The 72,089-nt window shown below is 41.7% G+C and overlaps 1 protein-coding gene across 1 annotated transcript; it reads right to left on the bottom strand.

The window, feature by feature from the left end:
• Positions 1-39,657: 39,657 nt before the first annotated feature.
• Positions 39,658-48,219, bottom strand: LOC148028605 (uncharacterized). The gene is made up of 3 exons (XM_087688466.1): positions 47,882-48,219; positions 40,071-40,191; positions 39,658-39,903 (listed from the first exon to the last, which is right to left on the bottom strand). The coding sequence occupies exons 1-3, from the start codon at positions 48,217-48,219 to the stop codon at positions 39,658-39,660; spliced, it is 705 nt and encodes a 234-aa protein (XP_087544592.1).
• Between the last annotated feature and the right edge of the window lie 23,870 nt (positions 48,220-72,089).

Genomic DNA, 72,089 nt, shown 5'->3' with positions numbered 1-72,089 from the left:
ACCCCATTAGTTCTAATGCAACTAGCTAGCTCAGTACCTTGCCAAGGTAAAAAATCCCAATGCAGATCCTCCTTGTGACCCTCCAATAATGGGTAATTTTAATAACCATAGGTAAATACGAGGAGTAGAATGAGGTGCAATTGGTTGAGATTTTCTTCTAGCTAGGGAATAAGAAGAAGACAATGCAATATACAAAGAAATAAAAAGAGGCACCATCCATGAAACCATCAACAATTGAGAGGCTAAATGCCAATCTACCATCTTGCAAGTTCCTACAAAACATAGATATAAACCTTTCCAAACTCTCATTGATTGTAGTGTTACTCATTCCTTTGTCTCCTAAGTGGATAAATAAATTACAAATAAAACCCAAACTTGCTAGAAGTAGATAATAAAACTCAAAAATGAGAATTCAATTCAAATAGCCAAAAACATAAAACTCCATTTAGGAAACTAGGAAACAAATGCAAATTTTTGGGTTTTATACCTAAGAACCTATGACTTTCTTCTAGGTGTGGATTGACTAGTTCCTAATCACGCAAGTATTCATTTTGGTGAAAGAAAGATTACATTTAATGTCATCAAAGGAACCTTAGTCTAGGAACATAGAAGAGTATAAAAATATAATTACAATAAGCCAAAGGAAACCACTCAATTAAGCGTCTAAGGATTGGACTATCCATCTATTTGATCAAACTAAATAAGGCAAAACCACCCATAGATCATAAAGAACCTTCATGGCTTAGTGAATATATTGATGTGTTTCCTAAGGACCTAATGGAGTTACCCTTAGCCATGAAGTAGAACATAATATTAAATTAACCCTAGGAGCCAAGATGGTTTGCAAAAAGGCCTTATAAAATGTCTATTCCTCCTAAATCCATTGAACTAAAGGAATAACTTAACCAATTGTTAGAACAACGATTCATTTGACCCAGTAACTCACCTTGGGTTATCGTTGTACTCTTGCAAAAGAAGAACCACGGGATCCTAAGGTTTTGCATTGATTATCCTAGATTGAATCAAGTATCCATCAAGAATAAATATCGCATCCCATGAATTGATGAGTTACTTAATAGGCTTCAAGGAGTAAAATATTTCTTAAAGATTGATTTAAGACCATGATACTATCAAATTAAAATAAAAGATGAGGATATTCCAAATACTATCTTCAACACTAGGTTTGGCCATTTTGAGTTCACAATTAGGTTCTTTACAATTACGATAAGATCAAAGCCAGAATAAAAGATGTTGAGATGACAAGCTCAACACATGCGAACATTAATGATGGACCACCTGGTTAGATGGGTCCACACATCTACACTTAGCACGTTGATGGTCATTATGACTCTCACATGGCCACTGACTCATGACTTATTATATTCAGGTTGTTACACCTATTCAGCTAGCATAGTTATAGCACCAGTCGACTAGTGTAGTCAGTTATGCATTGTTTGACTTAGTAGGCCACTTTTCTTTATGTTGTATCTTATCTATACTTTTTGTACATTGTAAAGCGTGTGGAAGAAGAAGAAGAAATCAGCAAGAAAACGTTTTGGCTTCCATCTCTCTTCTTGTCTCTTGAGTGAGCTTCTCCTTGCGCATTCTATGTGTGTTCAGCCCAGCATCTTGAGCAAATCTCCGCACCACGTGATTCTTGACATGGTATCAGAGCTGTGCCACTGAGAGAGGCTGATTTTGAAGGCTGAAGTGAAGGAGAAAAAGCAAGGTTCAAGCAAGCAAGCCACGGCTAAGAAGCTCTCCCATTCTTCCACTCTTTCTCTTGGACAGTGCCTGTGGAGGCTCCAGAAGCAGGGCAAAGCAAAAAGCTCAGATTGCAGTGAGATTTGGTGTGCGTAAAGAGCGCTTTGTATTTGCAATAAAGCCCTTTAGGGCTATCCCACTGCTATTTTGGCCATCCGCGGTCATTTTAGGCCCCGTTTTAGAGCCGCAAGGTTGCGGACAACAGTTCGAGATACTCTGCAATTTCAATTGTGTCTGTCGTATACAGGTGCACAGGTTACAGATTTCAGATCTGTAATTTCAAAGGTGTTTACCAGCAAATAAACACAAGGTTTATTTGCAAACTGGTTGCAGGTTGCATGTATTGTTGAGCAGACAGTGAAAAAGGCTATCTGGTGTATTGTTGTGCACTACAAGTCGAGGGTTACGGAAGAATTGCTTGTTGTTTGGTATTAGTTTTGTGATAATAAACCCCGTCATTGAGAAGCTCGACAAGAATAAATACCCTTCATGGAAGTTCCGTGTCATGAACTTCCTTATTGGAAAAGGCCTCTACGAGTTTGTGTCAAGTGAAGAAAAGGAGACGGAGGTGAGTGATCCTCCAACTGCAGAAGAGACAAAGGCACAAAAGGAATGGAATGCAAAAGACAAAAAGGAATGGAATGCAAAAGACAAAAAGGAATGGAATGGAATGCAATAATTGACAATAATATGCTGGGACATATCGAAAATGCAGAGAATTCATATGCAGCTTGGACCATACTTGAAAGTATATTTTCTATAAATGGAAAGGCATGAAAGATTTAACTCAAGCATTGAATACATTGAATAAATGGAAGATGTCTATCAATGAGTATGCACTGAATGTAAGGAGCATTGCAGATGCCTTGGCAGTGATTGATGTGATGCTCGATGATGATGATGATTTAGTGTCATCTACCTTGGGTGAACTTAACAATGAAAAGGCTTGGAAGTCCTTTGTAACTTTCGTATATGTCAGAAAGCCATTTCCAGATTTCGATGAGTTGGTCTCCCTTATGATCACTGAAGAGATTAACATGCAGAGTGAGACATCTAAAAGAAGTGGTGAACAAGTCCAAGCTTTCTACTCCACTTCAGGAAGGGGACGTGGCAGGTTCTCTTCAAGAGGTCGTGGTACAAGATGTGGTAGTGACAACCAGCAAAACAAATTGAATCGGTAATTTAGCGATATGCAGGTTTCATGAGGTCATGGTAACTTTAGAGGCAAGGGGATTTTCAGAGGAAGAGGTGAATGGCAGAACAAAGGTTCTAACAACTCTGGTATTGTGTGTCACTATTGTGGCAAAACAGGTCATATTGCAACCCAATGTTATGCTAAGAAAGATGATATTCACAGTGGTAAGTTGCAGCAATGAAACTATGCATCGTCTTCACAACTAAATGAAGACAAAAATGAACGTCTGTTTGTTATGCAGCATATGCTAAATGCTGTTACAGGAAAGGAAACACATGATGATGTTTGGTATGTTGATTCAGGTGCATTCAATCATATGACCAGCCATGCAGAATGGTTTGGAGAGATGCAGGATTTGCAAAATGTAGGTTATGTGCAGACAGGTGATGATTCATGCCACCCAATTTCACACATTGAAAAAGTTCCCTTATCCTTGCATGATGGTAAGAGAAAGAGTCTTTCAGATGTATTACATGTGCCATCTATTACAAAGAACTTGGTGTCAGTTGGTCAAATGGTAGAGCAAGGGCTGCAAGTCAGACTTAATGCAAAGGGCTGCTTTGTAGAAGACTTCAATGACAAGTGCAGGTTGGTTGCAAAGGGAAGTAGAGTTAGACGTATGTTTACTCTCGATGCTGGAATTCCTACTATGAATGCTGCTATGTATGCTAAAGGAAAAGGTGTTGTTGCAGATATTGAAATTTGGTACAAACGCATTGGACATGCAAATGTACAAAGGCTAAAATTAATGCAGTCCAAAGGGTTGGTTACAGGTTTGCCTACATTTAGAGTTGCAGAATTTCATAAGGTATGCAAAGCATGTCAGTTTGGTAAGAAGGCAAGACAACCCTTTTCATATGATAGAGATGTAAGCAGAAATATCCTTGATGTTGTGCATACAGACATTTGGGGGCCTACAGATTATTATTTCGTGGCCCTGGTGAGTATTTCAAGATTGAAGGCTTGTGTCTTTTGTAAGGCTTCTACATATCATGGTCTTCTTTATGCCAAGTTAAGGGAACAATAATTGATGACTTGCTATCAGAAGCACACTATCTTGTGGGCTTATTCTAAAGCACTTTCCAATTGAAGACTCTTCTCTAAGTCCTACTTGGACTAACATCTTGGCAATCATACTATTTTCATAGTCCTTTGAGAACATGTTTGTATATGTTATCTAAAATGACACAAAACCATATACGCCATCTTGTGGCCTTGTTCTTAAGCACTTTTCAAGTGAAGGCTCTTCTCCAAGTCTTGCTTGAACTAACATCTTGGCAATCATACTCTTTTCATTGTCCTACAATGCGCCTTGAGTTGCTACCAGCTTAACCACTCCGTCTAACCCAAAGATTAGACCCATAATGGTCACCTTTTTGCCATCCAGTCACATAGACCTCATCTGATATACAAGTCAAGACTCAAACCAATGTTCGGGCTCATATTTGGCTTCTCCTCATAATGGGAGCCTTACAACTTTGAGCACCATGGATCAATGGTTGCACCTAATGAGGGTGGGGTATTGATCATATCTAACATGGGGAACATTTTTTATGGGATACATGTATGGAGATTTTGTGGATGGATGCCCTCAAACCTCTCCTCGATGTCAATAGTTCTGATCCTATATATGTGAGACTTTATAGTAGTCCTCGATTTTAGATGCATGACAAGTTTTTGTATGGTCCATGGGGTGAGATATGTTGTGATGCACATCTTGTGACTATATTTTGTCTACAGTATCACCTCGAGTTTAGTTGTCGACCATTTCAGAAGTATCTTTAAACACCATATTGGGGAATATGGGAATTTTCTATAAGTTTGGGACATGTGGTCAAATCTTTGGATTTGTCATAAGTTGAACACTATAACTCCAAATCAAGCACTCTATAGCTCTATAGATTCCATTTTTCAAGCACTTTCCAATGATAGGTCACATCATATGGCTTTGTGAAACTTATGGGCATGTTATCGGGTCGCCACCTTTTTAGTATTCAAAAAATGGAAATTGGAAGATTCCCAAACTCACTAATATTGTGTTTTTATGTACACGCTCAATTATTGTGTTGGCAGTGTCAAACATATTTTTGATGATATGGTACATATTAGGGCTTGAATTTTGTCATCTATTTAGTACTATTTCATACCTTAGTACTTGTATGCATTTAGGTTTATGGGACTAGCATGTGTAAAGTGACTTCAGCTTTCATATGATGTTTCATCTGAAAGGCATGTGCAGATAAAAAACATGACGAAGTTGTATTCGTTGAGATCCTGTATATCATAATTGAGAGATTCTTCAGGCATAGAGCTTGTAGATGATTGCTGATTCTATCTATTTGTGTTTGTAGCTTGAATATTAATGCTGTCTATTTCAAGTTATTTCATCAAGAATGGTCCTGATGACAGTAAACTGTGTGATATCTTTTTGGATGGCAATTCTACATTCATGAATATGATATGTGTTTCACATCTGAGTATCTTTCCTGAAAATTATGTGCATATAATGGCTATAAATTTGTTCAAGAAGTTTCCTACAGTATTAGGGTCATTTCTAGTAGACCGCTGTGTCCTGTGTTTTTGTTGTGGTCTTCAGAGGCCAAAACACTTTGGCGATCCTGCCAATGTCAAGTCTCTTTCATGTATCCTATGAAGTATCACAGTTATCCACATGGTGGATATAGCTATCATCTAGCTCAAGTTTGATAAATTATTGATCCTTATCATCATTCTTTTGCCAAGTGACTGCAAGGTCCGCATCACAAGGCTTCTTTTCTTTTCTAATGGTAATGGCCCAAAGGCCCTTCTTCATTAGGATGAGTTTGATACGGTTTGCCAGGTGTGAAACCCGACTCCTTTGAAGCGAACTATTGAGACTATTTTCCCATCTTGGATTTTGTAGGAACATCAGCAAATCAGCTCCAAAATTATCAGATTTGATCAGTGCAAGAGTAGATTACAGTGTGTCAAGAGACACAAGTAATGATAGTGTGAAAACACACTATGTAAAGACTATGTCTAAGTTGATGCCGAACTTGAATCTTCTTAGTTCGGGGTTGCCGATCCTTCTTCAATCTTTCCACGTCCTTCCCCTCCTTGATTTGATGCTGGGAAAATAGATCAAAGTGGTAGTGGGTTGCTCTAGGTGGTAGGAGAGAGAAAAAGATGAGATTTTTGAGCTTTAGTGAAGTTTGTTGGCTATGGCTTCTTGGATTAGGGTTTTGACACAAGCTTGGTTTTTTGTAGATATTAGGAGCTATATTTGATCTTCTTTGAATTTTTTTTTACAAAAATAAATCTTGAATGATGAGCTATCCATACCCTATAGTGATCATTAACATTGCAAACTGTAGTGACGGCGACAGCAGTATGGACGATAGCAGGTGCATTCTCGGAAAGTGACCACGAATTTTGGCAATGCCACGCTCAAGGCGCACCAATGTTGGGGTTTGATGTGACAGAGAGAAGCACCTAAGTCGAGAGAGGTATCTTCAGAAGGAAACTTGCAAACATATGGCTTCTATGAAGAGTTCCAAGGGCTCAAAGGAGGCATGGTACAGACTGCTGCCTATGGCTACCACAAGGTGCAAGATGAAAATGAAGTCATGCACTTATCCTGAGTTTGGACTAAGATAGAGAGGAGCTGAGAGAGAGAGTAGAGAAGAACTAAGTCGAGCTGAACCTTGCCCAAATGGGCTCTAATACCATGTAAAAATGTGCAGGATCTAGAGCATGAAAAATGCGGAAGCTATGGAGATTGGAAGAGAAAGAGCGAGTTCATAAGACACTGACATGGTGCCTGATTGTTACACAAGTGAATTAGGTTCCAAGATGGAAGTTTGAACTCAAATCAAATCTTGTGTATTGACTAACAATGACACATAGACTTTACTGAAGGAAAAAAGTACTATGACATTGCATTAGAAAAGAGAGCAAGTACAATGCTTTATAGGAAATTGGGTGGTAGCACTTCTCCTACTGTGCATACGGGATTCTAGTCCTGAGCCCTCATTGCTCCTTACAAAGAGACTGAAGTAGGTGTGATTGTAAACATCTCAACAAGTGTTCCCTTGTACAAGGAAAGAAAGGCAATCTGCAAAAAGAACTGATAACTTGAACTATAGGAAGTTCTAGGAATAGCTTGAATTGCAAGAATTTCAAGCAGTTACCTAAACTATAGGAATTTTAGGCAGTTACGTGAACTACACGAATTTTAGACTAGTTACTTGAATTGTAGGATGGAAATATAGGCATAATGTGAATTGTAGGAAAGATGGGAGGAAGGTTAAAAAAACTGAGAGATCTAGCCAACAAAGGAGTTTTCAGGCATAACTTGAATATTATAGGTTGAAGATCTACTACTCCATCATTGTAAAAGTTAGAAGGTTGGCTCAAAGAAAAGCAAGTTATTTTCAAACTTTAGATATGGTTCACTATGGGTAAATCCAAGAAGAAGGAAAAGAGATGCAAAGTATGCTTTGAGCATGGACATACTTCAAAGTGTTGTCCATATGTTCATGAGTCCTGTGAAAGAGGGAAGTCCTATAAGTACTTTTGCATGGTTGATTTGTGTAAGTAGTTTAATGGTATCTGCAAGAAGTTCACTTCAGCAAAACAAAGAAAGGTTCAGGTTCAAGACTAGATAGAGCATGGGAAAAGCTGACTTATTTTGAGACTATACTAAATGATGCTTATGAATTGCATTATGATCATGAAGGCCAGAAGGTTAAGTCTTGCTCAAGTTTAAAGCAGGCTTCAAAGATTTCTTAGAGCAGTTGAGAAGCTCAAGGAGATTTATTTAGATGTTTTGGATTCGGATCACGATTAAAGTTCAAGTGATGATGATGATTGCTACACTTTACCTATCATTTTGCCAAAGATTGAGGCTGAGGGAGTGAGAGAGGACGAGAGCCAAAGATTGAGGCTGAGGGAGTGAGAGAGGACAAGAGCCAAAGTAGCCAAGATGATTGCTACCCTTTACCTATCATTTTGCCAAAGATTGAGGCTGAGGGAGTGAGAGAGGACAAGAGCCAAAGCAGCTAAGAATCCTCGAGTACCACAAACCCAACATAGGAGTTTATCAATGGTGGGCGAGTGGAGCATCACACGCTTTACATCGACAACTTGTAGGTATTTTCCAAACTTTGGAATCTTGCCAACTATTATAATCAATCTCAAATCTGTTTTACATAAGAAGAAAGAAGTGATGAAGTTATCATCAAGGATTTGATTCAATTTGGTGATCAATCCAGTGATCAAGAAGATCACTTGCATTTTCAAGAAGATGATGTTGTCATGGATAACAAGCATGAGGATTATGATTTTCTTAATGAAGATGATATTATGGATTATTTTCTTGGTTGCTTCAATGGTACTTGTGTTTGAGATAGATGTGGAGAGTATCATTCAAGGGTATCATGAGCAGCATATCAGTGCTGGAAACACAGTTCTAGAACAGTAAATTGTTCAATCTACGGGCCAAAATCTGACACAACAACATTCAAGCAGTTTTCGTGAAGATCAAGAGTAGCCTGAATTTCAAGAGAGGGTAAGGAATGAGGAGAATAATGTAATGTCCACTTGTAGGACACATCTTAGCAGCCCATCGACAGGAAGAGAGTCTAGAAAGCACCGCCCAGCACTCATAAGGAATGTCACGGGGTTTGCGATCTAGGTCTTCCCGAGTCTTCCATGAAATGGAAGCACCTGGCTGTTCCCACTTAGGACCGACCTGAATCAGGGTTTCCCTAATAGTCAAATTCCTAGGAGGTAGCTAGCGTCTACCACTTTGCGCAGAAACATCAGGGTCGAAGCGGATTTATACTGCACTTAGTTTAAGGAGAATGGGAAACGAGAGGGATGCAAAGCTTGACCTCTCTACCCGTAAGGCATAGTTCCATTCTGTTCCCCTAAAATAACATAAACCGGGACTTTAGCTCTACAGATTCTAGGCATTGTTACCTCGCTGTCAATTCCTTTGAGAAAAGTTCCCGGCCAACTGGGACCACCCTTCCGTAGGACGGACCTAGAGTCACGTCCACTGCACTTTCCTCGGGTTGCTTTAGTTATCTAATTACTACCACATTTAGTTTAACAAGAAAAAATAGCTTCCTTAATTAACCGATTAATCATTGGTTCCTTCACGTAACTTAGGCACTGACACAGAAAAACAATGTCAAGCAAGCTCCTTTATCAACATTTGATCTTTATTTTTCAATCTTTGGAATACATCAATTAACCTGCTTGAAGGCTATTCCAGCAATCCTCAGGGATCGCTATTCCAAGTTCTGCCCGTTGACTAGTATGCGGGCCTCGAGATCCCATCTGGAGTCACCTCGGCCTCTTGTGCAAGATCCGGAGGCAAGGGATTTATGGCCAGAGCCTCCCCTGGCACCCAAGCATCCTCTTGTTCCAAGTAGCACCCACGGAGAGACCTCTCGCGGTGGGTTCAGTCCATGTACTTGGTGCGGCTAACAATCCCCTTGGATAGGGTCAGGCAGACAGTCGGAGGTAACTGATATTGCCTCTCCCTCCAGGCTCTTAACCTAAAGCATTAGTTTTTCCTGAATTAGTTCCTTGAGCAAAGAAGTACAAACAGTGCTCCTAAGTGTATAATCACGAGCATTCCAATGGTTGTTTGTACGGCCAACTGCTAAGGTGTGATACCTTCTTCCTGAATACTTCCAACATTCGATCCGGGATCAATTGCGACTTGGCAAGACCCCAAGGGTTTCATAAGCTGAGTTATTTGTTTACCCTTTTTCCTTGGGTTAGGGTTTATACCCTTTTTGACCCAAATTGTCACTACTTTAGGTTTCCTTATGGTCAATAAATCCTGGACAACCTCGTCGCCCTAACTTGGTTGGTCAATTTCTTTCTTGGCAATTCGTAACTACCCTAGCTTGGCAAATCAGTCCCAAGGAAGAGTGATGTAGCAAGATGACTACTCAACTTCTAGAAAATTTGACTTGTAATTAGAACTCACCAAACTTGGTCTAAGGAGTAGCAATACTATTTTGTGATTTAGACACAAGATGATACGATGTTGCAGCTTGTACCACGAGATAGGTATTAGTATCTGACTTGTGGGGGTTATATCTTTCTTCATACGGTACTTCTTGATCAAGAATACCTTTGATCAAGATATAGGGTTTAGGAGTCATATTGACCCAATCCAAACCCTAACCCTACTAGGCCGATAAACTTTTTGGCCCTAGGGTCCCTAAATTCCTTGCGGGAGTCCAGCATTTGGTCAACTGATCCTTAGGGTAAGAACCCTAGATCATTATTGCACGGGTGATTAGATAATCCTAACATTTCGAGAATGTGGGTAGGACCTTTGAGATTGGAAATATTAAATCGGCATCCCAAGTGTGATACTAGGTAGAATTTTAACATAACTTAACCTAACTGAGCACATTGAGGTGTTTGTCGTATGCTAACTATTCATGCCTTTATGAATCTCATGTGAGTTACATGATTACATGCGATATACTTAATTGATCTAATTGTCTTATGATTAAAGGTGATCTTTCCCTTAGAGATGCAAATACTTTCCCTAAGAGATGTAAGTAACTGCAAGATGTATGAGTTATATCATTCCATGCGAATATACAATTTCAAGAACATAGACCTTTTGCCTTCATGCAACTATAGGATCTATAGTGATATTTCTTTTCCTTGCCTTATGCGATGTTGATTGACATTGAGAGCTATTCTTATAAACCCTATGTTTTATGCATCGAATTCAAGATTTTAATATTTTAATGAAGATGCATCTTTTCCAATTTCAAACTTTGATAAAAGAACTTTATGCATGGATGCACCATTCTTTAATGATCAGATGCCAATGAATACATCATTGATTTAATAGTTCCTTTATCACTTATGTCAACCTAAATGAAGCTATCATTGCATGCAAATTGCATAATATATATGTTTTATTGTCAAAGTTCATTTGCGAGATGCAACCAGGATGCTTTCGCACAATTCCATCTTTTAACTTATGCATCATGCGTTCAAAAATGTGACTACCCTTGACCATGGAAGTGCAAGCAAGTGCGAGTACTCGTCATGCAACTAAACTTTGTAAATCGAATAAGTATATTAAATTTTCCAATGAATTTAAGTTTCCTATGTGAATTACAACATGCTTTATGCAGCCTTTCCATGCGGGAACATTATTCGAAACCTAGGCATTCAATATCAGGGCGTTGTCCACTCTCGTACTTTGGGTGGAAGCTCCCATGTGCACTCCTCCTGACTTTTGCTTAGGAGCCATTGACGCAATAGATTTCGACTAAGCGAACTCCCCTTTGGCTCTCTTACACGTTTCTAAGTCACTCTGTGCAAGATCTCCTCTTTCGCACAGGAATTGGGCCTTGCAAGACACGATTTAAAAAAACCGGGAGACGCGGGTGAACTTGTCCTAGAGAAGCTTCAATAGAAGCTTCTCAAGTCTTCTGGGAGAAACAGGGAGATGGCGTGGAGAAGATGATTGGAGAGGATGGCGATGGAGATGAAGATGATGAGGAGGAGGACGACGACGACGACGAAGATGATGATGATGATGATGATGATGATGATGATGATGATGATGATGATGATGATGATGATGATGACGACGAAGACGGCAGCGGCCTAGCGGCATGGCCAGAACGGCGGTGGCGACAATCGGACGGCGATGGGCAACTCCTCACGGTAGGCAGTATATGGAGGGGATTTATATGGGGTGAAGGGGGGTGGCCACACAAGTGGCAGGGTGCATGCCCTCCTCCTCATGTCCCTCCACGAGTTCCAACACATACTCCCTCTCCCCGCCACATACTCCCTCTCCCCGCCATGTGACGGGTGAAGGGGAGGGAGTTTTTTTTAAAAAATTGCAATTAATTCATTATCTTTTTTTGTCCCTTGAAGGGGAGTTCCTACGGTGGCTTGCGATTTTGAGCCACGGTTTCATATGCACCACGCGGGCATGGTATTGATAATGCACGAGGATGAAGCACTTAGGCCAAGGTTCTTTTTTTGTTGCGGGAGAAATTTTCAAACTGCTTTTGCGCGAGATCTAGAGTCATTAATATTTCGTTGCGGAAATATTACAAATAAATTAAATCAGGACTCAAAAACATGTTATCCTGAAAATAAACTCAAAGGGATACTCAAAAATTAGCAAATTTGTCATATTCTCTAACACTATCTATTCTCTTTTCCATAGCCACACGAGAGAAGAGAAGAGAAGAGAAGAGAAGAAGAAGAAGAAGAAGAAGAAGAAGAAGAGAGATGATGGAAAGCTTCTTCTCCAAGTTCCCTCACCCTCACACACTCACTTCCTCACACTCTCACACCCCCTCTCTCAAGCACACACAAGCAAGCAAATAAGAGTCCACTTTAGCCACACACCAAAGAATGAGCTTCTCATTCACTTTTTGAGTTTATATACAAAACCCTTATCCCTTTTGGATGGTCATCCCCTTTTTTACATGACTGGCTAGGCCCTCTTTCCTATTGTCCTCCTATCTTCCTAGCTTCTTTTCTACTGCCTGTCTACCATTACATTTTGCATAGGAGAGAGCCTAGTGCTCTTTTACAAGGATTTTGATGGTACCTTTACTTTCAAAGGTGTGCCTTCCCTTTTTTAGTACTTTTTGGGCTCTCATGGCTATACCTTGGACTTCTTGTCGCCATGCCTGCGCTTTTGTGCTCTTCGAGGTTCGATTTCCTTCTGGGCCACCTCTTTTAGCTCCTGACTTATGCTTTTCCACTTTTTTTTATTTTTCTTGTACTGAGGTTAACATTAACCCCCCTCCTAGCCAAGTGCCAATCCCATGGCACTGAAGTATAGTAGCTAGAAGGTGGGGTGGGTATAGCCAGATGGCTTTTTGAGTTTGTATACAAGCCCTTGCTAAGGATGGTGTTGGATGGATCTGCCCTTGAAATTCAAGATGGTATTGGGACGGGTCCCTCCTTGACGATGATGGTGGGTGGATTTGTTCTTTGAAATTAAAGATGGTATTGGAAGGATCCTTCTCTGATGCTAATAGTGGGTGAATCTATCCTTTGAAATTGAAGATGGTGTTGGACAGATCTGTCCTTGAAATTGACAATGGTGTTCGATGGATCCCTCCTCGTGCCCTGCAAGGTCGATATGGCGTGATCTTTACTTGCAAGAAGACAAAGTTGTGTACTTCCTAAGGGGTGTATCTACCTCTCTGTGTAGCGCATAGTGTAGGTACTAGTGGAACTGGGATTTGGGTTGAGACCTTAGGAAAGCCTACAGTATTGTCCCACACTTGAGGACCCAGTTCGTGCATCATTGTAGGTGTTGTGTCGTGTTGGTACGTGCACATCGTGTTAAAAAAACTAGAGTATAGCATTCTTATTGATTTAGAGAGCCAATGTCATTTTAGACATTAGTGTTAGTGTTCATGGTTCAAAAATATTAGATTTTTTGGACAAGTTTTAGCCAATTTTAGATATTTTAGATATTATCTCTTGTAAAAACTCATAAAACTATAGACAAGTTCTAGATTAGGATGACATGTAAAAGAAAACATGTATTTTTCAACCAATTTGAGAGGATTTTATGTAAAAAGAAAGATTAGCAAAATCGTGTGACATGCAATTGTTATTTTCAGGGAGTGAACAGCACTCCGAAGCGGGAGATAAAGAAGGAGTGATCTGGTAGAATTCTTGCCTGGTGTGCTAGTATTTTACCCCCCTTTTGGAGTCAATGGAGGCATCAAATTGGCGATGTAAGCAACATAGAGGAAGGTATTAATTTATACACGTTTTTTGCCTATTAGAGTTATATCTTCTCATAATGCTGAAAGAAACTGATAGGCTTCATCTCTATTAGTATCCTTCTACATTTTCCAATTCTTTTTTGGAGTATTCTTCTACATATTCAATTTCTTCAAACCCCTTCTCTTCCACCTACTCCTCTCCCTAAATCTACCTTCACCTTTCTATCTCTTACCCTCCTGGTGGACTATGGACACCAAACGCAGCGACACTGTGTTTGGTGAAGTTTATGCTATCATCAGAGGTGAATTTCAGAAGATATTTGGGCTGATATCTTCAGTCATATTTAGAGAATTAGCTACAACATTGGTCTTTTAATTCACTTCTTACTCTACAAAAGACATCTTGTCAAAATATGCAAGTATTATGTGCCCCTATGGCACAGAAATGTTTGTAGATCATTCATTGATGCTTTGAGTTGAATTAAGAGGTACTTTTTCTCTTATTTGTTGGCTATGGTAACTTATCCTTATCAGGAACTCAATTTGAAGCTCTCTTGAAGCAAGTCTCTTTGCTCTACAAGCCTTGTAATTGACTCATAAGCTTTTGTCCCTAACAGTCTAAATTGAATGTAATCATGCAAAGCTTATTCATGCTATGGCATCATGTATGAATGATGGGATGCAGAGTTGTTTATGAAACATGATAGCATATAATACTTGATTTTATAATTTATGATTGCTCTTACAGCCAAGAAAACAAAATCGATTTGAGATAATACTCTTGTGATCTTTGCTAAGAACATGCAGTTGGAAGCTCTATTAACATCTTCAAGAACTTGGCTTGAAACCTTCAACCCTTGTCTTATCTTTACCATCTCCAGAGTCTAAGCTCTTGAACCCCCATATATTCTTCTCTTACCAAACCCCTATGGTGACCTTCAACCCTACATGCTGCGACATTAGTGAACCCAACGTGAAGGTCGGTGTAAGAGAACTCCAAGATGGGAAATTCTTCAGGAGAGACTCTACAAGAGTTGGTGTGCATAGTGCAGGAGACTCAACAATAACAAATCCAAATGCTACAACAACAACAACAAAGGCAAGACGAAGAGAAGATTGATTCCATAGCTATCAAGGCCTTAGAGGAAGTTGGATGGGAATTAAAATAATTTAATGGTCAAAATGTCTCTATTTTCATTTGCTTGTATGTTGAGAAAATGCTATTCTTTGGTGTACCGCAACATGCATGGAGTTGCTATTTTGCCAGACTAACCAAGCATGGTCTTCAAGGAGGAATCCATGGTCTTTTTCAGCAAGATGCAGATTAGGCTGCCCTATATAAAGAATTCTTCTCAAAAGACTTTGACCTAAAGAGAAGAAAAGTTTCACTGATTGGATTGAGAACCCAACAAAGGTTTAGCTACAACAACTTTATACCATGAGTTTGAAAGTAAATTTGGACAACTTGATGCTGAAGACCAACAAAGTATGGAAGGTCAAAAGATTGAATTATTCCTTAAGGTTGCAGATCGCATTCTGCAAGAGAATCTTGTTGATCGCCTAGAAGATGCTACCTCCGAATCAGGAGTCAAGACTGCATGGGCAGATGTTACTAGTGTAGTTAACATGATTCCTCAAAGAGAGCGAATGCGACTAAGATTGGGCTCTACTTCAACTTCAACAACTCCATTGATGGAGCTTTTTCCACCTTCAAAATCCCCTATTCCTTTGACTAATCAACCAACTCTTTCTTCTTATGTTCCTTCTAAAAATGATTTCATGGATGAACTCATTAAAAGCATGCGTGACCTTCATCTGCTGAATCTTACAGAAATTAGTTCCAAGGTGGAGAAGCTAGATGTCAAAGCTGAAGAAGGAGGACGATCATCAACTTAAAGACCCATGAGAGAAGGCTTTAAGAGGCATTGTATTTGGTGTAATAGCCAATAACATGACAAGATGGAGTGTTCTAACTTCCATGAGGTTGAAGCACAAAAGCTCATCTTTTGGAAAGATGGAAAAATTCATGCAGCTAAAATTGGTCTTCCACTAGAGCTAAATTTTGACAATGGTGGAATGAAGAAAATATTAGAAGATTTAGCTATAAAGAATACCTATGCAAACAATTGATGCAACTACCTATGGGCTGCAAATTGAGCCAACTAAATCAAATTTGAAAGCATGTAAAGCTAATGTGCAATCGAAAGTATGGATGTAGGCACTAGATCAAATGGAACGTGGTAAAGCAGCCAAAGAAGATTTGGCTAATGCCAGTCAGTGCATTCAAGGAATAAGTAATTGGAAAGAACCGGTAGATTCATTTTTTGCCTTAGTACATTTGGCTGATGTCAATCATAAAGAGTCCTTGATTGAAGAAAAGAGAAGAAGAAAAGATGAACCAAGGCCTTCCTCTTTTGGCCCTCCAAAATGGGTAACTAGAAGAATGCATGAACAACCAAAGCTTGTTGAAAATATAACCCCAGATCAAGAGATGGAAGATGCACCACAAACAAAGAAGACCAAAGGAAATAAGAAAAGCAAGCAGCCAGGCTAAAAATTGCAGTTTGACATAGAATCTGCAACCAATCTCAAACGAGTCCCACAAGAATGTATTCTAGGAAGTAAAATTGAATTTACCTTAGGCAAAATTCTTGGAATTGCCAAACATGAATTCCATGATGTAATTATTAATGTAATCAAAAGGAAAAGACAATATGTTGGTGATGAAGCTGAAGAAACAATGCATGCGCTCCATATAAATCTCATCATGCAAGTCCCCATGTAAGAAAGTCGTCTTGACATCCATAGTCAAGCTGAGCAACCAAAGCCAAGACTAAGTGCAGGGTGGCCATCTTAACCATAGGAGAAAAGAACTCATCAAAGTCCACACCATGCTCCTGCTTAAAACCCTTTGCTACCAATCTAGCCTTGTATGCCGGCTTGGGGTATCCACCAGGGGTACTTTTCAGCTTGTACACCCACTTGCATGGCAAAAGCCTTCTTTTCCATAGGCAAGGAAACCAAATCCCAAGTGTCATTCTTATGTAAGGAGTCTATCTCAGACTGCATAGCCCTCTCCAAGGAGTGATTGTCACCCCTGCGCATAGCCTAATCATAAGAGAAAGGCTCTCCTGCATCTATAATCAAGACATAATACATCGAGGGCTGAAATCTATTAGGTGAACGTCTGTCTCTAGTAGACCGTCTCACGGCTATAGGCAAGGAAACCAAATCCCAAGTGTCATTCTTATGCAAGGAGTCTATCTCAGACTGCATAGCCCTCTCCAAGGAGTGATTGTCACCCCTGTGCATAGCCTAATCATAAGAGAAAGGCTCTCCTGCATCTATAATCAAGACATAATACATCGAGGGATGAAATCTATTAGGTGGACGTCTGTCTCTAGTAGACCATCTCACGGCAGGCTCTACTACCTGCCTAGCTGCCTATCCAACACCCTGACCATGAGCATCTGCTGCAGCGGTAGGCTGTCCAACTGGCTATGCGGGAGCTCTCGGCTCCTCTTGAAATATGACCTTGCGGATCTCAAAAAATCTCTTAGGCTGACTATGCATCTTGTCTTCATGGAAGGCTACATCATGACTGCGGATGACTTTCCGTGCCTACAGATCCTAGAGACGATAACCCATCTCACCTGCATCCCCATAACCAAGGAAAATGCATTTGACACTCTTAGGATCTAGCTTACTTCTCTTATCCCTGGGCACATGGCAAAATGCCTCCCATCCAAAGATACGGAGATGTGCATAAGAAGGAGGTTTGCCAGTCTATACCTCCTCTGCAACCTAGAAATCCAAACCACTGGAAGGTGATCTATTTATGACATGCATAGTTGTACTAACTGCCTCAGCCCAAAAGCTCTATGGTAGGCCTACGTGGCTAAGCATGCTACGTACATGCTCTTGGATGGTTCTATTCATCCACTCAACCAAACCATTTTGGGGAGGGGTGTAGGGGGCAGTCAACTGATGCTTAATATCTCTCTCATCACATAACTGCTCAAAAGCACGTGAGACATACTCACCCCCATTATCTATCCGTAGGCATTTTAGCCTATACCTAGACTGGTTCTCAACCAATGCAAGCCATCTCTAAAACACGGCCAAGACATTGGATTTTAGCCAAGACATACTCGCCCCCATTATCTATCCGTAGGCATTTTAGCCTATACCCAGACTGGTTCTCAACCAATGCAAGCCATCTCTGAAACATAGCAAAGACATCGGATTTCAACTTAATGGGATAAGCCCAAAATTTCAGTGAAAAATCATCTATGAACGTAACAAAATACTTTGCACCACCCATAGATTGACAAGGCATGGGCCCACAGACATCCAAATGTACCAATGCCAAGGGCTCACTCATGCGTGGCCTACCAGACTTCTTATGTGTAGACCTAGTCTACCTGCCATAAAGACAATGCTCACATGAATCAAAACATGCATAATCAAGGGGTGGTAAGTACTGCAAACCAGAAAGCATTTTCATTCCCTTCAAAGACATATGGCCCAAACATGCATGCCAAAGAGATACATGTGGGATAGAACCCACAGACAAAACATGATCAAGGGAAGAAGCGTATACAATTAGCGGATAGAGGCTACCAGCCTTGGCACCTCTCGCAATCACAAGTCTACCACTGGTGATCTTCCATGCAGAGTCTCCAAAAGCTACATGATAATCTGCATCATCAAGCTGTCCAACTGAGAAGAGACTGCGTGTCAAAGTAGGTATATGACGTACATCGTGCATAACAAAACTGCTGCTAGAAGGAAACTGCATCCTAATATCACCAATGCCCACAATATCAATAGAGTTGTCATCACCCAAGAGCATAGAACCCAAAACAGTACGGTATGAATGAAAACACTCTCGGCAAGGTGTCACATGAAAGGACGCACTTGAGTCCAAGAGCCAACATTGTGCATACATAGAGTGTATCTCTGTCATCTGCGAAGTACTAAAAGAAGCTGCAAGGATATAATCATCATCATCAACATCCTCAGGCTGCATAACATTAATCTCTTCAATTTTAACACTGGACTTTACAGGCACTATGCTGTGATCAGAAGACTTATCCTGCACTTTGTCTTTCCCCTTATCTTTGCCTCTTTCATTGCACAGTTCATGGGATTGTGGCCTAATATGGCCCTTTTTTCCACAATGGTGACAAGTAATATCTGCATTCCTGCCACGAGATTTACTGCATGACTTCCCATGAGACTGCGATGCTTTCCATATCCATCATTCCTACCTCTAACTGTCATAGCATGCGACACACGAGAGGCATCCAAATTCTTATGGTTAACCTCTTCTTGTTGCAGAAGAGCACTCTCAACATCAGATAATTTCAGGGTAACAATAGAGGCACATAATGCAGTGTGGAATACATCCCATGACTCATTAAGATTACCAAGCAAAAAAAGAGGAGTGACATCCTCTGCAAAAGTGATGTCCTATGAAGTCAAGTTCTTGAGTATAGCATGGAACTAGCTCAAGTGAGCAGACATGGTCACATTCTCCTTCATGCACAGATCCATAAACTGCTTCAGCCAATACATCTGACTTGCTGGACTTTTCTTGTCATAGAGATTCTTGATCTTATCCCACAATTGCCATGCACTCTGTTCTTCCTCAAAGACATTGTAATGAACTTGTTCTGTGAGAGACAATACAATAGTGGACTTGCATAACTCATCAAGCTCAAGTCATTCCTCATTTGGCATAGTTGTGCATGCGGATGCCCGCTCAACCTCCAAGGTTTGATCTGCGATTTCTACACCAATACCTGCCAAATCTGGCTCTTCCAATAAGAGTAATCTGTACCATCAAGCTTAATGATGTTGAAAATAGCATGATCAGTGGACAAACTTGCCATAATGCAGGCTGGAAGACTGTAGACAGTTCAAAAAACTGCTTGATGTTTACTTTAGAAAATGACAAAAATATCACCAAAATCGAGAGAAAATGGCGAGAAAAGTGAAACCAAAGCTACTACCCACCAAGTACTAGTGAAAGTACATCATTTTAGAATGTTTCATCATGAAAAATCCATGTTAGTCCATACATATATGCTTGCTATAATAAATTATAGATTTCAGTGAATGAGAGCTAACAGTGTCAAAATCGGATCCCAAAGCAATCAGATACTGCCAAGACCAAAACCGACATCATGGGGGCATAACATAAGCATATGACGGTCGATAAGCATGAATCCAACACCCAAGTATTTCATACAAGCATCTGCCACCCAGTGAATAGGTACTCCCCCCAGTCAACGGGGCAAAGTGTTCATGCCACTACCAAAACTTGACACAAGTAGGTGTCAGCTCACAAAGATACGGATCCAAAACTGAGTCTCAGCTCAAAAGCATATAGTGAACCAAGACATATAATGTATCATCCCAAAAGGGTAAGAAATCTCAAAGTCTAAAGTGTTTGTAACTGCTCAATAGCATGTAACTGCTCAATGCATAAAAGCACTACCTACTCAATGTCTGATAAGCATTAAAGAATGCTCCCACTGGCACAAAAGCCGTATGTACGAGCTCAAGAGCTCAAACCAAGGCAAGACACTGTGCCGATGACATAAGTCCAAGACAATACATCAATAGTACATCTTGAACATATAGGCGGTAGAGCATCTGTATGTAGCATCCATAAGCATGTAAGAGATCAAATACATCCCAATCCAAACTCTGACAATCCAAGTAACATCCAAGACAACTCTAGATAATACAAAATGCATCCAAGGTAGAGCTTTAATGAGCACTCAAGCTCAAGGTATGCATAGGGTAATCAACTGGGACATGAGCATCAAGTTGTAGTCAACGGGTATGCATAAACCCAAGGAGCATTACTATCAAAGCATATACCACTGTCAATGAGTGCGTAATGTCAAAGCTCTTCCAAAAAAGCATCCGGAATGAAATCCAATCTCGAAGTCGTACTCCAAAGATCAATACTTCATGGCATATATCCAAGACATAGGCCAGAACCAAGAGGCATAACCCAAAGCATGTGTAATAGCTTCAGCCGCTTTTATTACAGCCAAGAATGACTGTCAAAACTGAGAAATTTCAGCATGCAAATCAACTCCAAATGGTTGCTAAACAATAGGCATACATTCCCTTAACATGTAGGCATCATATGGGACCAACTGGGCATCAAATGACAATGCCGGGCAAGAATAAACATCAAATGTTACTATAGCACTGTTATAAACTATCTATGGACTATTATGAAAGTCCCAAAATAGTACTAAATCAAACCAGAAGCAATGTCAATTCTCAACCTTCGATACCAAGCATCAAAGCATGTGCATATGCCTCAAATGAAGCCTATTGAAGTGCCCAATGACCTAGAGCTTGAGGAGTACCGGTGTGATGCAGATGGAGATCAGCCTGGAATCAGGCGCAAATAGCGTGCTACTATCCTAGGTGGCCTGCAGCCCATGTGGCACAACTGGGGTGGAGGAGGGGCTCAAGTAGGTGCCCAAGGGGATACACACCAAGCCTCAAGGGGTCTTGATCAAGGGCAATGTAGATATGAAGCAATGGAGCTTCAATGGTGGGTGCCCCAAACTGTTCACAGCCTATGTGACTTGAAAACAATACAAAACCCTGTGGAGAATGAAGTAATACCTCTAATGTAATGCCCTAAAGGTGCCCAACAATGCCGGGAAGAAGCTTGGGAAGTCGTGGAGTGACGGGAGCTCAAAGGAGTCGGATATGGCTACCCGGAAGGAGACCCAATGCGAGTGGGGAGTCGATGGGAAGTTGAGAATGCCACAAACCAAGCTCAAGAGTCAGGAAGCCAAGCTTTGATACCAGTTGAAAGGGAGAGAAGAATCAAAGCTTGGACTCGAGAGCTATGGCGGGAGAGCAAGAGCAAGTAAGAGAGAGAGAAGAAATGGGAACTAAAAGAATAAAGAATAAAGTGATGGTAAGTGCCCGCCACCTGCAGTGTGCAATGGCAGTGACTGTTAGTGTAGTAATACACGAGCGGCTAGGCAGAGGCGCCTTTACCCCCAACAGGCACATGCCAGAGGATGTGCAAGTTAGGAGGGGGTGGATATCTTGCCCCTATGCGCACACTGTGTAAAAAAATCTAGAGAATGGCTTTCTTATTGATTTAGAGAGCCAATGCCATTTTAGACATTAGTGTTAGTGTCCATGGTTAAAAAATATTAGATTTTTTGGACAAGTTTTAGCCAATTTTTTATATTTTAGACATTATCTCTTGTAAAAATCCATAAAATTATAAACAACTTCTAGATAAGGATGACATGTAAAAGAAAGCATGTAGCTTTCAACAAATTTGAGAGGATTTTATGTAAAAAGAAAGATTAGTAAAATCATGCAACACACGATTGTTGTTTTCAAGCAGTGAACAGCACTCTAAAGGGGGAGATGAAGAAGGAGTGATCAGGCATAATTCTAGCCATGTGTGCTAGTATTTTACCCCCGTTTCAGATCTAGTGGAGGAATTAAATTAGCAATCTGAGAATCATAGAGGAAGGTATTATTTTATACACGGTTTTGTCTATTAGAGGTATAACTTCTCATAATGGTGAAAGAAACTGATAGGCTTCATCTCTGTTAGTATTCTTCTACATTTTCTAATTCTTTTTTGGAGTATTTTTCTAGTTCTTCAATTTCTTTGAACCCCTTCTCTTTTGTCTACTCCTCTCTGATGGCACCTAAAACGGGCCAGTACTGGCTCATGCACTAGCCGGACCTCTATCATGTGCTCAACAACCCCACGGCCTCGCAGCCAGGAGCGTGGATGACACATACATCATCTTCCTAAACATCTTGCATTTGTATCACGTATCATAGTCCAACTCTAACCCAATTAACACTCCTCAGAGGGAGTCCCAACACATTTCCAAATAGCACAAAGTACAAACATAGGAGGTCCTTCCACGGTTGACTGCCGCTACCTCACTGCCACTCTCCTACACCTTAGGGATTGGCCCCTCGATGCGTCGCTAAACATATATAACACAACATCGCACACATTTCCCCTCAAGGTACCAATTGATTGTATCCAGGAATGTACCATACCTCACTTTCTTTCCCCTTAGACCCAACGCCTAGCTTACAACTTAGAACAACCTTACTCACTCAACGTTGGTCATGTCCCTCTAGAAAGCAATTGCCATGCATCCAGGAGGTATTGTCTGATACCTTTTAAATTTCTTTATGATTTATGCAAATTGTGAATGCCCACGTGCTCAAACAATTAAGAACATCAGCATTGGTACACTTGTGAAAAACATTTCTTTCAATGATTTGGACTATTGCTCGTATGCGGCGTTGCATGAACCTAGCACTGAGAAACCCTCGTGGTACTAGGTTCTTAATTTAAATTAACGATCGATATAAATGGTATGCATAAAAACGAACAATCTTTTCATCATTTCATTCAGCATTTAGACACCTTTTATCCACTCTACCCCCTCACCCGTTTAGGTTGTGCATTATTGATCGATTTAGGGTTCATTTTTCATATTTTTATTGTATAAAAAGTCATAAAAACTCACTAGAACATAAAGGTAGGACTGAACTAAGGCTAAACCTCATACTTCAGACCCCCATACATCCACAAACATTGTTTTTATTTTTCCTTAATTTTTGGCACTCAAAATCCATTTTTCCCTTATTTTTTCCCATTTTTCCTATTTTTCTTGTATTTTTTTCTAATATTAAATAACTGAAAATACGAAATGAGTTGTGGGCTGTGGCCCTTAGGTTCATTTGCAGCAAAACCATAAATTTAGTTGGTGTGTCTTACTATATTTTCCATTTATATCTCAAAAACACCCAATTTCCCCATATTTCGCATGTTTTACGGGTTTTACACTATTAATTTCATCCACAACACTTATGATTTTCTGATTTTCTAATTTTAAATAGTTGGAAGACATTACAAACAACATTATAATGCATAATCATCCCATGGGAACAAATATTCCTGAAGCAACTTGCATAAAACATCAATTTCCTTTGTAAAAATGAGATTACCGTTCTTTGCGGGTTGCGGGCTTTTATTTGCCATATCTCGGGACTGATTTCCAGCAGCCATTAATTATCATGATAGTCCACAAAAGCAATCTTCATTCCTCTTGAACCACGGAGCAATTCGGTCTTCATTGGACAAGCATCCGTCATCCATTCTTCTTCTTCTTCTTCACCACATGAATCTACCCTTAGAAGAGAGAGAGGGAGGAGAGAGAAATACTGAAATCAGAAGAGAGAAATATTGAAATCAAAATTCTTCATAGAGACCTCCATTGGAGGAGCGAAGCACGGCGATATGACCGGCATCCAGGGGGGAATGAGGCCCCAAGATCCATTGGGTGGGTTGCTCATAGGCTGCAAGTTGCCTCCTCCAAGATTGGGCGCAAAAATCTGGCGCATCTTGACATCTCCCTTCCCACATTTTTTGCTTCCTCTCTCTCTCTCCACATTTTGATGTTTCATAAAATGCCACACCCCCCCCCCCCCCCAAAGGTCACTTACCATTTGACCCAACTCATGTCCACCTTTTCAAATCTTGTCCACTTTGTGGCCATTTCCCCGTTCGGACTCTGAATTGAGCTCTGAAAACTCCTCGGTGTCCATCTCGGCATCCCGCATTGGCTAGTAACTCTTCTCAACCTGCATGACAGTCTAAAAAATTATGAAAAATCAACAAGTATCGCTCAAGCACCTTTAAAGCACTTTGGCGCTTAAAATCGTCCTAGATCGAGCCGCCGCCTTCGACGTTGAATATTTTTCCATTGATATTCGTAATTTTTAGCTATTTTTAAGCACTTCTCGGAACCAAAATTCCGCTCTCACTCTCCCTGAATCTACCTTCACCTTGCTGTCTCTTACCCTCCTGGTGGACTCTCGACACCAAATGCGCCGACACCATATTAGGAGAAGTTTATGCTATCATCAGAGGTGAATTTTGAAATATATTTGGGATGATATCTTCAGCCATATTCAGGGAATTAGCTTCAACATTGGTCTTTTAATTCACTTCTTACTCTACAGAAGACATCTTGTCAAAATATGCAAGTATTATGTGCCCCTATAGTAGATCAATGTTTGTAGATCATTCATTGATGCTTTGAGTTGAATTAAGAGGTTATTTTTCTAGTATTTAGTTGTGGTAACTTATCCATATCAGGAACTCAATTTTAAGCTCTCTTGAAGTAAGTCTCTTTGCCCTACAAGCCTTGTAATTGACTCATAAGCTTTTGTTCCTAACAGTCTACATTGAATGTAATCATGTAAGGTTTATTCATGCTATGGCATCATGTATGAATGATAGGATGCAAAGTTGTTTATGAAACATGACAGCATATTGTACTTGATTTCATAATTTTTGATTGCTCTTACAGTCAAGAAAACAAGCTTGACTTGAGATAATACTCTTGTGATCTTTGCTAAGAACATGCAATTGGAAGCTATATTAACATTTTCAAGAACTTGGCTTTAAACCTTCAACCCTTATCTTATATCTACCATCTCCAAAGTCTAAGCTCTTGAACCCCCATACATTCTTCTCTTGCCAAACCCCAATAGTGACGTCGCGCGATTTCACTAATCTTTCTTTTTACATAAAATCATCTCAAATTGGCTGAAAGCTACATGCTTTCTTTTACATGTCACCCTAATCTAGAAGTTATCTATAGTTTTATGGATTTTTACAAGAGATAATATCTGAAATATAAAAAATTGGATAAGAATTATCCAAAAAATCTAATATTTTTGAACCATGGACACTAACCCTAATGTCTAAAATGGCATTGGCTCTCTAAATCAATAAGAAATCCATACTCTAGATTTTTTACATGGTGTGCGTGTAGCGGCACGACAGCGGTATGTGGCTTAGGGAGACAGGTCTGGAAGTCTTGCCCTTGAGGCACCCTAAGTGTGAAGTGGGAGATGGGGCTACGTTAAAAAATGCTAGGTGCAATGATTGTGACACTCAAATGATTTCAAGGACTTAGTCTTTTCCTTTTCTTTCTTTTTCTTTATTTTCTTCTTTTTTCTTTTTCTTTTTCTTTTTTTAAATAAATAAACACAATCGACATCATAGATACATGGGTGCTCTTAGGATATACCCCAGTCATCTTTTGATGATGCATTATGGGGTGGCCTAAGGGATTTTCTCAGAAAGGCACGGCTTTGCATGTAGCTCTTGAGATTAGCCGTGAGATTTAAAGGTGTGGTTGACAAAAAGGGATATCCACACCTCGTAAACCAGCTATCGCTCATGTCTTTGAGTACCTTTATACAAAAAGAGGGTAACAACATAGCCCTCATCATTAGTTGGGCCATGGCACAACTATCAATTCCTAGGTTGAGATCAAAAGAGAGTGAAGGGAGGTGAGCCTCCTCGGTGGCTAGATTTTGCTTTAGTAGAAACCTAATAGTCTTAAGATAATTACAAGTTATGATGAAAGTGGGGTTTGGATAGGATGAAAAATTCTCAAGTAAGCACGCAATTGACTGACGGATGTCTCCTATCTTAAAGGTTAGGCACTCCTTGGGATTCTTTGCATTGGCATTGTAGATCTTGGGAAAGCCATACCTACCATACTCCCTATTGTAATCCACTCTATTCTTGCGAGGATAGGGCATGTAGATAGAATCATTCCTTCTTCATGGAGTGTGCCGTAGAATGCCATCCATGCATCAAGGTTTGTATCCCAAATCCTTCTCTGCCACTTGGCCTATGCTTTATAGCCTTGGACCATGTTGGGAATCTCATACACCTTTTCCTACTAGTAGTCTGGGACCTCCCACCTCCATCAAGTGATAACTATGCTCAACTTCTTGGCCCATGGATTCACCAAGTTGTTGGCCATTTGAATTATGATGTCCACTACTTCCACTGGTAGGACTCGGTCCAGAGCCCGTGGGTAGAGGAATGATAGCTTAAAGGGATGGGTTTGGAGTTCTCCTTGCTCCTAAATACTTAGTTCATGGGGCCAGTTGACAAGATAGCAATCCTCGTGATGTGGCATGGGCTCCCTAGGAAACTGTTAGGGTTGCACTCTAGCTCTCTGCTATGCTTGCTCCACCAATTTTTGTCTTCTTCTCTTAGCTACAATGATGCGCTCAGGTACTTGGTTACCTTATGGATCTTCCTGAGGCAAATTTGGTAGTGGTGGGCTAAGCTCTCAGGAATTCTTTTTCTAGCTCCTTCTTGAAGTCCGACCTTCCTCTAGCGGTTGCTCTTGTGCGGTCAGAGCTGGGGGTAGATGTGGCTGCTCGTGCTATTCAAGACCTAGCTCCTTCAACTCATCGGTGGAGAGGCCAGCTTGCCTCAAATAGTGGCATTGTTCTTTTCTTGGTAAGCTAGTTTGACAAATGATTTTTGACACTGATAAGTGCTTAAAAATAGCCAAAAATTTTGAATTTCAGGGTAAAAATAGAATTTGTTGAAGATGGCAGCTGCAATCAGTATGATTTTAAGCGGCAATGTCCAAAAGTGCTTTAAAGACCCACCGAGCGACGGTTAGGGAAATTTCATAAATTTTTTGACTGTCAGATGAGACTTATGGAGATTCCCCATAGTGCGGGACTTCGAGATGAATGCCCAGAATTTTTCACTGGCCAAAATCTGAGGCCGAACGCAAGAGATAGGCCGAACAGGAGGCCAAGGGCCAAAATGGCAAAGTGGAAATGGACTTGGGAGGGGCCAAAGGCTATGCCTTTTGGGGGGGCCTAATTTTTATTTTCCGGGGGGGGGGGGGGCATTCTTTTCGACAACTGTAGTAAACGATGCCATGGATGGAGATGATTTTTGGAGGGGGGTTGAAGAGCTTCTAAGCAACATCCCTTTTAGGAAAGCATTTTCTGTGACCATAACACAATAATTCATGTGCAGAATTGTAATCTATAGAACTGACTTGCCGGTATACACAGCCTCGTCCTATAGTAGACAAGTCCACTACTGATAGAGAATTCATGATACTTAGCATGCAGCTTTTGGTTCTAATCTTTGATAGAGATCTCTCTTAGCATCTTTTGATAGGCTGGATCATGGCATGCTTCCTCTCTAGCTAGCTCAAGTATAGGATTGTTTGGCATAGATACCTTTGTAGCTAGAGATCTAGCTGTTGATGGGTTCTGCAATATTAGGGAATTAAGGAATGCCTTGTGACTGAGTGCATCGGCAACTACATTCTCTTTTCCTGGTCGGTACTTGATTTCAAAGTCATACTCCTCCAACACTTCAATCCACCGATGTTACCTCATGTTGAGCTCGTTCTAGGTAAAGATCCACTTGAGACTCTTATGATCAGTCACTAGAGTAAACTTGTTACCCAACAGGTAGTGTCTCCAAAGCTTTAGAGCATGGATGACAGCTAACAATTCCAGATCATGCGTAGCATAATTCTTCTCATGACTCTTCAATTTCCTTGAAGAGTATGCTACAAGATGACCTTCCTGCATGAGCACACAACCTAAGGCAAGTGTGCTAGAATCTGTTACTACCTCAAACTCCTTATTGAGGTTCGGAAGTTTTAGGATAGGTGCTGATACCAAACTTTGCTTCAATCTATCAAAGCTGGTTTGTTCAAGAGTTGACCATGCAATGGATCGTCAGAGGTGCTGCAATCAAAGCATAGTTTTTAATGAAGACCCTATACCATCCTGTCAATCCAAGAAAGCTACGTATTTCTTTGACAGTTGTTGGTATTGGCCATTCTAGCACATCTCTAAACTTGGCTGGGTCCACTGAGATTCCTTTTGCTGATACGATGAATCCTAGATATTCAATCTAACGTTTGAAGAATGCACACTTCTTCATCTTAGCATATAGCTTATGTGACCTCATTGTCTCAAGGACAATCCGAAGTTGGGTCTTATGATCTTCTTCTTGTTTAGAATAGATTAAAGTGTCGTCGAGGAAGACGAACACGAAGTCATCAAGATATGGCCTAAAAATATCATGCATTAACCTGTTGAAGGTGGTAGATGCATTTGTAAGCCCAAATGACATAACTAGGAATTCAAAGTGTCCATATCTTGTATTGAAGGCCGTCTTGGGGATATCTTCTTCCTTGATCCTTATCTGATAGTAACCCGACCTGAGATCAATCTTAGAGAAGATCTTTTACCCTAAAGATGATCAAGAAGCTCATCTATTCTAGGAATAGGGTACTTATTTTTGACAGTTGATTGATTCAACCCTTTGTAATCAATACATAGTCAAAGTGTTCCATCTTTCTTTTTCTAGAACAGTACTGGAGCTCCCCATGGTGAACTGCTAGGACAGATATAGTCCTGATCCAGCAGTTTCTTGAGTTGTTCCTTCAACTCGATTGCTTCTAGGATAGACATTCTATAAGGTCCCTTTGCAATTGGCGTAGTTCCTGGTACTAGCTTGATCTCATGATCCACTTCTCTTTGAGGCGGGAGTTCTGTCAACTCTTCAGGAAATACGTCTACATATTCCTTCAGCCAAGAAGATCCTTCACTAGACTCTTGTTTCTGATCTAACTTATTGAGCTTAATCAAGTAGACAGGTAATCCTTTTCTGACTCCCTTTATAATTCGAGATGCCTTGGCCAATTGAATTTTTGGCTTTCCTGCTTTTCCTTGAGTTGTGACTAATTCCCCTTCAAAGTTTCAAAAGGAAATTTGGCCCTTTCCACAATGAATCTGGGTGTCATTAGGTTTAAGCCAATCCATTCCGAGTAGACACTCATGGATACCTAGGCTCATGACTCTGAATTTGACCGAAGTCGTCTTTCCTCCCAGAAAGAATTCCACCTTAGTAATTTTCATGGTACAAGTAACCTCACGACCATTTGCCAATTCCACAAGCAAGATAGGTGCATCTATTGTGGCTATTCCTAATCTTTTTGCACAAACTGGTGAGATAAAGGAATGTGTACTGCCACAATCAATCAAGGTCTTGAAACCTTTACCTTGGTAGTTCGACGGTGTCTGAATCACCGAGAACTAGCAATTTGAACCTTTCTTGTGTAGAGCGGCATGGACTGTCTCCCTTTCAAACTCTGCTTCCATGGTCGGATCTTCTTCTTCTTCACACATTTGCCTATTGGCAACACAGGCAGTTCTTCCTCTGAATCGGGTAGTAGCGGCTCCCTGACCACAGCCAATTCCTTGGAAAGGTGCTTGGCAATGTCCTCCTCCAAGCTTGGGACATTGCCTCTTGAAATGACCAGCCTCTTTGCAGTGGAAACAACGGAGGTTTCGGCCAGTACTTTGAGTAGGAACAAAGTTGTTGACATTGTTAGTTCTTGCCTTCTTTATTTGTCCCTAATTCAAACCTTGAACTCTCTTCATTTGAGGCCTGAATGCTCCTCTCTTCAGGTCATTATAAGACCAAGTTTTGTTACCTCTTGGTCTAGCCTACACCTCATGAATTATAGGGGCAGCTCGAATGATTGCATCCTGTAGATCTGATGGCTGCATAGATTCGAGACGGGTATTCACTGGTGGATATAAACTAGCACATAATTTTGACACCTACTGTGTCATGTCCATCTGTGGTGCATACTTTAGAAGTGAGACAAATTTAGAGTAGTATGCGTCAAGAGTGAGCCCCAACTGTTTTAGCTCGTAGAACTCATTCATTTTTTGTGTGCAATACGTAGGTGGTAGGTATCTTCCCTGCACGGATTTCTTCAGCTTCTCCCAGATAAAAGATCCTTCCGCGATCCCTTGATCTCTGCACCATTGCTTCCACCAAAGCCTGGCTTCGCCAATGAGCTTCAGCTTGGCGAGCATATCTTGGTTGGTGGATGTAGTACCAGCTACTTCAAAGTAATCCTCCATGGATTCAATCCAAATTTTAGCATCTGCTTGGACGGAACTACCTCTCTTGTCAAATTCAGGTGGCTTAATCTGCTTGAGAAGAAACTTCTTCTCCTGGATTACAATTGTACTTGATGTAGGAGGCAAACTGGGATTCTGTACCTGGGGTTGTGCCTGGATAAAGGTTTCTTAATGTTATTACTCGTTAATCATCACGATTTATATTCATCTCCATTTCAACTATCAACCAAGCAATCTAAACACTTAACTTCTTATCAATTCTCATAAACAGAACAGACATTGATAAAAAGAAGTCTTATTGTATTTATATGGGCATATCCCTTTCGGAATACAACATTTCTTGCGATAATAAGCCAATTTTTTATATTTAGTTTGGGGAGAATAATGTTATATTACATTTATCTACAGGAACTGGATAATAGTATGGTTTCGGGTCATGGATCTTTAGGAATCGATAAGTCATTGGAAAATCAGGATATCATTTCCTTTGCAACCCATTCTTCTCATGGCTCCCCAACACCTTGATCCTGTCAGCGGGGATTACACGGGTCACTTCCTCATATACATATGAGTTCAGCTCAACCCTCCGACCTCGAATATGGAAAGTTTAATTTATGTGAGCCTCCACAAAAATGAATAGCTTCACGACTTTCAGGTCTTCCAACCACTTGATCCTCTTTAGGTTGGTTTGAAGGTATGCAAACCGGTGGGCAGCTATATAGTAGATTCCTGAGGTACCCATCCATCTTTGTTCCATGTACAAAGGCGATCGATTATAGATACGTTCTAGGATGTTCATCATATCAACCCTTTGTCGATAATTCAGGGAATGCATCACTGTCATAAACATGACTTGAAATACCAAGGACCTGTTCCATGCTTCATAGTTCTGCAAGATAGCATTGAAAGTAACGAAATGTTTGGACAGTAATATTTTCTTTACTTCACCTCATTAAGATTTCATAAAAACATATCCTTTGTTGGTTGCTCTGATACCAACTATAATGTGTCCAGCTATTATCTTTAGGACACATCTTAGTAGTCCATCGGAAATGATATCTAGAAATCTCTGCCGACACTCCCATGGAATGTTACGGGGTTTGCAATCTAGGACTTTCTACGTCTACCACATAGCGGAAGTATTCCGGCCATTCCCACTTAGGACCAACCTGAATTAGGGTTTTCCCTATTGGTCATTTCCTAATGGCAACTAGCGTCAAATCTGAGCGAACTACTTTATGCAAAAACACCATGTCCGAAGTGGATTCACGCTGCACTTGGTTCAAGGAGAATGGGAAACGAGAGGGATGCGAAGCTCAACCTCTCTGCCATAAGGCATAGTCCCATTCTGTTCCCCTAAAACAGCTTGAATAGAGATCATTTATAACTTAGACTCTAGGTCAACGCTCTTGCTGTTCGTATTATTTGAACGATCTTCTTGATGTCCATCATGATTGAGAAAATTTCTCGGCCAATCAGGACCACCCATCCACAAGAAGGACCTATGGCCACATCCTCCCACTTTCCTCAGGTTGTTTTAGTTATTTAATTACCTAACACATTTAGTTGGATATGTGTCAATCAGCTTTCTTAATTAACCATCAGGCACTGGTTCCTTTACGTAATCATAATGCTTGACATAGAAAAACAATGTCAAACAAGTTCCTTTTCAACAGGTTATCATATATATATTTGAAATACATAAAGTCCAGCTCGTAGGCTTATCCATAATCCACCCGAAGGCTATCTAACAATCCACAGGGGATCACTAATCCAAGATTTCGCCTGTAGACTAGTATGCGGGCCTCAAGATCCAATCCCAAGTCATGTTGACCTCTTGTGTAGGGCCTAGAAGGCGAGGGATTTACGGCCAGAGTCCCCTCTGGCACCCAAGCATCCTCCTGCTCCAAGTAGCGCTCAATAGAGAGACCTCTCATGGCGGGTTCGGTCCACCTTCTGGGCGCGGGTAACAACCCCCTTGGTTAGGGTCAGGCAGGGAGTCGGAGGTAACTGAAGCTGCCTCTCCCTTCAGGCCTTCAACCTGAAGCATTTAGATATCCATTTGTCCTTTAATTCTTTGATCAAACAAAGCAAAACAATGCTTTTAAATCTGTTACAAGCACAATCATTTCCATTGGTCGTTATTTTTGGCCAACTGTTAAGGAGTGAATCCTTCTTTCCGAATGCATCCAGTACTCGATCCGGGATCAATTGTGACTTGGCAGGATCCCCAAGAGTTTGACTATTAATCCTTGTATCCTTGGGTTAGGGTCGTACCCTATTACCCCAGCTTAACCAAAACCTTAAGTGCTATTAGTAATAAATACATCATTTTCAATTTATTGATTGGTATTTTTCTTCCAAGCAATTATCTTTACCCAAGAAAGGTACTATGTCAGGACAATTATTCATTCTCTTGCAAGTTAAACTTGCGTAAGAATCTGCCAATCTCATTCTGAGGAATTGGCCATTCCCTTGTGATCAAATTACAAGATCATGCGACTTTGCAACTTGTTGCACAAGTATCGCATTGAACTATGGGACTATTTACCCATCGAATAGAGTCTTATAATCATGAAATCATGATTAGATAATCCGTTCCCGGTTGCATTAAACCAACATTATTGGTCCTAGGGTTTCAAATTGCATTAAATCGACATTGTCAGTCCTAGGGTTTCGAGTTTCATCTTTTAAGCGAGAAATTCTTAGGTAAAACCCTAGATCTTTTCTCGCAAGTATGTCTTACTGTCCCTACATTCCGTGAATGTGGGCGAGCATTTAGGGTATAGGAGTTCCAGTTTTTGGCAATATGAGCGAGTAGGTAAATGTCTTCAACGTGCTAACCCTAGTCAGCTCTTTGGAATACGTTGCATTGAATTAACCCTTTCTAAACAAGTCCCTTCGCGGTTTTTAGGTGTTTAGGTTTAAACCAATTTAACTTGTCTATTCTCTAAGATAATTATGCTATCATTTTCGTAACCACAGAATTCATTACCTATGTATAAGTTGAATTACAATCCTAACTTTTCGGATTAAAAAATCAAAACTTATGATAAGTTATAGCATAATTCTATTTGCTCTCTTTATAACATGCATTCATGCTTCTAAATTTTAGGGTTTTTTTCCTTTGAACCATGCAGCCTTTTCTAACAATTACGCAGTTGAAACGATATTATTTATACCAATTGACAAGAGTTATGAAGCTCAAGCACCAATTCATGCCTTGCAATTTCCTACGGATTATTAGCACTTTTCATAATGACTCATTGCGAAGAAGATATGTCTTAATAATGCGACATGCAATTTATACTCCCATGCCTAATTGAAGTGCACTATCATAATTCCGTTTTGTAAAAATGGACATTAATCTAATTTCAATTCATTGCAATGCATAAAAATTACTTGCTAGAAATGCATTTACGCTCCCTTTATTTTGTTCGTTTTACTAAAAATTTCTAATGACCGAACTCTTCCGTCGTGAGCTAATTATTTTAAATTAACCAAAGTATTTAAGATGAAAAATGCATCCTATCTCCAAAAATCATCCATGCACAATTGAATTATAACTATGTAAATAAAAATTCGGAAGAAAAACCTGGACTTGTGGTGAGATGTCCACGTGGATGTTAGGAGACGATCCTCCTGCGGCGGTTGTGCCTTGTGCTTTCTTAGGAGCCATTGCGAATGCGGCCTTTCTGTCTTGGATGCAGATTTATGACCTTGGCCGTCTCTTTTGCACGTGTAGCTCCCCTTTGTGAGAGCTTGCACTGTCTTTCAGAAATGGGTTTTAGAAGGTTTCTTCCTTGAAATAGGAATTTCACGATTAGGACCTTACAACCGTCAAGAATGACGTTGTGGAAATACTAAGGGCTTAAACTCCGATGTTTTTTAAAAACCTGCTTTGTAGGGTCGATGGAAAAATGGTTTTGAAACCCAGAAGTTAGGATTTCACAAAAAGCGGGTGCTTAAACCTCAGAAGGGGTTTTAAATGGTATTAGTGGATCGGAAAAGGAAGGAAGGAGAATGTATAACTTGCTAGTGAGGGTTAAATCATGGAGTAACTGGGCTTTTAACCCACTTGAAGTATTAATAATGGGCACGAGAAGGGGGGCTTTGGATTCCCGGGGGCAGGGAGGTGTTTTAGCAAGCCCAGATGAACTAGGGCTAGGAGGGAGCCCACAAGAAGAATTTGTTGGGGGGGGGGGGGGGGGGGGGCGCGTTTGTAGTATAAGAGGGCCTTAAGTAGGCCACATGAAGGGGGGACTTCTTAGGAGGCTTTTAGAAGCTTCCTAAGAAGCTTCTGAAGCTTCTGGTGGAACCCCATGTGATGAATACGGCGGGAGAAGGCGACTGCTGAGATGGCGGCGACCTGTGGCAGATGGTGGTGACCTTCTGGCGACGTACAGCCCTCCTTGGCTCACAATGGCAATTCGGCAGTGTCTCGGTTGCAACGTCAGAATTTTGACAGATCTCTCTTCCCGGTGACCACCTCTCTCACTCTTGCACAACAGAGTCTCGACTCTTCACTCCCTCCTCAAGGCTCCCATAGCCACAGGTTTTATAGGGAGAGGGAGAGGTTCCTCCCTCCCCTATGGGGCATCATCGGCCATGTCTTCCTTCATCCTATAGCATCCAGCAAGTAGCTTGGTGGCCATTACTATTCCCTTCTCCTCGAGCACGATAGTTGGATGGAGGAGAGAGGAATAAATAATTTTAAAAAATTTGCTATAATCGTAACCTTTTAGCCTCCTAAGAGGAGATTCGTATGCAGAATGCGTGTTATAGATTCAGGAATGTTACAGGTTATGCCTAATTCTATGCCTATGCCTATTCTTGCTGCTGTGTCAGAGCATTTGCAAAATTTATTGTTGAAAATATGATGGAGGAGATTTTAAAGAACTTTAAAGACCTAAAAAAAAATATGATTAGAAGGGAGTAGCAGCTACTTAGTCCACTTCCAGCTCTAGCCCCAATTTCATCTACACCTACAAACTCTTACATGATGGTGAAATCTTAAGGAGTTAAGGTGCTTATTGAAGAGAAGCAAAGAAGAGATGATGATTAGTTTGAAGGTTTGAAGAGGGTAACTAGAAGGAGTGATCCAGTCTCTCAGAATTCTTCTTTAGGATCAAAGTAGAGTGTGACTGATGTTCAAAAGCCAAAAGTACAAGAAGATCAAAAAGACGTGAAGAGAAATTATTCGAAGCCAGAAAGGCATCCTGGATTCAAGCTACTTTCTAACATTGAGACAACTACAAACTCGAAGAAGCGTGAGGAGATTGATTTTGATGAGGAGGTTACTAATGGTCTCTGTGAGACAGGCTATTATGCTCACATACTATGGAGGACCTTTCTGCATTGCTGAAAATTGAAAATTAAGAGTTGTCTTATATCTTACAACTCAATTCTCTAGCGATGAATTGCGAGATTGTTGATTTCATGCTGCAAGAAAATTTGGGTGCTAAGAATTCTTAGAAAATATTTTTTTTTCTAAAATATTTCAGCAAAAAAAGTAAATAACAATCCCCATTGTGACTGATGCATGCTTGACATAGCTAGGGTCGTCTAAGAAAGAGGTAGTAATCTTTACCTACATGCTCCATGTTGAACTACTAAGAAAATTAGAAATGGTATAATGGCAATCTTCATTAGGACTAATTGAATGATACCAAGTGGCCATAGTCTTTGTTGGTTTGTCATTTAGACCAATAATGGGTCTTGCTCCTAATTCATCAACCCAAAATCTCTACAAGTGGCCAGCATAATGATGTGGACTCCAAACCCACTATGCAACATGATATTTTTAATGACTTGATTGTAGAATCTAAGAGAGGTGACTGAAATGGTCAATTTGAACACTACAAAATCCAACCCAAGTGTCTATTTGTCAATATCATAGTCAATTTCACCCCCCATTTATTGGTTGCAAGGCTTGGCATTATGAAACAACTATTCGATCTCGAAGCCAAAAAAGCATATGATGGAGTCTAGGGTGATAGATTTTGATGCCAAAGATCCACCTATCCAGTCAGATCACAATTATGAGGCCGTTTGCCCCTTCAATTGGATCAAACCCACTTGTAGTCAAGTGTGAAAATACCAAAACTTGAACTACATAAGTTAGTGGTTAATGTTTTAACCATAATTAAGAAGAAAGAAGTTAAAAAACTCATGAGATGGGGGGAGGAGGGGCACATTTTTTTTGGCGCTCCCTCCTCCCATTATTTTTTTTTTAATTTTTGGAATTTCAAATATCTTCTTCCTCCTCTTGGGCATCTCTCACTCTCCATCACTTCAATTCTTGCATGAAATGATGAGTGAATGAAGAGATCTATTTTCAATATTTCTCTCTCCTCTTTATACCTTGTTCATATGGCTGCATATAAGAGAGAGAAGGAGGGATGATTTGATGAATCAATGTGGTGGACAGATGGTTTAGAAGCATAATGGCATATGGATCGTGTAATTCAAATACATTAGTGGCTAGAAAATAGTGTTAGTGGCTCCATTTTCTTGAAATATGGGACGTACATATGTGGATTTTTGAGTAAGTGACCTTTATTTCCTTTTTATGATGAATCATAAGTACACATGATGGAAAGATGGTGAGCATAGGAGCCCAACTATAGCCCTAGAGCCAGTATCATGCCCATTTTAGATCCGGACAGGTGGTGCATGTGCTAGAGCTGCTAATAAGTAGCAATTTTTGGATCTTGGTTAATAGGAACTAAGCAATCAGTTTATGCCAAAGAGCATTGAAATAGATATGTTATTTCTTGATACACACTATCAAGCCAAGATTCAACGGCAACAAAGAGTTGAAAGGACTAGAAGGAAAGTTGAAATCATCAAGAGGTATTCTTCTAAGTATATTAGTCTAGTATCCTTGAGAAAGAGAGGTGTTGTTGACCCAATCAATACCCGACTTAGTCCATCATGGGGAGGAGGAAGCTCTAACATTTTCTTTCCCCTAAAAAATCAATTTGCATTGAGTGGGAGTGTAACCCCACTGATACAAACCCATAGAACAAACCCAATCATCATGATGGTGCAACCCATTGCAATACTTGAAGAAATGTCGCATTTTCTAGCCCTAGGTTTCTCTCTACCTATCTTTAATGGGTTACACAAGGAAGATGTGAAAATTCACATTAGTGAGTTCTTGAAGTTAATGTTCAACTACTGAATTCTAGATAAAGGACATCTCATGATGTTTTTAAACATGACTCTAAAAGGAAGAGATATAATATGGTATCATTGCTTAGAAGCCAAAACCATAACCATGATCGACTTATTCTTTGTGGCCTTTTGAAGAGAATTTACCCTTGCAAGAGGTGGTCAGTATTGGTTGCATGTTTTGAATATGACACATCAAGAACCCCATGAGAATGCTTGAGTTTATGCCAAGAAACTAAAAGAGATATTTTGCAAATTGCAAACCTCTATTCCTATTCTACCTACTACCCAACTGCAGTACTTTTTACATGGATTAGGCTTCAATATCCAAGTGTAGTTGAGTGTTATTACTCTTGATAATATAGATATTTCTATTACACAAGTAGAAGATGTAGATTCATGCTTAGAAGCGGCCTAGGGTAAACCTAAATTTGAGTTTAGGTCTTAGTAATAAATTGCCATTGATCGATGGAAGTCAAGGTGTGATTAGTATATATATGAACAATTCGAATGGAAGAGAAAACATCATGTAAAATGAGCCCATGCTGCGAGCTCCTCTTAATATTGCTATGTTGATGGTAGCCAAATGGTTTCACTAAATAATGGAAGCCAAATGATAAACCCTAATATTATACCAATTAATCAGTGATCAATCCCTAAACAGGTGTTCAGACTAGTTGAACGACAAGCTGATGACCACAATTATGAGTCTAGAGCATCAAATTTTCTTGGCCAAGTCAAGGACAAGAAGCATTATACCAATATGATAATGATATAGTATAAATAGGTAGTCATAGATATTACTTTCTTAAAGAATGAACAAAACTTGATAGGAAGTCAATATCCTGAACAGGGTGGTCCATCAAGATTTAGCTATAAGTGGTATGGTGGTCAACACTTTTTGAGAAACTATCATAATGTCAAATGCGACATATGTTAAAAGTCCAACCATCTAGCTAGTACTTGCTAGAGTAAGATCAACTCTCTTCAACAAGGGAGTAAGCCGCTATCGAAGGGTTTTCAAAAGCAAAGTCATGTCTACAGAAGAATTTGACAAATTTCAGGATAGAAGATCAATCTATCGAGATGAGATTCAATTTGAAAGCTCAATTTTAGATAATATGAAACATATAGTTAGCTACATCTGATTGGGAGCATCTCCAGTAAACGTCTTGACAAAAACGTCTATTACTTCAGGTTCTGTTGAAGGCTTATATAATATGTAAACCTGCTGGTCATTGATATTCTCTTTTTATCTAAATCTGTTAAATAGAAAATCTGCCACACGATGCCTTTGAAAAAGATACTCTATAGCAAGAAATATAAGTGATAATAGACGAATCAATGAATCATCCTGTGTTAGATCCTTTCTATTCAAAGCCTTGCACAATTCAGAAGTACAAGGCCTCAAAATAAATTCTTCCCAACTTGTCTAGGATCTCCAATCATTTCCAGCCTGAATTGAGAAAGAACTGGTGCCTCAATAACACTCACATTAATCTCCCCATTTGATCCTGGTGAACCAAAAGCTACAATTGGCTCTATTGGACTTCTTGTCTAACTCTTTTCCTTTCTTCTACAACTGGAACATGAACATATATAGGGTTCAACATATCTATGTCAACATTAGTGTCATCATGATCAGAAAACGGGATTTCTATTCCTTGCATGTGCACAATGGCCCAGGGACAACATCGTTGTCCTCAACATGATCGCCTCCTTCATTGTTCGGCATAAGACTAATTCCATTGAAGGCAGCAAGGAGAGATGCAAGCACCTCCTATTCTTCCACTACATTGGCTTCTTCTACTGCTTATTTTTCTTCTCGCATTCGATCATGGTTGCCATAAGGGAGGGCAGGGGCTCCATCTCCTTTGAGGTCTTTCATCTGCAGATTAGAATGTATGGGATCCCCAAAGGCTGTGACTTCTTCCTTGAATGTTGCTACTCCTTTCCTATGTTTTCAGTTTGTGGTGAGTCAGGGTCTTGAGCAATGAGAGTGGCCTGAATAATCATGGCCTCTTCATCATTGGACATCACAGGAAGGACTTCTAGACTAGCAAGATTATGCAGTAGCAGGCATCTAAGGAAGGTAACAAAGACAAAATCTTCTTCATTGGCACCAAAAACATCATCTTCATAAGCTTCTTTCTCATAGACTTCTCCTTTGGCTTTGATTACTTCATCCAACTTGCAAAAGAATTGATGCAAGCTCCAGGTGTGATGCAATTTCTAGACAACTATGGCTTCTTCTCATGCATAGGCAGCTTCTTCTTCTTTGTCAAGGTTCTCGGTAGGAGTCAATAGAGAGGGATCCATAGAAATTGGTCTTCTTGGGCTGCATCTTCTTCTGCTACCTTTCTATCATTGGTTGCTTGCACTAAAGCAGGGTCGACAGCATCATCGACCAACACGTAAAATTCACTGAAGCAGATGATAGCTTCGATTAAAAAAATGTGCTTCCAATTATCCACGTTGCTTCAGAACATCCAGTCATATGTGATTATCACATGTTGCCTTCACTGCGCAATGATTCAGCTGACTAGCTCTCTTTTGGATGCATCAATTGTTGTGCCCCTTCAACAATAATCCCCAAAAGCCGATTGAAAGCCTCCTCCCCCACTTCTTCAATGGGCAGGCTTCGTCCGCTTTTTTTTATCTGGACTTCTTGTTAACCCCAACATGAAGAAAGCAAAAGGAAATAGAAAAGATGTAGGGAAAAGGCGGAGAAAAGGTAGCTCGACTGAAGAAAGAAGAGGAGAAAAGGCCAAAAGCACAAGGGCAACTATAAAAGTCCAAGGCAGCTGCAAAAAGGGGAAAAGTGCATTTTAAAATACAGAGGCGCACCTTGAAATCTTGTAAAAGAGTGCCAGGCGATGGAAAATCTGGAAAGCTAAATTTGAAGACAAGCGCAAGTCAAAACTCTTATAAAAGAGCACTAACGCATCATGGTTTAATTCAAGGAGCGCCAGGCTCTCACCCGTGCAATTTCTAAATGTAGACGAGTGGTGGAAAGGAAGCTAGGAAGATAGAAGGACAATGAGAAAAAGGGCCTAGGCTATGGCCGGCCATGTAAAAAAGGGGATGACCGCCCAAAAGGGATTTAGGTTTTGTATACAAAGTTGGAAAGTGAATGAGAAGCTCAATTTTGTGTGTGGTAAAAAGTGGCTCTCCTCTTCTCCTTCTTCTTCTTGTTCTTGCTTGCTTGAGCTTGTGCTTGAGAGAGGGAGTGTGAGAGTGTGAGGGAGTGAGTGTGTGAGGGTGAGGGACCGAGGAGGAGAAGCTCTCCATCTTCTCCTCTCTTCTTCTCTTCTCTTCTCTTCTCTTCTCTTCTCTTCTCTTCTCTTGCTCGTGGTGATAGAGCTTGGAGCGTGGAGCTTGAGGATGGAGCTTGCACTTGGATCGTGGAGCTACCAGAGTGCGCAAGAGAGGAGGTAACTCGAATGGCGTGGAGGTAAGCTCACTACACCCGTAGATATGGATGGGCGTCGACTATGTGAGAGGTAGCCATTAGTGCTCGGCTTGAAATGCTTGAAACAATAAGCGGTCCATGGGTCTTGGCGGTTGAGCGAGAGCTCCCACATTTTGGTTCCGTTGGGACAAATGGATTCAAGCCTTGAGCGCTTGCGCACTTCGAATCGAGCATCAAAGTAAGGGTTTTTTCCGAACCAGTGCTTGAGATAGGTAGGAAGTGAGGGGGTTGAAGATGGTATTCCATCTCCTTGGCAAGTAGGTTTTTTGCTTTTTTGAGATTTATGTTGTGAGATGGAGTAGTGTAAGTATTTTCTTTGTGATTTGGATGCATTAGGGTAGGAAAAAACAAAGAAAAAGAAGAAAAACAAGCATCAGGGTTTCTGCTATCATAACAGGGAATGAGGGTTTAATTCGTTTCCCGATTTGCATTTTGGAGTTTATTGGCTATTCCAGGTATATACAACTCTTCCCCTTCACCCATAGCTTTGATCTGGAGGTGTGTATGACAGGCCGTGACCTGAATCGTATGATTTGGGAGATTTATCATTATGTCAGTAAAAAACGTGCCGTGCTCGATGTGTCCGACTGACGGCGATTTTGGACCGAGTCCCAAAATCGGCCCTCGGCCCACTACCACTCGAACCACTTGACTCGGCCCATTTGACTCGGCCCTTAGCCCACTTGGACGCGGCCCGTCCGAGCGATCCACTCGGCCCGGCTGACTCGGCCCTCAAACATCTAGATTTGGCCCTCGGCCCTCAGCCGACCAAATTTGGGACTTGGCCCAAAAACTGCAATTTTCCCAGAATTCCATTTTGGTCAGAAACTAAGTTGCCACCACCAATATAGACTCTAGAAATTGTATAGAGCCAAAGGCACATCATAGATCTATCACTAGGCTAAAATCCACAGAAAATAGTTCAAAAATTAGCTACCAAAGGTCCTCCCAATCATGCTCTGCCCCCTTCGCACCTCCCTCGGTAAGCTGGAGAGAAAACGCACGCTGCAATAGGTCCTCCGGATTAGGTCCTAATGTAGTTATTGCTCTACACAAGCATAGATCTTTACTTGCAAAGTAGCAAACAGTAGTTCATACCCAAACAAAGACAAAGAAAGACCTTAGAACCTCAACGAACCAATCTAGCCATCAAGGGAAAAAAGGCCACACCATAAGAACACATGTACATTGTGTTCAAACTGCGTCTAGTCGAAGCAGAATGCAGCATCATCAAGCTATCAATGCGAGGATGACTAGACATGACGGTCTGGACGATAGATGTACCTTGAGCAGCGCTGCACAGACAACCCAAGACCTTAGTAGAGAATCCACATCTAACTATGAAGTTAGGGACTCAAAGGCATGTATTAGAAGGCTTGAAGCTATAAACCAAGACCCAGAAGATGAAGACATAGTGCCATCTGCTTATCTTAGGGTCAAACTCACTGCAAAAAGAGAGCATAGTGTTGATGCTCTCATTGATGAAGGAGCAAATTTCAATATCTTGACTTACGAAGCATGGACCCTACTAGGTCAACGAGAGCTCAAATTGACTAATGCAACTCTTAAGCCTCACGGGGAAAACCCACAAGCACTTCTAGGGATGTGCAGGATCCTTGTAACTATTGAAACAGAAAGCTTGCCAATCCTATTCTATGTTCCTCCAAATAGCGAGAATTATGGAAAGGAAATCCTCCTAGGAAGGCCCTTTAAAAAGGCAATGAAGTGTGAAGCCGACTATATAGCACGGAGGATATACCTAGCACTACCAGGAGTGAGGATAGTCACGACTTCTAGCAAGGGTGACCTCACCACATCTCAAGAGAAGGCAAGGAGCATTCTGACATACCAAGAAAGCCTAGTAATGAGAGCAGGGAGTTGTTGAAAGAGTTGATACAAGCGTAGGTTGAACGGAGAGAACCAGTAAGTGAGGCCATACTTGAAACAAAGAGGGTAGGAGATAAGCCCAAGGATAGGGCTTGGACTTACAAATATCGTAGAAGATTATGAAAGAAGCCCAAGCCTTATAAACGAAGGCATCCTTAGAGAGCACACACAACGCCACAATGGATATCCAAGGTGTTGCTTTGTGCTGAAGGGTATTATGTAGGCACCCGATGGATTTGGGTACCGAAACCTCCTGCTAAACCACCTCGGTCAGGAGCCCAAATTAGGTTTTAAAAAATGAGACATGGGAGGATCCCTAAACGAGAATCCAAGTCTCGGACCAAAAATATTGGAGTGATTGCGCCCCTCATGATTGAAATCAAGAAACCGAACATGACCCATCAAATACTAGATCCTCAGCCTAGCATGCCTAGCAAGCGGATATCAAAGGGATCCATCAAATGTGCACGAGGTCCACTAGTGGCCAAGGAACCTTTGACTTCCCAAGGGGACAAGGAGCACCACAGGCACAATGTCACTCATGATAGGGCTGATTGCTTAGCAAAGCTAACAACGGAATCCTCCAACAATCACAAGCAAATCATTCAGCTGGTGCTAGGTCTACCTAAGAGTCATAGGTCCCCTACATCCTCTCTTCCCAAATGGACCCCAGAGGCACAACGACAGCTCTCAATGGTAGGGGCTCACTCCCAACCTCTGTCTCCATTAAAGCTTCCAAATACCCAAGAGGGGAAACATGACACTAGCCGTAGTTCTCGGCCCAAGGATACTCCCATGTGACCCAATGTGACTGGATCAATTCAGGATCGATCTACATAGGTGAGTGGACAACAAAAGACATGACCACATCTGATCGCCCCAGGGACTCCACACTGCGATCCACCAAGAGTGACCAACCCACTGAACTAAATGCCACTGCTCCCAACCAGGAATCGCAACAGTCACAGCCCTTGGCTGTGACCACACCCCTTGCAGAACGTGTCCCTAACACTTCATCTAAGGAGGAGGTACCGCAACCAATAGTCTTGACAACTCCCATCCGCCCCAAGCACCTGAAGCCTAGGCTCAAAGAGAAACCCCTCAAAGGTGTGGCCAAGGAAATGACGCACCAAACCACTTGACCTAGCAAGGCTATTCAGCAGGCCGCGGCTATGTTCCATGAGGACACACTAGAGAAAGGAAATGCTAAGGCCCAACCACGCACAACAACGGTTGACCTAGTCCAAGGTCCTCAACCATTGAGAGGTATGCCTTCACTGACCAAGAGAAAGACGAGAAAACAACGCAAACAATAGCAGCTATAGGTGGTCGTGGACCCCAAGAGTGTTAAAACCAAGAGTGCTGGAGAGCTAGGGAATAAAGTATCATGTCCATCCACCACTGAACCCATTGATGTCTCTCCTAATAGGGCTCATCCTCATGATGTAAGCAAGGTGCAATCCCTCTCTACACACTCTTCCCTTCCTGGCCTATCCTTCTGAGGATGAGCCCTCCAAATGAGGACCACCAACTGATGTAACTCAGCGTGAGTCACTCTCTGCTCATAGTTAGAGGCCAGAGGGACACCATTACAAGGAGTACAACATATTCCGCACCTTTTCTTCTAGTCTTATACATTTGACAACCCACACCAAAATTCCTCCTATGGGAACAATCTTATTCCGTATCAAGGCCTAACTCTTGGATTGCATCTTGCAGGCTTCCAGAAGGAAAACATGGAGAACCATGGTCAGATGGCATGCAGAGACACTCTTCCCAAATGACGGGAGCACATGACACGCGCCCCTCCACCGGTGCGCTATGTACCCACTCTCAAGAGATATGCAAAGAAGTGCGGACCTAAACGGCACCATCCCAGACGAAGGCCTAAAAATCCTCGGACCAAGAAAGTCAAGGCTCAGCTAAGCGTGCAAGCTATGGCAACACCAGTTGCATAAATCCCCCACGAGTGCTCAAGCACTAGATGCCCAAGAGCAAGAAAGGCGACCAGGGATAGGAAAGAGTTCGACAAATTAGTTAAAAGCATTTTGGAACTAACGGCGGCCCGAGACTATACCATCCATGTCCCAACTGACATGTGCCCTACCCGACCTCACGACAATCCCGCACTAGCACCAGCCTAGTCGCCCAACCAATCGGACTCACCCCGCCTAGTAGAAATCGACTAAGCACTAGGATGTACGAGCAACTTAACAAGTTATAGGATGTACGAGCAGCTTAACAAGTTATCAAGACCTAACTTTTTGTCTTTTGATGGGTGAAAGGGAAACTCTCCACTTGTGCAACTTCTGCTGCCTATAGCTAATGTATGCCACATCTTTGACAAGCGATCGCATATGCAGTGCGATTAATATCATAGTACATCGGAAAGTCATGTTTTAACATAACTACATCTGTTGAATTACTTAACAAAATCAAGCATGTGCTCTCACGACGTGACAAGTGGATGCAGGATAACACAGGTCTTTGTGCAAACATGTTCAATGCCTTGGTTGCAAAACTAGGACCATGCACTAACCGCAACAAAGTCACACTGTTGAATGCGAACCATCACTCTTGTGAGTCATGGGCTTTCTTGGGTCACCCTATGCACTCACGATAGGGGGCACTGCAATCGTACCGATATCACAACAACGGTTCCCCCAACAACGAGGCTAGGGCAAATTCATCACGGTCACATCCATTTTCCGTGCCTCCAAGGCTTGACTTGTCTCGACCTGTTGAAAGGCTCATAGCCCCCGCATATTGCAATGGTTGTACTGGGGACAAAAAAGAAAGAAAGAAAGAAAGAAAGAAAGAAAGAAAAATAAAAATAAAAAGAAAAGAAAAGAAAAGAAAAGAGAAAATAAAAAACACACCCACGTGCACATCACATCTAGGGGTCCTCAAAATTAGATGCATCCAGTGACCTTCATCGGCTGGCTCCATCTCTAGTCCCCTAGCCCCCTAACATCACCCACAATACTTCAGGGCACATCAAGAGCATTACAACACTAGGAAGCTTGTCTTGCCTATGGTTAAACCTGTAACCTTGCACCATTCCCACAATTCCCCCTCACCCTCTACCTTAAAGCCATGGCAACCAATTGGGGCACGCACTGCACAAAGGGCCATGAACGGTACATTGTTCTCATCCACAAGCCAATGTCGCCCACCTCCGGCTCGTACACTATTCCTATGCCCTATCCTACTATGTCTACAATCACAATGCACACAATGATGCACCCACCTTCACATGTACTTCTTTCCACCATGGACCACTCTGCTTCATCCACACGATGTTCTGAGCCACCAGCCCACAGTCTTCTACCTACATAATATCTAAGTACGCACGGACACTCACATAATATCTACACTAAAGTCTATATACACTTTGGATCCTCAAGTGCAGGACAATACTCTAGGCTTGCTTAGAGTTCAACCTGTCTCCCAAACTAATCAAAATATGTCTTGTGCACGATAAGAAGACTAGCACTATCCTTAGGGAGAGACCACATGGGAGGTTTTTCAATTGCAGGTATTGATGACTCCAACAAAGGTGTCGTTCGCTCTTCATCAACACTCAACTCTGAATTCCTATTATTATCACCCCGTAAACCTACCCAGAATCATCATACACATTGAATCCCCAACAAACTGCCACTTGCACTCCATCCATGCAACCCCCCCAAATTACATCCCTACCACCAACACTCATTGCCCTACCACCTACAACTTTACCCACCAATGTGCCCCCAGCGACCTTCCTCCCCACCACTACCGATACTCCGCCATGGCAACCCCCGCCGTCCTTGCCACTCACGTCTTTGGTGCCTGCTAACACTTGCTACCTACGACTATGAGTGCCATGGGACTGGCACTCGTCTAGGAGGGGGGTAATGTTAACCCCAACACGAAGAAAGCAAAAGGAAATAGAAAAGATGCAGGGCAAAGGCTGAAAAAAGGTAGCTCGACTGAAGAAAGAATAGGAGAAAAGGCCAAAAGCGCAAGGGCAACTGTAAAAGTCCAAGGCAACTGCAAAAAAGAGAAAAGTGCATTTTAAAATACAGAGGCGCACCCTGAAATCTTGTAAAAGAATGCCAGGCGGTGGAAAATCCAGAAAGCTAAAACTGAAGACAAGCGCAAGTCAAAACTCTTGTAAAAGGGCGAAGTGCATCATGGTTTAATTCAAGGAGCGCTAGGCTCTCACCCCTGCAATTTGTAAATGTAGACGGGCGGTGGAAAGGAAGCTAGGAAGATAGAAGGACAATGAGAAAAAGGGCCTAGGCTACGGTCGACCATGTAAAAAAGGGAAAAAGGGGATGATTGCCCAAAAGGGATTTAGGGTTTTGTATTTAAATTTGGAAAATGAATGAGAAGCTCATTCTTGTGTGTGGCAAAAAGTGGCTCTCCTCTTCTCCTTCTTCTTCTTGTTCTTGCTTGCTTGATCTTGTGCTTGAGAGAGGGAGTGTGAGTATGAGGGAGTGAGTGTGTGAGGGTGAGGATGAGGGACCGAGGAGGAGAAGTTCTCCATCTTCTCCTCTCTTCTTCTCTTCTCTTCTATTCTCTTCTCTTGCTCGTGGTGATGGAGCTTGGAGCATGGAGCTTGAGGATGGAGCTTGCTTGAAGCTTGCACTTGGATCGTGGAGCTACCGGAGTGCATGGGAGAGGAGGTAGCTCGAACGGCATGGAGGCAAGCTCACTACACTCGTAGATATGGATGGTGTGTTGGCTATGTGAGAGGTAGCCATTAGTGCTCAGCTTGGAATGCTTGAAAAAATAAGCAGTCCGTGGGTCTTGGAAGTTGACCGAGAGCTCCCACACTTCTCTCCCCTGTTTTTGCCATTCGTTGCTTTCTCCTCCTCCAGGCGGCCTACAATAACCTCCCTTTTTACCAGAAAAGTGGGCCCAACCACTCCCCACACATACATAAGCTCATTTTCTAGAAATACAACTGGGTCAGGATCCCTGATAGTTGCCTTCAACAGACCAGGTGCATCTTCAGAGTTGTACATGCTAAGAACCTTAAGACCTGGACAAGATCCATACCATGCAGCAAAGCATTGTGAGTGCTGTGCAGCAACACCAACTGCTGCTCCATTGGGACCCCTGAAGACAATAGGAACATAATTTTGCCCTGCAGACATGTAGTTTTTTTTGGCTATAGAATTGATGATGTGATCAATTGCCTCCATGGCAAAGTTGAATGTCATAAACTCTACAATTGGTTTAGGCCATGAAAAGCTGCCCCTACACCAATGCCTGTAAATCTTGCCTTTGTAATGGGTATATCAAGCACCCTTTCTGGCCCAAACTTCTGTAAGAGAAAACTACACTTTTATGCATCAGCATGTAATGCTCTACCAATGTCCAAAGGCATCATATCGGCTTGATAGCTATTTACAACTGCCAAAGTTCTTTTACTCTGTACTAGTGCACCACAAGCTTGAAGGGCAAAGGAGAATGTCTGATGATCTGGACTAATACCTTCCTCATGCATTTTCTTGTAAGCTTGAAACAAGGTTTCTTCCAAATCCTGCTCTAAGTAAACAGACAACAATGAAATCCAAAGAACGATGTCGCACTCAGCAAGCCCGTGATACAAATTTTCTGCTTCCATAATGCTTCCACACTTTCCGTACATAGAGATCATGATATTCTCAATAAACATGTTTAGATGAATATTTTTGCAAGCATCAGCGTCTGGTAGGTTTCCATACTTGGCATACATGCCAACTAGAGCATTACAGATAAGTTCCTCTTGCTCCAAACCCCTCTCCACTATACTGCCCACGTAGAACAAAATGTAAACACAACGACTAAGTATGTACAAAGTAACAAATGTAACACACACAACTTTTTGGTGGATTCCACACCTCGGATGCACAGGATTACGAACCGCTAGGTCCAATTAATCATCAAGCACAAGAAAACAACCTTGAGCAAGATAAAGGACCAAAGAAAACATTGTAGAGAGGAAAAGCTATTGTAGAAGAGCTGCATAGTGGTAGCACTGTCAACCTTATCGAAGCTGTGCATGTCAACACCACTGAGTCTTCCAATTTATAAGCATTTATAAGAGGACAAAAGGTGAAAGAAGGTGTTAGAGATAATGTAAAACCTCTTAAGGCAAGCCCTAAATAGGATGATAAGGGGACAGAAGTCCTTAGCCCTAATGTGGAAGCCATCCCTATAAAAGTTATTGGTGGCAAAGATGACTTGGAGCTACCAAAGAAGAAGGTAAAAGCCAAGAAAGAGGCACCTAAGCCTATTTAGTGACCAAGAGAAAGAATGGTTTGGCAGAAGAAGAGAAGCATTGCTAGTTATCATAAATTTGACTTAGCCAGTTCTCTTTGGGAGAGGTAAAGCCTAATGTGAACTTCCTATAGTTGATCAAGCTATCTCTAAGAGTGGGTAAAGAGTTTAAGAAATTTTTTTACACTGGGTATATCATCAGATCCTTGGGAATAGCCCATGTGGGAGATGACTGGTGTGAGCTTTCTAAAAAGCATTAAGGATGGTAGCATATATTGATACCATATTAGTGGATCATGCCATTGTGGCTATGGGATTCTCTGTCAATATTATGAGTTCAAAATTGATGGAAAGGTTGGGACTAGAAATCCAAAAGGATGCCTCTGCAATTTTTTGAATTTCTATGATAGTTTAAGACAATTGGAAGGTTGCATTACCAAAGTCCACATCACTATTGCTAATGTGGAATGCATTTTATATTTTAGGTTTATTAGGTTTGCAAGGTGATCAAGATATCAAGTATTATTAGGAAGGCCATGGATCTTGCAATCCAATTGTCAAGTTGATGTACCCGCCACTAGTCGTCTAATTTTTGGTAGAGATGCTGGACACGTAATAGTGGATTGGAGCCTTGTCATACCCAAACCTGACACAAGGGTATGCTAGCATTTTCGACTTATCTAAAAAGCATACCAATAGAAATAGGCACCATTTTGGACTATTGGGATAGACAATTCATGTCGAGAGGTGAATGTTCATATGTTCCATGAAATTATACAAGATACCAATGACAAACATTAGATATAGAGTTCATTTATGGAGTAATCTACTTGGACAAAATACATGGCAATGGACTTGACTGCCTAATCATCACTTGAATAGTAATGAAGGATTAAAAATGGTCCATTAGGGTTTAGGAAAGGTCATGACCAAACAATGTGTTGAAGGAGGAAGTAAAGAGGAAGAGAAATGGATGCAACATTAAGAGGAGAGAGATAGGCTCAAGGTAAGAGAGGGAGAGCTTATACAAAGACAACTTGAGGAGTAGAAGGAGCAAACAAAAAAGACTAGGAAGGAGGAAAATACCACAATAGCTCTTCCTTCATCCTTTTATAGCTTGTGATGGCCTTATTGTCATGAACTCCTTTTGTTATAATCCTTGACTAATCTAATTCCTTGCATTACTGTGGCACTATCATCGGAGTTGATGACCTCTTTTTGCTACCTTCACACGAATGCTATTTTGTTGCTAATCAAGTTGTCTTGTACTAAGAATTAGTGCAAGAATAAGGAAAGCCTTGTATCTTTATATGCCATGCGTGCTTGGGACATTGGCATAAAGCTTTAAAAGTATAAACTACAAACCACTTAAGTTAGGTGTAAGACTATACTAAACCATGGTGTCCCTTTAGTGCCAAGCCACAAGGATGTATAGTTGTAAAGCTCCAAGGTATTCCTTCTCTATGCTTATAGCTCATTTTATATAGTACTAAAGCTCCAAATGGGAAGCTTAATGTTTCATTATTGCTCATATTGTAGGTGGAGCCCCGAGAGGAACACCAAGGAAAAGGGAATTCTCTTGCAAGAAAATCTATCTTGTAACATCAACAAGCTTGTTTATCATGTTTCATATGATCACAATGAAGAAAACAACACCAGACACAACAAATCTTCATGCAGCATCATGTAGATCTCCCACGGATTTGATAGAATCAACCATATTCTTCAACATCTTCACAAAATCCATCTATAGAACAAAGAAAGCAAAGGAATACACCATCTTTGAATGGAAATACATCACATAATATTCATCTTCAATATCTTCATAGTCTTTTCTCTCAATCTCTCATATACAATCACTCTGTTTTAGTAGAATTGGCTATCTCTGACTCTCTCTCTCTCTCTTCATCAATAATACATCATCTCCTCACTACAATCTCTCAAAAATCACTCTCAATAATCCCTCTTAGGTCGTGGATACCCCTCCCAAGAGGTATGTCTGATATGAAGGGTCACCAGAGCCACTACAGTGTCCTTTCATAGCTCACTACTGTTACTTCACTCTAGTCTTCACTTGAGTCTTTGGCAGCTACTTCTTCCACTTCTTTCAGCTCTTTTGCACTTGTATTCACCTCTTTCCAAGGCTAGAAAACTTTCCCAAGCTACACTCTCATCCACTAGAACACATACAGAAGCATACAGAACAGTACCAGAACAGCTACAGTACAGAACAGAACAGAACAGAAGCTCTACAGAAGACCTACAGAAGGTTACAAAAGGTCATCAAAACCACATAACTCATTCTCAAATCATTCCAAGCTCTCACAAACCATTCAATAAACTTTCACAAGATCTCAATCTTCATCAATCAATACTCCATCCCTCCTTACAGAAGATAATCAGAACAAAACAGACCAAAACAGAGCAAAACAGAACAAAACAGAAGGTATACAGAACCTATCAGAACCTATCAGAACATCACAAAACCATCAATAAACATCATGATCTTCCAAAACACCATCATTACCATCCAAACCACTCTCAAACCACTTCCAAATCAATCAATCATCTCATAAAATCAACCATTCAGCTCTCAAAAACAACAAAAATCAGCCAAAAAATAAGTCATTTCAACACTCAACATATCCCCACACTTAATAAGGAAGCGTCCTCGCGACCCAGGAAAAAGGGAATACAAGTTTAGGGAAAATCTCAACTTTGATCTTCAATATCTTCTTAAAAGAAATCCATCCACCACGACCCCAACTTATAATATGTTTCTGATATAAAAATACAAAGAAAGGAAAACCCTTTATACATTAACACCGCTTATCAAACTAAAAATCACAACAAATTTGTAAAGAATATAAAAATTTTCTTCTTCTTCATTTGCATCTGCTTCAATTCTCCATCCACGAACCCAGCACCACAATTCTCCAAAACGTAGCTCGTATACGAAATCCAATAGGAAACCACCACGTTCATTTGACAGAAATGAACTCACAACACAAACACTAATACACAACACAACCATCTGAATGACTCCTTCAAAAAGAGAGTTTTTCATTAAAAAGCTTCCACCATACATTGGAAAGGTATCAATGAAGATGATCCCTCTTAAAAGATTGATGTTGTCGGAAACAATCCATAGATAAGGATTCATCTACAAATTTTTTGGGAGGATTTTGAAAAAATTGGAGACAGCACATCCTTTCCAACAGGACCAAGTATCTGCTAGGCAAACAGAGGGCATGAAAATACAATATATCCAGTTGCTGGGAATCAATGCTTACATTGACATTCATGCACAACTTTGGAATAGGCTTAGAATAATTATGAGAGTGCCTATGCATATACGCCAGGTACCAAGCAAAGTGAGCAGTTAATCTCACTGAAGGATCTGCAGACTGTGAATACTGCTGGGCAAAATGAACATAGTTCTGATAAGCTTGACTAGAAGCTGTCCATTCTCCTAGAATTACTGGCCAATTGATCTGCGGTCCTGTAAGGCAATCATCCGAACTCCATCCCCTTCTTCTAGAAATCTGATTACCAAACCTGTCACAGTCACTAACCAACTGAGGTGGTTGAGATATAGAAGTGTTAGGAGAGGGTAGTGGAATAAGGAAAAGTGGATGAAGGGAAGGATAGGAAAAATCATAAAAAGAAGAAAAAGTTAAAGAAGGAGTGGCAGAAATTTGTAAGGAATCACTAAGGAACGGTGTTAACTGATAAATAGGAAATGTGGAGGGTACATTAATGGATGGTGAAGAACAGGGTGGAGAAGGGGAAAATACCCTATCCTCAATAAAGGAACAATATGTAAAAATGGGAATTTGAGGGAAAGATGAAGGTTGGAAAAGAAGGGGTGAAATGATGGTTGAATTAGATTGACAAAGGAAAAGATATATAGCATAGCGGTGAGCCATTTGTTGGTAATAGAGGAGGGTAGGAACAGAAGGTCCCAGGAGAGATCGGCTATGATAGGCATCAAAGAAGGTAGCATCAAATGGATTATGTTTTGAAAGAAGGCTAAGAGATCCAGCCTCAGTTGATTAGTACTCTGGGCAAAGGTAGGAGCTGTGTTTTGTCTTTGATTTAGGACCACAGAATCAATCATGGGATGCCACGAATTATCATGACAATCAGCTACTTTGGAGGAATAACTTTGAAACATGTCAGCTATGCGCAACTCCAAATGATTGACATACAAAACAACATGTAAGACCACATCCCCCACATACCATGTCATATCCACCTCATCTAGAATTAACAAGTCTCCTCGTAGATACATGTACAACATCAACATGGTATCTGGCATGACAGAATCTTCAAAGACCATTCTAACTACCTCTGTCAACAACTCAACAGACCAAGCCCCACTCCAGCCATCTTCTGGAAAAGGTAAATCCATCGTGGAAAGCTTCATGTAGAAGACCAACTTCTGTAAGTGGTAGTGGACAAAGAAAGAATGGTCTGGGGAGACATATTCCTGAAACTGCTCAAAGGTAGACCATAACAAGTCCATTCGGGACTGCAATCTTTCCACTTTATCTTGGAATAGAGGGCACAAAGTAGCCTGTCTCTGAAGAGCAGCCAAGTCCTGTTGTGAAAGAGAAGGAATCAAGGGAACATGAGGGCTTGGAGGAACAGAGCGGAACTTTGCAAGTTGATCTTGCAATTGCTTGATTTGGGAGGCTTGGTTGGCCACTGTGTCATTAGCAGTCTGTAAAGCTGAAAGTTTTTCATCTAAGATAGCTTGGAACTCCTTCGCTTCTCTGGACATCCTCTCCTTCTCTGCTGAAAGGCTAGTAACCTGGGATTGAGCCTCGAGTAACTGGGTCTTCAAAGAAGAAATCTCATCGCTTTGGGTGGCAACCAGTTGGGTTTGCTATTCCATTTGCTTAAATAAATCTGCTAGGGTATCCTTAACAGAAGCTAACTCAGATGTTGCCTTATGCAACTAGTCCTTAGACTACATGAGCTCTTCATAAAAAGATGCGTACAACTGTTGAACACAGACTGTCACTGACAACTCAATGGAACTTTGAATATCCTTACAGAGGAAAGGAATCGCATCTCCTGAGACTAGATTGTTCAGGGAGGGAACTGAGATGTCCAATGATCCTTCTCGATGTGCTCTGAACAGGTTATTACAAGTGAGATACCCAGGGAGTTCACTGCCAGAGGTAGCAGGGATAGGTACTGAAGGAAGTACAGAAGGAGCTTTATCCGCTACCCTCTTCAAGTGTTTGCGCTGTATGACCAGGGGAGGCGGAGAATCATCATCCTCTATGTCAATGGATTCTGACTCATCTGAAGGGGGAGGAGGAGGTACTGGATCTAATGGAGGAGGTGGAGGTACAATCTTCTGTAAACCTGAATAGGTCAAGAAGGCAGACAAATATGATCCATATGTGACATTGGTAACATTACCTCTGGTGACTTTAACGAAATGCTGATCCATTTTAGTGAGGAGGTAAGAGCTCCAATCAATAGCAACTCCTTTTAACACCATCCTGGAAGCTGTGAAAAGCTCTTTGGACAAATATTGGGATGGTGTTTTGGCAGGCATAAACCTGTCCTGAAGAAACTGACAGATTGTCTTCCATACGGGATCAGTGATCATAGAAAGGAAAACTCCTGAAGAGTTTATTACCTTCTTAACATCGAGGATTTCCCTTGTCTGCTTTTGCAACAGCTTTAGAATCTCTTCATTAGAGAAAAGCTGACGAGTGGTCACAAAAGGTTCACCTTTGAAGGGTAGAGACAGAGCCTTTCCTAAGCCTCGAGGTGTCAAAGTCATAGAAATACCCTGGACTAGGCCTGTCTTCTTGCTGTAAGAGGCCAGAAACTCATCACATAACGACGGATCCTCTGGAAGCAGTGGAAAAGAAGTAGCCACAAAAGCAGCAAGTCCCGCCTTCGTAAGAGGCTCAAAAGTAAGTAGGGAAGAGTAATCCCTACTAACTAATGGGACGTACTGGATAGGGGGAGGAGCATGAGAAGGCGCCATTCAGATGGTTACACACACACCACAAACACAGACAATCAAGAAGAATGCCTGCAAAGCAACAGAAAAAATCCAAGGATAAGAGAATAACCAAACAAGAAAATGTGACTCGACCAACTAACCCCAAGCAAACCACATCCTAGAAAAAATTCGACATGACCTTGAGACAAATGCGACCGAAAGCTTCATCCGATGCATCAGACAAACACCCTGAACCCTGTATCAGGCAATAAAAGAAAAAAAACTGCATACCATACCGGTAACCGTAACAAAGACAGTAAACCAAAAAAATACCATATCTGACACATATCAATACTACATCGATGATAAACCAGGACGAGACCATGGAAATAACTCCAATGACTGCGCATACCCATCCCACGAAACGGTTCATTAAAAAAGGGGAATTAAGTGCAGTGAGGGGGAATTAATTTAATGAAGGGTTGATTTTTATAAATTATTAAGAATGGGTGAATTTTTATTAGGTGATAAACCTTAGCAAGAAAACGGCGGTTCCTTATTATAAATTAAATTACCAATTATTAAGTTAAAATGGTGCTTTTATCCGAATCCCGACTGGGTCTCTAAATGCAAGTTCATTGATTACAAATTAAGGTGATGTGGAGCGCTTTTTTGCCAGTGCGTGCTCTTGTGACGGCTGGTTCATTTTAATTAAAAATTAAAGTGCCTCTGTAGCGCACGTAGTGCGTGCTAAGTGAACAGCGGGTTTATTTTAATTAAAAAGTATGTGTGTGTTGAGCGCGAATGCGCGTGGAAACTGTGGGTGAATTAAAGAGTTCATTTTAACAATTAATTGGTGATTAAGGGGGAAATGAAAATAAATAAAACACATAAAATAAATACCTGGAAGGGGTGTGTATGTAATGCAGAAATGCGCACGGAAGAGACCCCCAAAAGAAGTGAATCCAGTAAAGGAAAAGTAAAGATCATTGATGAAACAACAAACACAACACCTTAGTGGGTGGGTTGATTTGGTTTTTGTTGGTTTTTTTAAAATTTTTAAGTTGTGATTATTTATGGTTGGTTATTGTTGTTTGTGTGGTTATTATGGGTTGTGGATGTGTTGTAGTGGTTTGTATTTGTGTAGGTTTGGTTGTTTATGTTTATGTTTTTGGTTTTTTTTTTAAATAAAAATAATAATAGGAAAATTAATATAAACAACACAGGAATATGGAGGAAATATCCACAATGGGGTCTATGCAAATAAAATAGAGAGTGTAAAGGAAAATTTTCGTTTGTTGGGTTATTGATTTGTTTTTTTTTTTTTTTTAGCAATAGGGGTACCGTGTATGATAATTTTTTAAAGTGAAAAATAAAGGAAAAATGGTCGAGGGGGGTGAGGGAAATTTTTTAGAATTTTTTAGAATTTTGTTAGAATTTTTTACTATTTTTAAATGGATTTTCTACATTGGGTGGCAATTTGGGGGTGAAATTAGGAAATATTTAGTTTTCAAAAATTTTAGGGTTGGAAATTTCCAGCATACAAACTCCCAAAAATTGGCAAAAAGCAAAGTGAATTTTTAGAAATTTTTATGAATTATTTTGATGGGAAAATTAATTTAGAAATTAATTAAATCATATAAATCGTGTTAATCAGATAAATCAGTTAGAAGTAAGTCAATTAAGTTTGGTTAGTCTGGGTAAGTCATGGTAGTCTGCCCAAGTCAAGTCAGGGTAGGTTAGTCAGGTTGAATAAGTCAAATAAGTCCAGTTAGTAGAAACTAACCTAAAGGGGGTTAGATAACCTAATGTGGGTTAGGGTTAGGGTTAGGGTTAGGGGGTGGGGTTAGGGTTAACTAACCTAACTAGGGTTAGTTGGTTAGGGGGTGGGGTTAGGGTTAACTAACCTAACTAGGGTTAGTGTTAAGTTAGTTAAACTAACTAAGGTTAATTAGGGGGGTGAACTAACCTGAGAGGCAGTTAGGGAGGAGGAGGAGGTGGAAGAGGAGGAAGGGGGGAGGAGGCGTGGAGGGCGTCGGCACTGCCGGGGAGTGGCGGCGGTGGACGGAGTCGGCGGCGGCAGCGGGCGTTCCACGGCGACGGGGCAGAGAACGACAGTCGGCGGCGAAGGCGGATGCAGGGCGGAGGATGGCGCGACGTGGTAGGCGGCCCATGGGCAGGTACAAGACGGCGCAGGAGGACGGCGCGACAGGCGTCCCACGGGCGGGGACACAGGCCGTCAGAGGCGCCAGAGGGCGGGGCGATGCGGCTCGGGGCTGGAGGCACGGCGGCAGGGGCATAGGAGGCCACGGCAATAGGGGCACATGAGGCCACGGTAGCGGCAATCCAGGCGAGGGCGGGGCAGCAGGGAGCAGGGCGCCAAAGGGGCGGCTGGGAGGACTCAGATGGTGGCGTCCAGGCTTCTCGTGGCGGCGACAGACAGGCTGCACGGCGGGCAGGGACTGCACAGGGCGGCCACGGGCGTGGAGGAGGGAGGGGAGAAGAGGAGCAAAGGAGGAGGAAAGGGAGGAAGGAGAAGAGGAGGAGAGGGAGAAGAAAGCAGCGGGGGGGGGGGGAGGAAGAAGGAGAGGGTGGGAGGAGGGGAGACACGCAGGAGGGGGAGAGGAGGGAAAGGGAGGTGGTTGGGGGGAAGGGGTCGGGTGGTTGGGGGGAAGGGGTGGGCAGGGCCAAGGGGGTAGGGGGTGGGCAGGGCCAAGGGGAATAGGGGGTGGGCAGGGTCAAGGGGAATAGGGGGTGGGCAGGGTCAAGGGGAATAGGGGGGTGGGCAGGGTCCAAGGGTGGGCAGGGTCCAAGGGGGGTTGGGGGTGGGCAGGGCCAAGGGGGATAGGGGGTTGGGCAGGGCCAAGGGCGTGTATCCCCGTCCCGCGCACGTGCGCGGGGCGGGGTAAAAAAATTTGCCGTGACAGGATTGAAATGGCGCTGGGATGACGGTACGGGTCATGCGGACACGACCGGGGCACGTGGAGACGCGTAAAATCGAAAAAGGGCGCGTTCACGCGCAAGACGGACGTGCGAATTCACGTAAAAATAAAGAAAAATTAATAACTCCCAATCCGGACGTCAAAACGAAATAGCGTAAAAACAAAAAGTGGGCAGGACGACAGGGGGAAAACAAGGAAAATATGGGACGGAGGTTCTGCGAGGGGTAAAGGGCGGTCACGTGCAAAAAACATAAAAAAGAACAAAAAAACGCAATTAAAAATTAATATAAAAAAATCCGTGCATCGGAATGAGGTGCAAAAAAAAGGAAAGCTGTGCAAAAAGATGTGCCCGACAATCCTATCACATCAAAACATAGTTTTGACGGAGATAAGATGCGTTCACATGGGAAAAACCCAAAAAAAAACCTGAAAATGGGATCGGAAATTAATATCGGACAAACCGTGCACCGGAATGACACGTAGTAAGAAGGAAAAATGTCCATAGGAAGGAGTGGCATAGGGTTATCATGTTAAACCGCAGTTCCGGTGGAAATAGGAGGGGTTCACATGCAAAAAACTCCAAAAATACACCCGAAAATACATTTAAAAATGAATAATAAAAAATCCAGAAGGTGAAAGAGGGAGGAGGAAAAAGGAAAAAGGTGGGGGAAGACACAGGGGACACGGCTGTCAAATCAAATTGAAATTCTGATGCAAACAGGGCAGGTTCACATGGAAAAATGTCAAAAAGACGCACGAAAATGTGTAAAAAATCGGAAAATTAATCATGGACAAACCGTGTAGCAGAAGGACTTGGAGTAAAAAGGAAAAATGTCAGGGAAAAAGTGGTTGTCAGGGCTATGACGTCAGAGCATGGTTCCGAAGCAAGCAAAGCACGTTCACATGGAAAACCGGCGAAATTGCACAAAATGCTTCAAAAATTAAGAACTCAAAAACCGTGCACCGGAATAGGGGTGGGTAAAAAGGGAAAATAGTCAGTTCAAAGGGAGGAACAGGGGTATCAGGTTGGATTTGGACTTTGGTGAATGTAGGGTACCTTCACAGGATAGGATCGCAAAATCAGGGAATGAAGGAAAACTGGAAGGGAACGGCCCCAAAGGTGGGTGGAACACAACCGGGTGGGTGGGAAGGGACCCCATGAGGGTAAAAGCAAGTCATGGCATACATGCATGAGCACGGTAAGGCATATGCAAAGGGGTATGCAATATAGACGCGCAGGGACGCGTCCCCACACTTAAGACCTTAACGGATAGGGTTAACCAAGCAACAGGGACCTAGGACCACGCCACAGACCATCCACTAATGTCCCCACACTTAAAACATGACCGTCACGAAGAAACAGAAGGTGTAGGGTTAGAAAAACTTGGCCCGTTTCGTCAAGAAGCAAGTTTGAGTGTCGATGGCACGTCCAGTGTTGTTGTTGGCGCTGGAGGTACCAAGGCATCTTCTCGGCACACGTTCGTCATGGCAGGGACCACGCGGCAGCACCCAGGGAGGTAGCTGGTTGAAGGAATCGCAGGAAATTCGTCGATGATGAGGGATATTGCACTCAACTCACAGTCACTCAAATGAAATGAAAGAACAGTCACTCGCCCCATGACTAATATCACTCGAGGAATAATGATGGAAACCCATATCTCATACCCGGTTGAGGAATCAACAAGGGGGAAATGGTGCAGAAAAAGTATGCCAGGGCGCACAGTTGATGGTGCATTAGTGCGTCCAACCCGTCTGGCATAAGTGCAAGGAGGAAGGCAAGGGAGCCTTACAGTGCAGTGTACAGAACAGGGTGGCATGTCTTGTGATGACGGCAAAGACCCATCCCGTGGGTGCACAGGGAAATGGGAACATACCTGACTCCAAGTGTCGTAACGTCCCTCAATATCACCTCTCGGTAATTGATTGAAGAAACTCCAGTCACACTCATCCCACCCTCTGTCTCACTCTCTATTGATAGATATAAGAGGGCAGCCTTTTCCTGAAACCCGTTGATGTAATCCTCACGGTCGCTTGTGCAAAGATTGTATGCCTTGTGCGCATTTGATGGTGCAACAGTGCATCCCGCCTTGTGCCGGCATACGGTGCAAGAAGGAAGGCCAGGGAGCCTTATGGTGCAGTGCACAGAAACAAATTATGCTTTGTGCATTGAGAGGCCCATCCCGTGCGTGCAACACTTCATTCACACTTCTCACCTCTCATTTGATTTGAAGGGAAAAGACTGGTCTCTCGCCCCACCCTCTGTCTCACTCTCTGTTGATAGATACAGAGGGCAACCCATACTCACTTCCCCATCCGGTTAGGATGAAAGCTCACGTCACTCGATTGTTTGTCAATAAAGATCACATCATCAGTTGTTGAAGAGGCTTACCCAGGGAGGTAGCCATCAAATCGAACGTTGTGTTGAATAGGACATGTCATCTACTAGAGGACAGGTAGACGCTTTGCAGTGAGACCCAGGACATAGCGTACCAAGGGAGGCAGCTTCGGAATTGGATCATGGGGATATCAATTAATGAATCCACTTTCTGGACTGCTGGGTGTTGCCACCTTTTCCACAGCCAGCTTCTCGCCCAAGGGTGTTGACCACCTTTTCTTGGAACGAGGCCTGCTATGATAGGGAATTGCTTCCTTTTCTCTCATAACAGATTTGTTTGTTTTTTTTTCTCTCTCTTTTTTTCTTTTTCTTGTTTTCCCCTATTCCCGAGGGTGTTTCCACCTTTTCTCGAAGAATAGGTTGGCATGACAGGGACCTAAGTCCTTTTCTCCCATGACCGATATGTTTTGTTTTTTTTTTTCTTTTTTTTTCTTCAAATTGAGCAAGGGAATGGTAGAAAGACCATGTGTCAAGACCAACCTCGCCACTGTCGCTAGTGGAAAATAGAGGATAAGAGATCAAGGCTGGAAGGTGGAGTTGAGGGGACAGAGGGTTGCGTCCATCTCATCAGGAGTGATTGAAGAACGACTATCAGAAGTAGCATCATAAGAAGTACAATGCCGCGCCAACGAGGAAAAAGATCAAGTGTCCGTAATTGTCAAGATCCCCAAGGAGGGAAGTACTTCTTTAGGCGATATCCATTGATCAGAAAGGGATCATTAGAGGCATCAACGGTCTGCACTTGGACAGAGCCATTAGGGTTGACGGCAAGTACCTTATAGGGGCCCATCCACCGCTGCTGGAGCTTTCCAGTAAACTTGCCAAATCGTGAATCATAGGCTAGGACCAAATCACCTTCTTTGAACTCCTTGTGCTTGATGAAGCTATCATGGTAAGCCTTACGTCGAGCTTGCGTGGCTTCCATGCACTGTAGAGCCATCCTACGAATTTCGTCCAAACATTCCAGGTGCAGGAGACGGCGTTGCAGTGAATCATCATCCCCCAAACGCTCTTTGATAGCCACTCTCAAAGAGGGTAGTTCCAATTCAATAGGAAAAACAGCTTCTGTACCATACACCAGCTGGAAGGGTGTCTGTCCTGTTGCTACTTTATGGGAGGTTCTGTATGCCCAGAGGGCCTCTATAAGTCGATCGTCCCAATCACGACGATGTGCGGCAATTGTTCTTGTCAGAATCGAGCAGAGGATGCGATTAGTGACTTTGACTTGGCCGTTGACTCTGGGGTAATAGGGAGTGGACTTGTGATGGCGGATCTTATACAACTCTGTCAACTCTTCCATGACTTTGTTGAGGAAATGAGTGCCTCTGTCACTTACTAGCTCTAAGGGACAACCAAAACGGGTGATGATATTCTCATACATGAACAGGGCCACGCTGTTACCATCGTCCCGGTTTAGGGCTTTAGCTTCACACCACTTTGTGACATAATCTGTACATACGAGGATGTATCGGTTCTGTTTCCTTCTGGTGGGAGGATCAATTGGGCCTACGAAGTCGATGCCCCACTTCTCAAACGGCTTCAAAGGAAGGATAGGTTGCAGTGGCATGGCACTTGTCTTGGTGGGTTTCCCCATTCTTTGACAAGCATCACATCTTTTACAGTAATCATAAGCATCTTTGTGAATTGTAGGCCACCAATATCGTGCTAGCAGAGCCTTCCTAGCTGTCGCTTCTCCTGCAAAGTGACCTCCACATGGCTCATCATGGCAAGCCTTCAGAACAATCCCAATCTCATTTCCTGCAACACATCTTTGGAGCACTTCATCTTTGCCTTTCTTGTACAGTGCACCGCCTAACAGGGTGTAGGGGGCTGATTCTAGCATAAGCTTCTTCCTTTCCCGACTAGAGATACCAGGAGGATACTGTTGGGTTGCCAGCAGATTGGCAATGTCTGCATACCAGGGAGTTACAGTTTCTACCAAGAATAGGGAAGCATCAGGGAGGTCTGGATCATCTTGCTCCTCGTCTGCAGTTTGTGGGATACGCGACAGATGATCAGCCAGAACATGGGAATGACCAGGCTTAGTAATCACCTCAAAGTCGAACTCTTGGAATAAAAGAAGCCATCTCATCATTCGTCCTTTCACATCTGCTTTGTTCATCAAGAAGGACAGGGCCTCATGATCCACATAAAATTTAAAGTGGGTAGATAGGAGGTAATGGCGAAACTTTTCCAAGGCAAACACCATTGCCAAGCACTCCAGCTCGGTCACTGTATAGTTCCGTTCCCTATCAGTGACTTTTCGGCTTGCATAATAGATCGGTTGATCCAACTTCGAGGAGCCCTTTTGGCAGAGGACAGCACCTAAGCCTTCAATTGATGCATCAGTGTGTACATGGAACTCTTTTGTCCAATCAAGAGGTTGCAGAATGGGTGCCTCAATCAGACACTGCTTCAGAGTGTGGAAGGCTTTGTCACATTCTTCCGTCCAAGTAAACTCTGCATCTTTCCTCAGAAGCTTGTGCAAGGAAGTTTCCTTTGTCGCAAAATGGGCTATAAACCTTCTGTAGTAACCCACATGGCCTAGGAATCCCCTCAACTGTTTGAGGTTGGTGGGTGCTGCCAGAGCTGCAATCTTTTCGATCTTTGCAGGGTCTGTTGATATCCCTTGTGCAGAGACAATGTGGCCCAACAGAACTCCAGAAGAGACCCCAAAGATGCATTTGTCGGGGTTGAGGGAAATCCCATACTCCCGGCATCGGTCAAAACATTGTTCCAGTGTTCCCAGTGTTCACGGATCAAACTATAGACACAGAAGTCATCCAAATATACCTCAATAAAGTCGTGCAGATGAATTTGAAATGCGGCCATCATGACTCGCTGGAAAGTAGCAGGGGCATTGCAGAGTCCAAACGGCATCACTCGGTAAGCGTAGGTTCCCCATTCTGTGGTGAAGGTTGTTTTGGATTGGTCTTCTTCTGCGATTTGGACTTGGTTGTATCCGCTGAATCCATCCAGAAGAGAATAAAGCTCATGTCCTGCCACTGTGTCCAACAGTTGGTCTGTGAAAGGGATAGGAAAGTGATCCTTCTTCGTCTTGGAATTAAGCTTTCGGAAATCCACACATATTCGCAATTTGCCATTCTTCTTGGGTACAACCACGATGGGTGAAACCCATTCACTATTTGCCACTGGATAGATGAATTCGGCTTCTAGAAGCTTCAACAGCTCCGCTTTCACCAATGTGGAATAATTCGGGTTCATTCACCTCTGTCGTTGCCGTACTGGCTTGGCATCAGGCTCGAAGTCAATATGATGTTGACATATTGTGGGATCAATCCCCTTTAGGTCTTTGTAGGACCATGCAAACACGTCCAAATTTTCTTTCAGCAAGTTGTACAAGATTGACAACTCCTCTTCTGGAAGGCTGATACCCACCTTCAAGTGGCGTTCAGTGCCTTTTGCATCCACAAAGGTTAACTGCCTTTCACCTTCTACTTCACAGATGAAGGTCCCGCGGACTGCTTCTGGGTACAGATCCGACTCCTTCAAGGGAGTGGTGTCCTCTTCTGATGTCCCACTAGAACCAACTTCTTCTTTTGGTGGAGACTTAGGTTGCTCCGTAAGATGTTGAAATGGGATTAGAGCCGTTTCGGGTTTGGTTTCAAGAGTAATTACCTCTTGGCTTGAAGACTCATCTTCTGAAGATACATCCAGGAACGTCACATAACAGGGACCCTCTGATGCCTGTTGGGTTTGTGGGACTGGTACTCGTTGGCACGGTGCATCATCATCATCTTTCTTTGGCAAGGATGGGTGAGGATGGCAGGAGCCACTATTGAAAGACGGCTTGTTCTTCTTAATCCATTTCTTATAAAGATTTTGCATATGAGAAGATCCATTTACCAGACCAAATGGTACCATCACCATTCTGTCCCATAGCATGAGCTCATCTGCTTCTGATGCTTCTGGAACTTCTTCTTCAAATGTATCCTCTTCAGGTGGGATAGATTCTTCTGACTCACTTTCATCACCTTCTTCGTCCATATCATATTCATCCTCTTCTGTCTCTGTCTCTATCTCTGCTTCTGCTTCTGCTTCTGTAGGAGCTCTGTAACAGAAGAAAAGATTCTCTGTTTCCTCTCCTGTCTCTGTCTCTGTCTCTGCTATGGCCATGTAACAGGGAGAGTAGTACATCCATGCTTCTATCTCACTATCAGAAGTGATTTCAGAAGTCATTCCCGGTTCAGGCAGGAAGTATTCACCCATTGATAATGGCTTTGCATCTTTTGGAAGTCGGCTTACAGTATCCACTGTTAAGGAATGTGCCACTGTTTTCTTGGGAAGGATCTGTTTGACAGCATCTTTGTCTGCTGATGTTCCATCTATAGCCTCATTAGGGGAGTCAGAAGATAATTCCAAGGAGGTGGATCCATGTCCTTTTTGAGAACCATACAGTTTCAGCACCACTTTGTTGGGTCCTCTACCCAAGGTCAAAGTTCCTTTGAACCAATCCGTCCTTGCTCGGGCTTCAAAAAGCCATGGTCTGCCCAGTAGCAGAGGATAGGATGTACCATAAGAGTTTGGCTTCACCACCAGATAGGTCAGCCAATAATCTTTTCCAGCCACTATAGTCTTCACATATGAGAGAATGCCCAAAGGCTTGATTCTACTCTGATCCGCCAGTCTGATGAGCCATTGGGTTGGTTGCACACCTTGTAAGCCTAGATCCTTCATTGTAACATCCGTCAGAATGTTTACTGATGAACCACCATCAATCAGTGCATTTGAAATGAAGCAGCCTTCTATCCACACGCCAGTCTCTGGAGTACCGGGATCTAGGAAAGCATTAGCCACATCCACTTCTTTTACAGGCTCTGGAGCCTTGTTGGACTTTGTTGCTATTGAGGGAGCAATCCTTAAACCACGTCTTCTTGTCAGTATACTTTTGAACCTTTTCCGGCAACTGGGAGACAACATAAATAATTGTCGGAATGTGAGGTTTGGTTTAAAGGTATCTAGATCTCTAACTAGATCGTATTCCTTAATAGGATCCACTGGCTTCTCTAACCGGTTAGGGAATGGGGCAACACCCATTTTCATTTTCCCTCTTTCTTCTAACAGAAGAATTACAGGAACTTCTTCTACCACTTGTGGCACTTCCTCCTCTTCTGTCTCCTGGACCTCTGGTCTTGTCTCTGTAACTGTCTCTGTAACTCTCTGTGGCACTGTAGGGCTCTGTACGGCACTATTAGGCTCTGTTCTGTTTTGTTCTTCTGGTGGAAGATTGAATTTCACTGTTCTGGCAGGAGGGTTATTTTCTTTCTGGATAGGTGGTTCCTTCTGCTTTGCACACGTGATGGCAGCAACTTCCAATTCCACTAAATTGGAGGTAGGCTCTTGAGCCTTGGTCGGACTATCAGTAGCACTGTTTTTCACTGGGGCTGGGCTTGGACAGTCTTTTGCAGTGTGGCCTTCTCCTTTGCATCGACTACATAAGGGCTTGTAATCCACTGACCTTCGAGGATTTGGACAATTTGGTGAGATGTGTCCCTTTTCTCCGCATCTGTAACATTCCACTTCTGATCTCTGACCACCGCCAGACTGTCTTCCTCTGTAACTTTGAGAGGGAAATCTTCTGGGTCCGAAATTAGGACCAGACTCTCTAGGCTTGGGTCCAATATCTTGTGTTGTCATTTTGGATTCCAGCAAGTTGAATCTTGCATCTTCTTCCTTCCTTCTTCTATCATGCATCTCCTTCAGAGAGCAAATGTCATCTGTATGATTCTTCCGCAAACAGTAGGAATAGAAGGCTCCAGGGATAGTTGGTTTTCGTGTACATTCAGTGGCTAAATGGCCTGCTTGATGACACTTACCACACCAAGTATTTGACCGCATCACATCTCTTCCTGCTCCTGCAACATTGGATATGCTAGCGGTGTTTACTTTCAGCGTCTGTAGCTGCTCTGTAATCACATCCATCAACTCCTTTTTGATGTTTGCAACTGAGTTGGATAAGTAGTTCTTCAAGCTTTCTCCTCCGGACGTACTGGCAGGAGGGTTTTGAGGAGTCTCTGTAATCACTGCATAAACGGGTTGGGCTGGTATAGAGGGGTCTCTGTTTTGGTTCTGATTCAGAGCTCCTGTTTGAACTATTGGCTGTTGGCTTCAGTTGGTAGGATTCCACTGTTGCTGCTGATTTGGCATTGAGGAAATTGGTTGGGACCATTGTTGTTGTGGTTGAACCACCATTTGAGGCATGGATTGTGGCCACTGTGGATTTGGTGCACCGTACTGTGATACCGGGGGCATCTGTTGGTAAGGGTAGGAAACAGTCCCTGGAACTGCATTTGGTGGATACATCATTCCTAGCATCTGAGGAGGTAGGACTCCTCTTCCTGTATTCTTCGCTAATCGAGCTTCCACTTCATAGTACAGTCTTGCACCTTCTGTTGCAGCTTGTAGTGTGGCTGGTCTTTGCAGCTCCACAAACTTACGGACTTCTAGTTGTAATCCTCTGAGAAACACCCCCTTCTGAATGCCATCATCTAGATTATGGTTAGTCCATCTCTTCAGGATGGATTCCATTCGTGAGACATAAGCTTCTACTCTTTCTCTAGAGGATTGACTTAGGTTCATAAATTCCTCTCTCATCCGCTCTTCAAAACCTTCACGCCTGAATTTAGTGAGGAAGGCCAACTTCAGGTCGTCCCATGTGCCAAAAGTTCCTGCTGCTTGTCTCTCATACCACTGAAACGCCGCGCCCTTGAAAGTGGCGAGGAATATTGCTAACCAATGCTCAGGGGTTCCGGCATTGTTAGCCACACACGCTACCATAAACTCTGCTACATGAAGATCGGGGTCTTCATTGTACTCTCCCTTAAAAACTAGCAATGGGACTACATTCGCTGGTCTGTCATCAATATTTCCAGGACGGATCTGGCTTGGAAGTGGACCTCCAGCAGGAGGAGGAAGGGCTTGATGTGCCATTGGGACTTCTGTAAAGAGTTCCGCAAGGGCGTCAAAGGCGGCTTCTGCTGCGAGCTCGCTCTCGGCTCTGATTTTTGCTTTCTCTCTTCTCACGTACCTCTGGACTCGTTCTAACGCTTGCATTTTTATTGTGTCATTCATCAGGGGGTTGGCTCGACTATGTTGTTAGTGCTCCACAGAGGGTTAACAGAAGACTTCAGTCTCTGGAGAACTCTCTTGCCAACATTTCTTCTACCTCTTTCTTTTCAACGTCCCTGAATTCTGCTTTCATGCCACTGCACAGAGGAAGGTATTCGGTTCTGAAGGTGTCAAAATGCATACGTCTGAGCATTGTGGTGGTGCCATCATCATAATAATGCCAGCTTCTGATGGTTTCAACAGTGTATGTTGTAAAGAACACTTTGTCTACCAACTTCCAGTGGGTTGCTAATTGAACAAACAGAAGATTATCAGTACACCAAGCATCCCATGTATCTTGCTATTGAGCATCCACGAACAAATTCCAACTTTTTTCCTTCTTGTCTTTGTGAACCTCTACAGACCAAGACTCCTGAAGCTTCTTCACAATCTTCCACTTGATGTTGTCTGGAAACTTTTCAATGAATGCCAAATCTTCCATGGATGGTCATTCTCTCTGTTTCTGCTCTTCAGTTTGTTCCCAAACAGTTTGCTACCAAGATGCAAGTTTATGCTGCTTCAATAGGAAGAGGAAACTGTCCACCACATAGAGCATGCATCATGATGGTGATGTGTTTCCGCCATTGTGGGATGAACTTCTTGTGGAAAGTGGCTTTGATTATGAGGAATTACAACTCTTCAGTGGAAGAAGGAACTTTACAAACATCCATTGAATTCTTCTCTTCTTGGCAATGCCAATTCCTTCATTTTCAGCCTGTTCTGGTGCTTGTTGATGGCAAGTTTCCCCAGCTGCGCACCAAAAACATGGAGCCCCGAGAGGAACACCAAGGAAAATTGAATTCTCTTGCAAGAAAATCTATCTTGTAACATCAACAAGCTTGTTTATCATGTTTCATATGATCACAATGAAGAAAAGAACACCAGACACAACAAATCTTCATGCAGCATCATGTAGATCTCCCACGGATTTGATAGAATCAACCATATTCTTCAACATCTTCACAAAATCCATCTATAGAACAAAGAAAGCAAAGGAATACACCATCTTTGAATGGAAATACATCACATAATATTCATCTTCAATATCTTCATAGTCTTTTCTCTCAATCTCTCATATACAATCACTCTGTTTTAGTAGAATTGGCTATCTCTGACTCTCTCTCTCTCTCTTCATCAATAATACATCATCTCCTCACTACAATCTCTCAAAAATCACTCTCAATAATCCCTCTTAGGTCGTGGATACCCCTCCCAAGAGGTATGTCTGATATGAAGGGTCACCAGAGCCACTACAATGTCCTTTCATAGCTCACTACTGTTACTTCACTCTAGTCTTCACTTGAGTCTTTGGCAGCTACTTCTTCCACTTCTTTCAGCTCTTTTGCACTTGTATTCACCTCTTTCCAAGGCTAGAAAACTTTCCCAAGCTACACTCTCATCCACCAGAACACATACAGAAGCATACAGAACAGTACCAGAACAGCTACAGTACAGAACAGAAGCTCTATAGAAGACCTACAGAAGGTTACAAAAGGTCATCAAAACCACATAACTCATTCTTAAATCATTCCAAGCTCTCACAAACCATTCAATAAACTTTCACAAGATCTCAATCTTCATCAATCAATACTCCATCCCTCCTTACAGAAGATAATCAGAACAAAACAGACCATAACAGAGCAAAACAGAACAAAACAGAAGGTATACAGAACCTATCAGAACCTATCAGAACATCACAAAACCATCAATAAACATAATGATCTTCCAAAACACCATCATTACCATCCAAAACACTCTCAAACCACTTCCAAATCAATCAATCATCTCATAAAATCAACCATTCAGCTCTCAAAAACAACAAAAATCAGCCAAAAAATAAGACATTTCAACACTCAACAGCAGGGCCTTTTCTTAAGCAAGAAACTACTTGGAACTCATTCATTCTGGTTTAGATATACACTTAAGAGCTGCTTCCATGGGATTATATATTTTTAAAATAATTTTAGAGCTAAGGTAAGATTACATAAATGGTTGTACTAAAATTGGTGTCCCTCGATGCTAAATGTATAAGACATGGGATATAAATACTAAGCCAAATCTATAAGATTTGGGATGTAGATACTGGATTAATACAAGCATCAAATACTTACATTGAATCTTGGTATCCCTCTATGCCAAGCATCAAATACTAAGCTCAAAGTAAGTCATTTCTAAATCTTCTATTGAAATATTAATCTTACATTGTGTTATGACTAATATAGTGTATTTTACAATTGCATTAAATCTTAGCATCCTTTATGCCAAGATTATTAGACTTGAGATATAGATGCAAAGATAGTGCAAAGAATTTATCTACATCAATATCATCACGTTTAAATTTGAACATGAGTTTCAACTTGCAAAAAAAATGTAGCAATATTATGGTCAAAATACATCTAGCAATATTCTAGCCAAAATAGGTGTGTGTGTGTGTGTGATTTCTTTCTTCTCTTCCTCCTTTTTTAGAATAATCTTCTCTATCCAATCTAAAGAAGTCTTTCTTTTAATCTCAGAGGATATAAGTGACTAAATGGCCTTAAGGTCTACTACAAAATCTGAGCCAAATCTTGCATTAAGAAGGTTGTAGTGGTTTCCTTTATTTCCATCTAGGGTATTTTCTCATTTCATTAACAATTAGCTAATCCTTTATCCATAAACCAGGATTGGTATTTTACTTCATGCAGATGTAGCACTACCTATGTTCATGGGCATACTAGTATAGATATAGCTCAATTTAAACTCTATTTCTGTAGTGATGGTCACATGTTTGTACTATTAGAGTTGCAAAGTAATTATGTTTTCTACACATCATTCTATAGCGTGACATAAACCTTGTTAAGAGGCTAGAAATGGTATACCCTATTTAGAATTATCTTAGGTTGAAAATGATCATGATCATGATATCAATGTCATTAGAAGCATCCCCTTTAATTGAAATTCGGAAAACAATCATTCATACAAGTTTCATATAAGAGAGTAAGTATAACGCAAAGGGTTACTATCATGGAAAAAGGATTTTTGTGAGATTCCATTGCATAACAAAGATCTCTCTCAATCTGGCTCTCATCAAAGCTACAATACGGTATATAAAACTTTCATAGATTCAACCATTATGCGCGTTATTCTTCATGAAACCATCCACACCCTCACCTTTGAAATTTAGACACATATAAATCAACTTCACAAAACTACCATGTATACACACACACACACACACATATTTGCAGCCATGGATGAATGTATGTATGTATGTATGTATGTATGTATGTATGTAGGTGTATATATATATATATATATATATATATATATACATACATATATATATCTAAAACATTAGATCTCTTGGCCTAAAGTAATAGATCACTAGAGCTTATACGAGATCTTCTCTTGGGTCATACTAGATATGCAATAAGATGCTCCATTCTAAGGAGAAAATATGGATCTTAGGCCTAAACTATATACATCAAATTATGACCCATACATCTTGCATATACAATAAGAGGCATATGCATAACATGTCTGACGAGCTTAAAAGTCAAGGATAATAATGGTAGATGGGTCCTAGCTACTTTTTACATTACCCAAACTAACCACCATTGTCTACGATATAAAGCATGTTTAGATAAGAGTCCCCATTATCGACTAGGTCCATTTGATCATCAAGAGATATATCGGAGCTAGGAACACAATTGAAAAAGAGGTCTTTTTTATAAGCATAATGTGTTAATGAATTGACAAACTGGTTTCGATGTTGTGGAACGAGCTAAAATGACACTCTTTTAAACTTGATGATTAGGTCTATAGCAGTGTGATAATACATACAAAAGATGGGATTGTGTATCGTGTATATCCCATTTAGTTGATTCAATATCAACTCAGAATCACCCTTTATTAATAATTGGAGAATACTACCTCTCTCTTTAGCAAGATTCAATCCCATTATGAGGGCTTTATATTTTGCCATGTTGTTAGTAAATCCTTTCCTAGGGTAGACAACTAAATTTATTGTGACCCTACACTAGGGATCTCTAATACTATTTCGATGATTCCTTTCTTAATACAACCCTTCACACTCCATTAAAGTACAATGTATAGGTTCATAAAGGGTTTACACAACCTTCCATCCTCAATGCCTCTATTAATAACTATGATAATCCAAGTTTAATATATTCAAACCGTGAACCAAAGGCTCCATCCCACCTTCTTCAATGAAATCTATAGGTATACTTCTCATGATACTCAAGTGATGATGGTAGAAGACCTTAATTTCCAAAACTAATATCACGTCTTCTTGCTCAATCACCTTATACCCTTTGCTCCACA

The sequence above is a fragment of the Lygodium microphyllum genome, chromosome 11 (genome assembly GCF_053477565.2).
Source record: "Lygodium microphyllum isolate KBCC chromosome 11, Lygodium_microphyllum_v1.1.10, whole genome shotgun sequence".
Lineage (NCBI taxonomy): Eukaryota > Viridiplantae > Streptophyta > Polypodiopsida > Schizaeales > Lygodiaceae > Lygodium > Lygodium microphyllum.
The sequence above is the reverse complement of the archived record's forward strand: the minus strand, read 5'-3'. Positions and strand labels throughout refer to the sequence as shown.

Excerpts from the sequence above, each read along its gene's own strand:
- LOC148028605 (XM_087688466.1), bottom strand. The coding sequence starts at position 48,219 with ATGTCTGCAGGGCAAAATTATGTTCCTATTGTCTTCAGGGGTCCCAAT. Across the intron at positions 40,192-47,881 it reads GAGAAGTGTGGGAGCTCTCG|CAACGTGGATAATTGGAAGC; the intron begins GTCAACTTCCAA and ends GATGTTCTGAAG. Across the intron at positions 39,904-40,070 it reads AAGCAACCAATGATAGAAAG|TTGGATGAAGTAATCAAAGC; the intron begins GTAGCAGAAGAA and ends TTCTTTTGCAAG.